The following is a 57,448-nucleotide window of genomic DNA, read 5'->3' on the forward strand; positions in this document are numbered from 1 at the left end:
TTTTCATCTCTTTCTTCCATCTATTGATCTGCATGCCTTCCAGACATGGGAAATCGGAAAGGAGAAGTGGTTCAGGAGCCTCTTTCCAATATAAAAAAAGCACGCACAAACACACACACACACACACACACACACACAGCAACAAAACAAGGTTTTCAACAAAGACCACCATGCCATGCAGGACAGACAACCTTACATCCACCCACATAGGGGAATAGATTTTGTTCGCTTAAGGAGGCGGATTTGAGTAGCAAAGTAATATATGGAGAGAGAAAAACAAAACAACAGAGAATTGCTACAAAGCTAAGATGCTGCATATTTTCTGTTTTCATTTCGGCTGCTTATCTATATGCATATACAGTACATGTATTTAATGTAGTTATTTGATTTTTAATAGGGATGCCGAAGATAATGCTTTAACTAATTCGATTAAGTATGTTTAAGTCCATTAAGTTCATTTATTTGGTCAAATGGTTCCATTCTATTATTCTATGTCAAGCATGTGATCTTAAGCAATGTCATGCACTTTTATGGAATTTTGTCTCACAATTTTTTTTTCTTTGTTGTAAATTTAGTCAGTAATAATTCCTTGACATTACATGGATTACTTTATTTTGGTTTGTGACTATGACAATTTAATATTTAAAACAAGATAATCGCATACCTATAAAAAGGTCAATGTATTTATTCATTTTCATTATAGTTGTAAAAAAGTTCTTAATTCAATTTCTAATTTTAGACACACCTGAATGTTTCTTAAGATCCAAAAGGTTTGTCCATCTTACTTTTGAATGCTGTTGATTACATCCTTTGGAAAAAAAAAAATAATAAAAATACTGAAAATAAAAAAAAAAAACTGCCCAAAATTTCTATAAACATTTTCTATGAGATGTGGCCCTGTCTGGAAGAATCATAGTTAAATCATCTAAAAAAAGTTGCCAACAAATCAAAATGTCTCATCAAATTTAATTAAATTTAACTTTTTTATTGTGTATGTACACGGAGAGTGAACAAGTAAACATTATTTACACAATTAAACATTTGTGTAGATAACAGAATGCCTTTTCCAGTATATATTAACCTTTTATGTAGGTGTTTTATTTTATTTATTTATTTATTTTTTGTCGTTGTTTTTTACATTTAACTCAGCTGACATTACCATTCCATTCCGTTCTATTTCTAAAAGTCTGGTTTAAATAGTTGTAAGAGTCTTGAAAGAGTATCAATAAATGATGGTGAAATAACAGCTCATTCAGAACTCTAAAGGATCACAGTTGGGAATTTTGTCAAAAGTAAAGATATTTGCATTTTTTTTGTGATCTAATTAAATGATCAATGAAGCTCAACAAACAGTAGCAAAATGCACAGTTGATATGGATGTTACTGAGAAGGCTAAGGGTGGATTATCTTGCTATATATTATTTTTAAAATATATATTATTTTACCCCCTTTCTTTAAAAGAGGATCTTAATGCATTAATGAATGCATTTTGAAATGAATAAATGAAAGTTCTCACTTGCTGAATGTGTTGGAATAGTTTGGCACTGTCTGGTTGGATTGTGGCGAGTGCTGGGGTGGATTACTGGCCAGCGGTGGGAATGGGCTGAGTCCTCTGAGCCACTGCGGCATGGCAGATCTGCTGACCTTGCTGTTCTGCCAAGCCCCCTCAACCGGCGTCTCAATGAGACTGTGCCAGGGTCCAAACTCCCAGGGACTGCTATAGGATTTAATCTTAAAAGAAGCTGCAGATAGAGAAATAACAAAGAAGAGCAAATCCACAAAAATCTGTATGATACTGATCAATGCAGCAGACCCGCATATAAACATGCGTTTTGTTAAATTGTTGCTAACTTCGCTGAAAAAAAACTCTTAAACCAAAACCAGTCTTGTTTCCTGGTCTTAGCTGGATTAAAATGGTTTTGGCTGCTTTTGGTTTCCCAGTCTGGCCAAGCTGGTGGTTGTTTCTTCTGTGGAACACAAAAACATTTTGAAGAACTGTTTTTGTTCACATCATGAAAGTCAATGGGGTCCAAAATAAGTCCTTAGACCTTGTATAGACAACAAACACTAATGCTTCGTCCTAGTTCGCCTACTTATACTACACCCTAAAAGTATGTACTCTTTTGTGAAGAAAAAGTTGAATGTGTTGCAGAAGAGTATGCAAGCTTTGGGACATACCAATTCGTCATCTTCCACTGACAGCTCTGTCGCTTAGTTAAGCGCATCCTGTCACTGTAAAATACTGTGTCAATCATCTTGTCACAGTTAATATCATCAACATTCAATTTAATTTCCCACAGTTTCGGAAATAAATGTAGTAGCACATTGATCTGCCAGTCGTGGGTCTTTCATGCGAGAGCTCTCCTCATAAGTTTGCAATTGAAATAATGATACATTGCAGCAAAATACTTGCACATCTGTCATGTTTGTAGTTTAACACTTTTTATCTGTGTTTGTAATTCTATTCGAATCCTTGTCCAACCCACAATGGGTTGTGGGCAATATTAGCATGTACAGTGATGACTTTGAATTCTAACCGTTGATAGTAGACCATTCCAACACACTATGTTTTGGGATGTACACTCTAAAAAATGCTGGGTTGTTTCAAAATGGTTGGGTCAAATATGGACAAACCCAAATGTTGGGTTAAAAATGTAATTCAAAATTTTAACCCAATTTCAACTTTCACTATCGAATGTATTTTTTTAAATTACATTTTAACCCAACAATTGGGTTTGTCCATATTTGACCCAAATTTGGGGTGAAACAACCCAGCATTTTTTAGAGTGTACTAATTCTATTTTCGATTACTATTTAGGACGGACAGTATGTGAATTGGGAAGCACAGCGTAATATAGTTTTCTAAATATATTATTTTTTGTTTCACAGAATAAAAGTCATGCAGGTTTGGACCGACATTAGGGTGAGTAAATTACTTTTCTCTTTTATTGAAATACACTCTTGCAGTTTTTGAGAAACCAAAACCATTTTACCATCTGCTTCTGCCTACACATACACTTCTTAAAACACATACACACTCCCAGTGCCATGTAAATAAACCACTGCATGGGGAGAGATGTTGTACAACTCTCACTGACTCATGCACAGCACACTTTCAATCTTCCTCTCCACTCCATGCTTCGGCTGCCATCCCATAATCCTCTTACCGCCTGTGTCACACTGACATACATCCACCCCCCCCATCCCCCCATCCCCCCCATCATCCCTTTCTCAGCATTGGCAATGCACACTCACACCTCCGTGGCCATATCCAGTCAATTAATCGATGCTAATGTAATACAGCTCTCATCGTGCCACCATCGGGACGGCGTCACACCACTGATCGCTTCACACCGACCGATCTGCTTACGGGAACCCAAGGTCACGGCTTACAGGTTGCAATGCATTTGAGTGTGTTTACAGCAATTAAAACGGGCAGCGTGAAGGAGAACGGCAACTGTGAGTTTGGGGGTGGAACAAGAGAAAACATGGGATTAATTGGCACATTATTGGATCACATGTCACTGTTGACAGGATGAGGCAGGTAAACATTTGAACTGGCTAATCGACAGTGCAAACACATGGAGGGCATGAAAAGAGATTTCAGATATGCTGTGAATAGAATAGAATAGAATAGAATAGAATAGAATAGAATAGGTCTGTTTGGAATTGATTATCCAAGTATATTCTATAATATATTCTAGAAGGTGATTACTGCACTGGAAGTGTGGCCAAATTTGATCAAACCCCTAAAATAAACATTGACTTACAATGGTGAAATGGCACAAAGCTGTATTCCATCTGTCTATTCTACTGAAGATGATCCCATTCGACAGACACTCTCTATGCACAAATCCTGACGTGCTCGGATTGCATTTTACGGCAGCTGATGCAGACTGGAATCTGAGGCGTTTTTTTTTTTTTTTTGTCTGGCACATATCTGACATAATTCTCACTGTATCAAATACCCATGTCTCATCCATTTACTGCTATTTTCAGAGCATATAGATAAAAGAAGGCAAACGAGAGATATAAAATAGAGGCACACAATCTAACATGAGTTATCACAGCAGATGAAAACTTGGCAAAAAGTTGTAGGGATGTGAGAGTAAATAACGCTCCCCATAGAAAAGAAACATCACAAATTCAATATCTCTAATATTTCAATAGTTTCCCCTAAACAGCTACGAATAAATGGACATTTCACATGTCTCTCAAAGTCAGCTAAAATTGTCAAAACGTCTACAATCAACAGAGGTTGGTTATTCCAAGAACAAATTAAGTGAGCTATGCAATCCACATTATTTATATAATTATATATTCTTAAAGGAATAGTACACAGAAAAATTAACATCCTGTCATAATTTATTCACTCATGTTGTATCAAATCTTTTTTTTTTCTTTTGCAGAACACAAAGATATTTTGAAGAATACATTAACTGTTTTTTTTCTATACACAATGAAAGTCTTACAAGACTTACAATGAAAGTCTGTGGAGTCCACATTTCAGTCTATGTTTGTTTTCTAAGCCAAACAAGACTCTAAGATAAAGGTGATATTGAACAGTTGTGAAAAAGTGTGACTTTTGTGGTCTTAAAAGTGCACCTATGCCAACAGAGGGACGCATGTTTCTATCCGTCTCTTTGATTAGACAGGCCAAGGTAAGCAGGTCCTTTCAGTCTGATTTTTTTCTTTCTTCTGATCTCTGATTCCCATGGTTACGACCTTGGGAGGGGAGATTCGGCACAATGTGTTGGTGTATTTAATGAAACAAAATGAATTTCAAAAGGGTTCAGCTGAGGAACCCAAAATCATTCTCTTTCTTTACAGTTCCGACTATTATTCAGAGGAGGACAGAGAAGGATTTATTAATGTTTCACGGAAAACAAAAGTCATTGATTATTGGGCTGGAGGCTTTTGGAATCATTTGTCAAAATGTGGACCATTTTTAACATGCCATCATAAGACGCTGATGGACTTTAAAAGATCCTGTTTTAAGATTGTTTGTCATTGACACAGTTTATGCTGTCAGGGGGCCGGTACTAAAAGTGGTTAGTCAAGAAAGGTAACTGGGTGAGACAGGGTTAGAGGGAGGGGTAATGGGGCAGAGGCAATGGCAGACATGACATCACTCTTTTATTTATCATCCCCCTTAGAACTAGGCAAAAAAAAAAAATGTCTCTGGTCCCCCCATCCACCTCCCATCATGATGATACAGTTTGTCTCACACTTTATCATAGTCACATGGTCCACCTAATGTGAACAGACAGGCAACTTTACTGATACAGACAGGGCCATTTTGGCCGCACTGACCTCAGTCTGCGTGTTTGTAAGTTATAAGTAGCACATGGCTGATGGCTCTAAGGCTTAATTTTTGACAACAGCACTAGTGATGTCGTCTCTCAGTCCTCACAGACATTACTTGCGGTAAGTAAAGACAATAAGGGGTAAGAGGTTTTAACGATTGCAGTTATTTTGACAGCATTGTACTGTATGCCATTAAGTAATACATAATTATGTAGCTTTCTTATGCAAGATGTCAACACCTGATACCATTGACCTGATGGTTTTGGATGCTACACATCTCGAAAATATTTCTAGACCTTTCGGAATGACACATGCGATGTGGTGCCACCTGTTCTAACCACACCTGTGCTTAATAAAAAAAAAAAAAGCCATGTTCCCTTTGGAAAGGGAACTCACACTGTGTCGAATGATGCTTTGGGGAACGCCTCAGGCGTGACAGGTGTCTGAAATCACTATCAAATCACGGCAATCACATTGACCGGCGACAGCCCGGGAATCATTAACGTGGATGATTAATGTGAATGATTGATATGTAACCTGTTAGTATATAAGAATGCCCAGATCATGTTTTCATCTTCAGGGACTGTCTGTTTGTGAACGCTACTAGGAAACGGTAAGAAAATTAAATTAAAATGAAACGTACAGCGAAGGCCGATTGCATTCAGAAAGTGTGCCGACCCGTGCCCAAGGTTCTTGACGCCGGGTGACACACACGAGCTGTGCGTTTTTTGTCTGGGTGAAGAACATGCACAGGAGGTTCTTGAGGGAGCCCTCTGTGCGGACTGTGAGCATTTTTCTTTGAAAACGCTCCGTTCTCGTCTTGCCCTCTTCTTGAGTGAAGAGGGCTCAGCATCTGGTCCTCGTGGTTCAGGTCCCGCTCGTGACGAGGCAGAGCAGTGACTTGCATCATGGGGTTCCCAGATATAGTTTGTCGATCACCTCGAGAGGGCTGTAAAGCTCTCGGATGATCAGGCGATTAACGAGAGCGATCTGCATGTTGATGATGATAATTATTTGCTGACTGTTCCTGCAGATATTGCTCTTCAGTACGAGCAGGAGATGGCTGAGGAGGTTGATAATCGGGTAGATCCTAAACCTCCTCAGCCACCCTGCCCTGTGTATGCGGATCTGGTGGATGTTATGGGGCGTGCTGCCGACAGGTTGCAGCTGCCAAGGCAATGCGCTGGAGGAGAGACTGTTTGAGGCAAGCTCGACGATCGGTTTCTCCCTGGCCATTATCGATAGTGAGCCTTCCATTCCTTCCTGACCTCCATACTGTGATCGAGAGGGCATGAAAGGACCCGTTCTCCGCTCGTATCCACCGACATCAGCGGGCTAGTTTCGCTGATGTTGAGGGGATCGAGGAGCATTGACACTGAGAGCTCCAACCCTGCCATCTAAACAAAAACAACCCTGCCATCCTGCCTGTAAACAACGGTGCGTCTGAATGGCAGAGCACACCCGGCAGCAGGTCAGACCAGCATTTCAATGTAAGGGATTGCATTTTGGATTTTTTGGGCCTGAAGTTCTCGTTTTAAGGTAGCAGAATGATAGTGAGATGTGGTATGACTTCCCTTATGATGTGAAATCTGTTACCCTTCGGGCATTTAGCCACCTCAGAGTAAGAGTAGTTGGTCTCTCTCTTGGGAACTATTTACTTCGAAGTTGACTAATGCTTGAGCTTCAGATAGATCTTATGAGGTCAGGTCTTTACACTGGCTGCCAGTTATATTTAGGATTGATTTTAAAAGTATTATTACTGGTTTATAAATCATTTAATGGGTTAGGACCTCAATATATTGCAGATATGCTCACTGAATATATAGGATCACATCAGCTAGAAATACCGAGGGTTTACTCTAAGCATGGAGAGTCTGCTTTTAGCCATTATGCCAGCCACAGCTGGAACCAGCTTCCAGAGGAGATCAGGTGTGCTCCTACAGTAGTCACATTCAAATCCAGACTCAAAACACATCTGTTTAGCTGTGCATTTACTGAATGAGCACTCTGCCACTGTTCGTCCGACTATTACTGTATTATTTTTTATTCTAAATTGTTTTAATTATTTACTGTATTTTATTTTTATTATTATGATTTATTTTTTTATTCTAAACTGTTTTAATTATTCTGTTTTCTTTTGATTATTTTAACTCCTTCCATGTAAACCACTTTCAATTGCCACTGTGTATAAAATGTGCTATATAAATAAATTTGCCTTGCCTAATCTAATGTTAATAGTCAAAATTGTGGCTATGAGAAGCTTGAGAGAAGTAAAGAAACAGTTTCTTTTTTACACCTACATGTCTATGTGTGTGTTTATTAGTGTGCAGGAATGAGGGCAGAGAAAGAGACAGAGACAGAATGATGAGAGTAAAAGTAGGAGATAAAGAATGAGAGAGAGAGAGAGAGAGAGAGAGAGAGAGAGAGAGAGAGAGAGAGAGAGAGAGAGAGAGAGAGAGAGAGAGAGAGAGAGAGAGAGAGAGAGAGAGAGAGAGAGAGAGAGAGAGAGAGAGAGAGAGAGAACGCCTATATTCTCAGGCTCATTCCATTTGCATCAGTGATTTAGCAGCCTTTCCAAAGCCTGCGACAAGCGTGCTCTCATTAATTAAAGTCCCTCTTTCTCCCCCCACGTCTGCACGCACTGGGTACTGCGGACTTATTCTAAATAAATTTCCACATACCCATAAAACCTGTCCCTCAGGATTATCCCCCTTAGCACCCCCTACTCTCAATTCCTCTGTCTCCTTTTTCTCTTGATCTCACTCTCTTTCTTCCTCAGATTTTATCTTAAACTCGTTGTCTCTTGTTTTGCCTTTTGATCAATCTAGAGGAACATTTTAAGGACTTAATGGAGTTCTCAATTATGTAGCCTTTCAATATCACTCTTTTAGTGGATGCTTTTTTCCCTAAAAGATTTAGATTAGACAGATTATTTGGACTGACTTTTAATCTCATATATTTGTATCTGATCACAGTGTGTGACAGTAGGTGCTTTCGCACATTCAACATTTTCTCTGCATTTAATATTTCTATTTAAAGGCCATGAATGTTGTCAAATAAACAACAAATCAACTTAAGTTGCAACATCACCAAACGCATTATGTATTGATGATGTATGTGAAATAAACCATAGGATTAACAGTATAAGGTCAGGATGCTCTGATGTGGTGTGGCACATACACGGAACAGCTAATCTAGCAATTTTATTGATATTTAACATATGAAAGTGTTTGCTTTTAAGATCTCCTATAAAACTCTAAAGGAGAAATTTGGGAGATTACCAAGGTATTTTTCCCAGTTTACAAATCTGAAATCAAAGTTCACATTTTATATTTAATCTTAATGCTATAACAATCACATTTGTGATTTTCCTTTCCTATAATATTTCTACCTCTTCTCTCAGATTTCTCCCTTCTCTCTAAACTGCATAATTATTCCACAGCTGCTATGGCAATGTTACTCATGATAACATTTACATCATCCAGACAAGCAATTGGTCACTGTAGCAATTCTCCATTAAGCATGTATATATGTGCTTGTTGACGTATGTTTGCTGTGAGAAGACTCTGAAATTAATGGTTAGGACATGTAGAGCAGCTGACATATTGGTCCAAGGAGACAGAGGTAAGTCTCTATCCCCTCACCTCAATGCTCCCAAAGTCACCAACTCAGCACTTTGCACAAGAGTGTTCTCGTGTACACACACACACAGTAGATATACAAATAGTAGTTTTGCACGTGCATGATCTCAGCATGTATTTGCCTCTCCCATTTATGCACAAATCTGTTTGTGTCTTTGCGAGTGTGTATAAAAAGAGAGAGAGAGAGAGAGAGAGAGAGAGAGAGAGAGAGAGAGAGAGAGCATATTTTAAAATGCATCTGGGAGTAAACTGCAATGGCAGGGCTTTTTGTTCACGTCCCCATGGGGCAGCAGTCACAAATGAGTCAGCAGCTAGTCGGATTTACAGCACATTGATTAAATTAGCATTCGTTCCAGCAGCAGAATATCAACTCATTCGACCAGCCTTGTCCTCCCAGCCTCAAACACACAAAAAACACGCACACACTCCAGCCACGAGTCACCCAGCCAGGTTCGGCGGCCCAATCCCCCCACCCCCCCCATCCATCCATGACCTAGGAATTATTTATTTCCTCATGACAGGGAACAAAAATTGACTCTGCAGCTTGAAAATAAAAAATGAACCTTAAGGAGACAGATCCAAGAAATGTATCTCTTTTGTAGGTCAGCGTCCAAGACCAGACCCCATCTGAATCAAATCAAATATTGACTGGCCGTGGTAGAAGATAAGCTCAACTCTGAGAAAAGGCCCGAGGGTGAAACCCAGCTTGCTGACCTGTTCCTCTGTGATACGCATAGGGCCAATTAAACATTTCCATGGATTAATTTGCCAGGAAAAATTCTATCAATTAGCAGGGAAAATTAACAATACACTTTTCTTTGTTATTTCAATGTGCAACAACTTGTTTTTCACTTTTATTTTCCTCTTGTGGAAAAAATGTAAACACAAGCTGCCTTGATGGCTTTTTCTAAAGCAGTATTTATTTATGAATATTTAATCCATTAGTGAAAGCCCTTTGCACAGATCGCCTGTAGCTTATTACGATGAAGTCCTTATTTGAAAACAGCTCAAAAGATTAGTACTAGAGAAATGCTTTGTGCTTGTTGGTTCTTCAAAAGAAAAGAAGAACAAAAGAAACGAGATGGCCTTGGTGATCTGATTAGTGGCTGAAATGAAAAAGAAGACAGTCAAGAAGCCTCAAAGGGTGGGTGGCTGATGCATGTATTTTTGCCACTAGAGGGAGCAAAAAGAATTGTGATTATATTGTTTCCAAACAGGTTTTCTACAGTCCTAGCTGTCATTGTTTAAACAAGAAGAGACCTGCATCAAACTTACACCACTGGGGAAACCACTACACTTGTTAAGTTGAGACATAAGGAGTACTAAATACAGCAACGTTTAAAAGTACTGTTAATTCAAATTCCACATTTGATGTATATTTGAGAGTTTAAAAACGTGACAATCATAAAAGAGGAATCGCTGTCTGACCATCTGAGATTTTTTAGGTAGTGTTAAAGCCAATGCTGTATTACCCTGTCAGAACTAAAGAATTGGCCACATTCCATAGGAAGTTGAATTGGATTGACAGAAAGAGACCACCAATGCATTATGGGAAATTAAGTTTCATGTAATATGAAGAAATATTAAATTGATTCATTTCAATTGTATTTACATTCAAATATGAATTTCAATTTCAATTTGCATCCTGTTTGCTACCTCAATTCAATTCAAGAATTTAAAAGGCATTCTCATTACAACCCAGTTCTAAAATGGCACACAACACTGCACAGTTTGTTTGTGTGGCATGGTTTGGAAAGGAGGGGGGTCAGGGGGGTTGTTTCTTCCTTTCTCAGGGAACAAACTGACACTAAAGCTTGCCCACTTTTGGGGAGCTTTTGAGCAGGCGGAAGGATTTGAGCAATGTTACCAATCAGACCTTACCCAACTCCACTAATCCAGGGTGGATTTGGGGTTTCAGGGGGGCTTCAGACCTCACATACACACGCTGCCCTGATCGGGGCTTTGCAGATAACACACCTTACAAGGACAGAATAAATTTAAAATTCAAAATAGAGCCATTTAATTCCTTTATCTGCAAATTTACTTTAACAGTCTGTTTTCATGCTTGTCATCAAAATTCTCGCCTGCTCCTCCCAACTCAATTCAGACCCCAGAACTGTGATTAAATAACATCTGAGCTACGCTTTCATTCACAGTGGATACATCTCTCAGCATGTCCTCGGTGTCCAGCTTTTTAAATGGATTACACTGTCAAAACCACTTATTCAGATTCATGATATCGGTGCTGGAATTGCACTTCTGTAACAGAAGTGCAAGCGTGTTTTTGCCGTTTTTGTTCCTTAATGCTACAAACTGTCATCTACAGCCCATCCCGTTATGACATAAAAGTCTTAAGTCAGAATCTGAGGCAGAGGCGAGTCACGAAGCAAGACACTGTGGTGCCGCTGACATTGGCTATTGATTTTGACGTCTGCTGCAGATGAAACTCCTCGCATGAATCTTCACGCATGGCTAAGGTGATGCTCAATGATCCCTAATGCTCACATAACGGTCAGGCAAAATGGATTTCGGATAAACGTTATGAGACCAGCCGTCAATAAAGGGTCTCGTTTATGAATTTTGTCTATTTGTCTGACTTGTGAACTGATTGATGGCCCAGCTCTTTCTATTTTTGTCTTCTACCTCCATCTTCTCTGACCTGGGGAAGTGTGGCTCAGCTGCCGGGGTGCAGGCGTAAGTTGGGTGGACAGTTGTGTACCCAGCCGCCAAAGGGACATATGTCGAGTAGATTCCGTAGGGTACTGTGATGGCACGCAGGGACTTGGCTCTGGAAATGACCAGCAGGGCATCAAAAATGGCACAATACGAATGCAGACACCAGTGTGCCAATCATACTCATTTGCTCCTGCCTAAAGGGAACAGAATAACTTTTAATCAAATGGATATGGCAAAGCAAGCTATTTCATGAATCTCAATCTATTAAAGAGATAGTTCATCCAAATTCTGTGATTATTACATGTTGTTGCAAATCTGTATGATGTATTCTGTGAAACACAAACATATATTTTTGAAAAATTTCCATACAAATGAAAGTCAAAATTGTAGAGAAAAAGTAACCCTTTCTTTTAAGTTTAACAGAAGAAAGTAAAAACATGAGTTTTAAAATTATGTAAATGATGACAGAATTCGAATTTTTGGGTGGACTATTGCTATTACTACTTTAATACCCCCTTTTTGGGAGACTTCTCTCACTAGTCCCTTCTATCTGTCATCGTTGGTAAATACCAGTCCCAGTATTAAATCTGCTGGCCTAATCGGGGTGCTGAACATGCAGACAGGGTAATGGTCAAGGTCTAGTGCAGATCTATTGGACTTTGTGCGCACTCAGGCGAACCCCTAACAAAATCTATTGCACCAGGGATTTTTGGGAAATTTCCCAGCAGTGTAGGAGCCTCGTTCATCATACTGCAGGTGATAAGCAAGGTAGGCGTCACCAGGCCAGCAGTTAGATGGGCTTAGGGAGACAGAGCCTAATATCCATCGATTCCCTTAGCTCCTGGTATTCATTATTTCAGCAGTGGGGTGTCTTCACCTTTCATGCAACTCTTTTTTCCTTCAGGAGACCTTGCCTTGAATACAGGACCATATGCTAATATGTTCGTTTAGTATGCAGGTATCATAACGATGCTGTGAATATCAATCAGAGCTTCAGACGGGCAAAAGTGGCAGCGGCGCCTTATTCTGTGTAAGAACGGTCTCAAGAAGCATCATTCATATTCAGTTGGCAGGTGAATTGACAGGTTTAGCACACATCCCTCGGTCAATGTCTGTTAGCATGCTCTTAAAACCACACTAAAGTTCATTTTTGTCTTGTCTGATCCATTCTTGACCTGATTCAAGTCCTTCTCTACTAACTCATCAGTTCCATCCTGTCCTAATGTCTGTGCAGCATCCTGGACCAGATGTGCCTTAATGTGGTTATTGCCATAACAACGCCTAGAGCGTACCAGCTCTGCCCAATGTCAACAGTCGATATACTCTTCTCCGTATCCTCGTTATTGCCTCTGAGAGGCCCATCTTTCCTGACCCTGCCCATAACACAATTAAAAGACTCACATTAGGCTGAACGAAGAAGAGTCTGATTAGATTAGGAGGGAGCTGATGAAGGCCAAAGCCTTTCAGAAAGCACATGCTCCTCCTTTTGTCACCTTTATAAGGTTTAGGGTCAGAATGGATTTGGAATAGAGGAAAGAGGCATATATAATGGATTCAAGTAGAATTTGGGAAGGACTTTGACCCTTGTGGTTGAGAATGGATGACGAGAGGCATAAGGACCAGGGTTAAGAAAAATGTTTAATTGACTAGCTTTCAATTCATAAGTGTGAATTTAAATTAAAAAGGCTACACCTCAAAAGAAGTTGAATTTGCATTAGAATGACAGGACGAAATTCAAACAATTTCTAGCAGTCTTGTGCACTGTTGACAATTGAAATGAGAGTGCTTTCTTTAATGAATATTCAATTTATGAGCTTAAACTGAATTTGAATTGAAGTAACAAACAGAAACTAGAACCAACATTTCAATTGTCAATATGAAGAGTTCAGATGCAAAAGCCTCTAAATGCCATTTGAAATTTTCTTCTTTAATGATGATTTTTATCAAACTTGTATATTTAAGTTCAGTAATTTCACTTAAATGGCAATGATAATTACCTATTAATTGTTATTTAAGTGAAATTACTGAACTTAAATATACAAGCTTGATAAAAATCATCATTCTAGAAGAAAATTTCAAATGGCATTTAGAGGGTTTTGCATCTGAACTCTTCATATATAAAATGAGTTTTTAAAAAAGATATTACAACCTTAATTCATATTCAACTAATATTGAGGCATTGAATTGTAATTTTAAAAAGCAATATAGTTCACGATATACAACCACAAGGACAAAGTGGGAAATAGCCAGCCGCAGGTTAAAGGTCAAGGGCAAAGGGATTTTCTGGCACCTCTTGGCAAGTTTTAAAGGAAAGATTTATTGGCAGGGGTACTCTTGGACTAATCCGAATGTCTGAAAAGTTACTTTTCCTCAATATATTTCTACAGAGCATTAGAACAATGGAGATCATGAGCGAATGTCTTCATTCACTTCCTCTCGACCACCATTTCGCCTAGTTCACTTGTGAAGGGAGAATAAAATAAGATTCTGGATATTGGTAAATGGAAAAAGAAAATCCATTTATTTGCAGTGGCCTGGAGGCTAGTAGCACAACTACACCGTCTCTCTCAAGCTACAGAAAAAGCCCTCACATCCCCTCAACGTGATCCCCCTACCGACTGTGGACCTCGGCTCCATCTACCAGACTCTTGAGAACACACACACACACCTTAACCCTTTGTTTTCCATCTTGCTCATTCTCTAAAGCAGCTTTCTGAATCCATTGCCCCGCACCATGACTAAATCCAGGGGCTAGGGATCAGGGTTTTTCCCCAGCGAGGAGGAATTCACCTGTCAAGGTGCCTTTATATCAGCTCATTCTAAGCCCCAGGGCACCAGCACATTTACGCCACTGTCACAGTTTCATCTTTTATTATAGTAGCATGACCCATGTGGTAGTTCTGTCCGTACCCCTCACCACCCGGGAGATGGCAGGCACTCTGATCCCTATACGGAGCACGCAGAGAATTGGAAGAGGTGACGATTCGTGCCTCTCTATTATCAGTTCCTGCCAAGGAGGTGCAGGAGCTTTTCTCAACCTCTGTCAACCCGAGGGGAATGGTTGTCTTGTCGGAGAGTTGACTTCCATTTCCCTTTCTTTATCGCACCAGTGCTCGGCTGATTGAGATGATCTCTCTTGCTCGCTCACTCTCTATTTCTCTCTTAAATCCCCCTCCAGAGGGAGCCACCACAGAGTTAGGGCTTAACAGCTCCCCCAACTCGCATCCCTCCTCCCGTCTCTCTCCTGGGGACGGGCTCGGAGGTACGAAGTATAATTCTGGCATCCTGACCAAATAAGATAAGGGAGTCAGCACACACGCTCATCAACAGCTAGGCCCCATCAAATATTCATAGGGCTTGACGGACCCTACAGTAAAATGGCCAATTTGCCAGACTACAAATGGCACACTGAAACTGGTGGCTATGCTCCAGCCCACTGGATATCCACAAGGGATCTAAAGGAAAGGGCAGCCTACCTCAGGACAAAACTTGTAGTTTTGGGTGAGTTTGAATCATGTTGCTGGCATGGACATGCTTTGAGGACATAGGAAGAGGGGAGCTAGAAGATGTGGAGATGATTTGGCGATACTGTAGTTGGAGAGGAAAAGAGAAAGAGATAGCGAGAGCGAAAGGGAATAAATGCTGGCGAGAGTGCTGTGGCAGCCGATACAGAAGGATTAGAGGAGGGAATGGTCAGCGGCAGCAGGCTTTAGCAGCGGGCTGATATTTCCAGGCAGGATTTACAGCCTCCAGCCTGTCACCAGTACACAAACACCAATTCACATAAGATTAGGATTAGGGCATCCCAAATCATATGTTGGAAATATACTATACAAGATATACTAGGTATACTATTTCTAACAAGCTTGTGCGCTGTTGATAATTGAATTTAGGATGCTTTTTAGATTTCAGTTCAGTTTCTAAGTTAGAATTGAATTTTAACTGATGTGCTAAAATGTAACTAAAATGTGCTTAAAGAAATTCATTCTTTCAATTAGTTTAATTTGAACAAGTAAAAGGAAAGTTTGACCATTTAAAATATGCTGGCTTGAGAGCTTTTTTTAAGTTTTACCAAAAAGAAAAACAATTCTTTACATTTCAGGGTGAAGGTTTAAATGTCGTACAGACAAACAGATGTATGAAACAGGGAGGAAGGACCATAACTCTAATTCATATTCCATTATAGCTTCATGTGAGGAGTGGATAATTCATATCGAATTGAAAGGGAGCCAGCTTATCAAATGTAAATTTAGCCAAACAGGCCTACCTGATTTTTGTAGATTTCAGATGTGTGTACCACAAGGCCCATGTGCTTTAGTTTTGGCTTTTGATTGTATTTATCTAAAATAATTATATATTTGTGAATTGGTATTCAGTCTAAAATGTCCTCCTCAGTAGAAGCACACAGCAAACACTTTCCCTCTTTACTCTCTCCACCATTGCCCTTCTTTACGGGTTTAAATCTAATTCAAAAGACGATGCAAACCATAAATTATCCATCATGACTGTTTTTATCACTTCAGTATATGGGTGTCAAATTCAGTGCCAATAATCTATGAAGTATTAGGAGGCCATTTGTGACACATAAGGAATATTGAGACATAAACAGACCTTGCTGTTAAATCTCAAGACTCTAGGCAGAGCTGGAGAATTATCTGCATAGAAGCGCAATGGGCCCTTCGGTATAACTCAACCTGGTACTCTGGAGTCACTGCAGCAGAGCCTTCAGCAGTTTCAATCCCCGAACACAGGTGCACATCACGGCCAAAAGAGCCTCTGTGGTGCCGGCTAAAATTGATAAACGTCGCTGTTTTATTTTTTTCATTTATTTATTTTTTTTCCCTTACTTTATTGATGCAATATATATTCCAAGAGCTACATTGTAGCCTTTAAGATTCTTTTCCCTGCCTGGGGAGAAAGAAGGATAGAAAGAGAGAAAGGCTAGTGTTAATACATTACAAGACTGAAGTAATTCACCAGAGTGTTCATAAAATAAGTGCTCGTAAACCACACCTCTGTCAGGCTGGAGCAACTCCTCACAGAGGTGCCAAGAACTAAAGGCAGTGTAGCCAGGGCAACAAGGGCAACATGTCAGACACACACACACACACACACGTTGTGTTTTCATGTCTTATGGGGACATACTTATTTTTATACCATACCTATCTATCATCCTAAACCTGACCATCACAGAATACTTTTTCTATTTTTACTTTCTCAAAAAAACATAATTTAGTCTGATTTATAAGCTGTTTTCCTAATGGGAACCAAAAATGTCCCAACAATGATTTTGGATATTGCCATCTTTGTGGGGATATTTTGTCCCTATAATGTAGGGTTTACCAGGTCACCCACCCACCCACACACTTCACATGTAAAAGAGTCTTTACATTATACTTTCAACCAACCGTTATATTGCGGTTTGTTAATAAAGTTACCAGACAACTGGCAAGTAACACGCATTTGGAGCTTAGTGACTGTTAATTCTTGACACTGCACACACATAGAACATTTACTCAAGTCATACTAGCTTAAACACACACACCTCACAAATGGCTGCAACATGAGTGACCAGACTGGGAAAAATTAGGTCACCTCGATAGAGAATAATGGGCAAAACCAAAGGAGACAACAAGCCGTCAGACAAACTGCAGCACAGCGGGAGATCAGCAGAGGGGGAACTTTAGAGAGTAAATCTCTCTCTCTATGTGATACACACACACAGAGTGAGGTGCTGAATTCTCCCCTGGGTCAGGAAGCCATACAGAAAGAAAAAAGAGGACTGAGAAAGGATTCTGAATAATGACACTAGAAAAATGAAATGACTTGTTACCGAAGAATGGAGAGCTATATCAGCTAAACAAGAAGGGAACTGAAAGAGACAGAGACAATTGTGGGCAGAAAAAAGAAATTAGGATATCAGCTTGGTAAAGTAGAAGTGCGTGAAAGAGAGAGATTGGCTATGGAAACATAAATGGTACAGTTTAATCCCTTTGCTCATGTACAAGACAAAAAATGATGTGAACGTGCCCTGAGTTATGTGGCCTTTATTATAGCTATATGACACATCACAGCTTAATTTCTGTTAAAGAGTGAGCACGGCAAATGAACAGAAGTGTATGATTTATGAATATAGTCCTGTGGCATGTGTTTGTACAATGCTTCATGCAGTGAGACAAGATTTAGATGGAACAAGCTTCAGCTGTGAACTGCATTTTAATTAGCTCAAATAACATGCAAATTCAAACAGAAGCTTACATCCAAACGATGCAAACATAATGCATTCATTCTTTATGTCATGCTGTTATATATTAGTCATTTTAGTACTTGCCAATGAAACATTTTTATTTCAGCTAATAACATTTCTAGTTTTCATTTAAGTTTAAGTTTTATCAAATATTTATATTTAATTTCAGCTTTATTTCTAATAAAAAAGAGCTTTAATTACTTAATGATCTATCTATCTATCATTAGGGAGCAAAAAGATCTCATAGGTTTAGAGGCCAATCGATCTTGAAGTCCATACAGTGAGAGAGTGGGGAGCCATTTTCGACTATGAGTCACTGGCGGACCATCCATTACCCATAAATGTTTGCGTGGGCAATTGTGCACACATCACACCTACAGCCGCTTTACAGCAGACCAGCCGGCATTAATTGAGGTATTGAGAGAACGTCATTACCGTGGTAATAGCTCAACGGCGTAAGTGATTGCGGCAAAAATGGCCGCGCCTCATTAGCCCCATATCTCATTGCTTAACAAACATGTAATTGAGTGCAAACGTATTTGCCTATTGATGGGTCCATTTTCAGCTCAGAAAGCTCTCCCCAGCTTGATAAAGAAACTAAATGGCACAAGGAAACATTTTTTACATTTAAAATATGTCACTTGATTTCCTCTAAAGCCATATGACTTTATCACGTTTTATCAGTAATGAATTTGTAATCAACATACTAGGCAACATATCTGTCTGCATGTAAATGCGTCGTAATAACTATTACGTTTTAAGGGTGTCTGCTCCAATTAGCTTCAAATAGAGCCATGAATCCAGTAGAACTGCTGCCAAATGGCCCAACGGCCCTGGCAGATGCAGCCCATTTAAAAGCACATTTCTGTCTGTCTGTGAGGGGACCGCAACTACCGGGTTGGACCCGACTCACCGTCTTCAGCATTTATTTGGTCTCCATTATCTTTTATTTGCAGGCTGATGCTTTCACTTGGCAAGAGATCAGCTGTAATTCAGCCTCGCGGAGGCAGTGAGGGAATGCAGAACCGGTAGAAGAGCCTGTTGTCCCACGAACAGAGAAACAGTGAAATAAATGTAACTCAGACAGGTCTGTTAGGCTAAATAAAAACTGAGGTTTTGTTTTTATGATCCTCTAACTCACTCCAGATTGACCCACTAAAATGACACTATAATTCATAAAACACACTTGCTGCTTTTTTAATTCCTCTTTTAGCCCACTCAAGTGAAGTTTTCCTGGAGAGAAAACATGACGATGTAAAGTAGATGCTAATACTTCATGCACTTACATGCTGTACTTTTAAGTTTGTATTCAGCCATGTGTAAAGATTAAGTTATCATATAAAATGACACATGCTTCTTTTGCTTACAAATTAAGCAAAAGACATCACAAATCTCTGATTTCAGGAAAGCTAACATGTATTTTAAACAAACAGTGTGCTAATGATCGTTATTTCTTGACAGGTTTTCTGGATTCAATTATTTCTTTATTTATTCTGAATATATCTGTGTAAACATAAAACTGTCTCTATTGTATCTCAAGGCGAGATCAGACTGGAATCAGCAATATAAGTATACGCTAATTAATATTTATGGGATCATGGAGCCTTCTCCATGCAGTGACATCACAACTAGTATCATGTCTAGCTTTGTCCTCCCACTCTATAACTTATTCCTTTGGCTCTGCTTTGTACACAGTATACTCATACAAAAATGCATGTACATTAACATAACAGCGTGGGAGATTGTGTTTTCGAAACACACAAGATGCAGCCATGTATGCAGACATGATTTAGTTTGCTTTTCTGACATCCCACACATCCCGATATGACATTTAACACACATTCAGTGAGGATAAAATGCAAATCGGAGGACCAGAGAGAGAGAGAGAGAGAGAGAGAGAGAGAGAGAGAGAGAGAGAGAGAGAGAGAGAGAGAGAGAGAGAGAGAGAGAGAGAGAGAGAGAGAGAGAGAGAGAGAGAGAGCAAAAGGGAGACATTTATGGATAGCAGTCAGAATCTCCCCAAAACCATATTTAAGATATGCAAATGTCTTTCATAGTGAGGCACTTGACAACGTGTTATTATGTCTCAAATATACAAACAGAACTAGACAGAGAGAAAAGAGGATAAAGAGCATGAAGGAGAGTAAGAAAGAACAAACAGAAACAGAAGAGTAGCTGTTTTTGAGCAGCTTTACAAACAGTGATCAAGCCACGTGGCCCAGACAGACACAGCCAGAAAACGATTCAGAGAAAAACACTAAATAATGTGGAGATGTGTTTAAATGATTTCTTTTGACTATATTATCGCTACAATATATATATATATATATATATATATATATATATATATATATATATATATATATATGAAGAGTTCAGATGCAAAAGCCTCTAAATGCCATTTGAAATTTTCGTCTTTAATGATTATTTTTATCAAACTTGCATATTTAAGTTCAGTAATTTCACTTAAATAACAATTAATAAGTAATTATCATTGCCATTTAAGTGAAATCACTGAACTTAAATATACAAACTTGATAAAAATGATCATTCTAGAAGAAAATTTCAAAAAAAAAAAAAAAAAAAAAAAAAAACGTGGTGCTTTTCAATTCTAAATCTGCCACAATAATTCTAAGGTGTTGTATCCAGTTTCCAGTCTGTTCCAGGCTATGTGGTTACTGAGGTCTCATGATTGGTTTAGTAATAAACTACTCACCCATGGTGTTGTTCTAATGCTGTATGTCCTTATTTCTTTCTTGTTTTTAATGCAAAATGATCACAGAATGGACTATGCCACATGTGGCATTTTTTCCCATGTATTCTGGGGGTGTACGATGTTAAATTTAATGTATTTAACAAAATCCTGACCTTGGCCGTTGGTATTTAGTGTACAGCTATGTGACGTGCGTGTTCGTTTCACTTTGTTAGCGTTGCATTTTACTCCATCTCGCCCAGAAAAAGCACACATGTTGTAAAAAATCAGGATTAACAAAAACTTGACACAAAATACAATGGGTTCCCAAAAAAGTATCTGTGTACTTTCTTCACTGAGCCAAATATCACTGGACCGGAAGTTTGTTTGTCTGATGACAGTTAGAATGACAGTTGTGAACGCGTCAACGCGACAACTTCTTGTTACTATGAACGCAACAAAGGATATATTCACCTTAGAGATGAAGGTACATAGATTGTGTTTCACATTTTTGTTCATCTTGATTTTGTGCTTTTGCGTGCTTTTTTGGGAAGGACGGAGCTGCAGTGCTAATAGAGTTTCACAAATGCGCATAGTTGTACACTAAAGACTAACTGCCACGGTCAGGACTTCTTTGATTAATATGTTAAATTTCAAATTATATAACCCGAGAACACATATAGAAAATACAGAACTTGTCGCATGGGATAAATCTGCGATACTTTTGCACCTTCTTTTTAAAAAAAAAAAAATCTTGATGCTAGTGAGCGGGACTTAAAAAAAATGTTGAAGGGCATACTGAATTAGAACAACATAATTCATGACTTAAGGATGAACTTTCACTTTTCTGGTCTCTGTATTCAAAATAATAAAGGTTTTAAACTGTAAAATTCTGTAATGAAGAAATAATGCAAAAAACATACAATAACCAAAAAACACAGCTCTTAAGGTACTCTGGTGCTGGGCTGCTCAATGCTTAGTGGGCTGACCAGTTGCCTGGGAGACAAGAATCCAAGGGGGACAGTAGGGGGGACGGAACAGCGCCAATAATGAAGCTCCAGCACCTGCCAAAAGCTTAAATTAGAAGGAAACGCTGCAGCCAAATCCAGCCATGGAGAAAGGTCACAGGGAAAACGTTCCAAAGCGAATGCAGAAAATGCTGCAACCCAGGAGTGCGTTAGATCTCCCTAACCTGATAATGCTGAAATGGATGGGACAGCACAGACAAAAGGACAATCTGCTGTACCGTGCCGCTTTCTTTAAGCCCTGTGTTTAACCCCTATCAGTAAAGCAGACGCTAGGCGGAGCTAGTCAAAATGTCAAATAGTAATAGATGGGAGAAATTTGCTCCAGAAAGAAAATGAATGTGCCTCAGATTTGCTGGTCATTCTCAAAAGGTCACCAGAAAATATTAAATACTGAGCGATCAAAAAACAACCGGTAAAGACTGGAGATAGTATAATCACTACTGGAGAGCATCTTCGTCTTAAATGAAGGTTTGACGTTTATTAGGCGCTAAATGAATCAGATAATTAATTGATGCATCTTAATGGCTATTGGAATTACAAATAAGATTTTATGGCAGAATAAATGTCATGCTGCGGTTTGTTGGATTCTGACGAATGCTGGTGAGAAACCTGAATATCATTTCCAGACAAGCTTTAAGTACTATAATGCATTCCCCTGTTGTTCTGCATCTTAATACAAACAAAACCAAGGTCAATATCTTTGTTTATCATCTTATGTTTATCAGTACATACATACATTGAAATTGAAGGGCTCATAGTACTTTATCTTTCAAAACTCAAACCTAATTCCCCAAGACCAAAATGACTGAAACTGGCTGCAAAACTCGTTCAAAACTTTTAGAAGTCTCTACCTTAAAGATATATTCAGTTGTAAGAGATAATAAATTAACACAAGATCATGAACTTGTACTGTCAACAACCCCTCAGAAACTTGGTCTGCACAGTCACAGTAAGGTAATAAGGAGAAAGTAGCAGAGATACTATTTTTATTAAAAGCCTTAAGAAATAATAATGTGGAAAATCGACCAAATCCTGTGCTTCCCTGTCTATGAGTTGGCTAACACCTGCCGGCTGCATATTTTTTCCAAATGGTCCAATTGTTTAAAAAAGAGAGCTGAAGTTTATTTTTCAAATCCCTGACAGTTTCATTCTAATCTTAACAGTTTGTGTGCTACATTTCAGCGTGCATTGCTTTGTGAAACTGTCACAATGTGATGCAGAGAGGCTGAAATAACTGGAGCAGATTTGTCCATTTATCACAACTAGATGATCAAAACTAAGTGGATCAAAGTTGATTTGTTAAAACTCCTAATCATTTCACATAAAAAAGGCATCTACATCCAAAAAAACGGCCCACTTATTTCTAAAGGTCATAAAACTAAATTATAAATGTTTTTGGTGCACATTGACCTACCTTGGTTAACATTAAGTGTATACCTCAGAGGAAAAAAAATGGAATCATGACAAAAGTATATAATCCCTTTAAATGTACAGTGATGGCATAGCTAAATAATTTCAAACTAATGATTTCTTGTGATTTAACTTGAATTTAGACCATCTGAAATGTGGCTGGGGCATTTAACCAAGACAGGGGTGGTCCGGCAGCACTGTTTGTTTTGGTTCCTTGAGGGAGCGTGTTGTGCTGATTAAACTCATTATTGTAGTTGTAAACTGCCAGACCTGAATGTTCTCAGTATTGATCGTCTGCTGAGTGAAAGTTTGCTCTAACACCCTCAGGGCTTTCATCCAAGATTACTATTGTCCACAAACACTCTCTGTCTCGATTTCTCTCTTATCCTCTTGTGAGTGTTTAACTGACCATCACGGCAAAAAAAAAAAAAAAAAAAAAAATTAGCCACTGACCTTCATGTCATCTCTCTCCCATCAAAGTTTGTTGATGAAGACCAGCTCTCAGGGTTAGAGGCCTGTCCGCGAGCAACTTCATGTGAGCGTGACACGGGTGATCTGGGTCTTCGCGGACAATTATCAACAGGCTGTTTGATGGGCTGTCTCCTGTGAATGTCAGGGCCTCCTTTAGCAGGGAGGTAGAAGATCTGGCTGTGGCTTCACAGTGTGCTCAAAACTGCAAAGGAGGTGTGAAGGCAGAATAAGAAGACGTGCTGAGGTAGGCACAGCAGGAGGACTAAAAACAAGTCATTCGCATCACCATGGGTCTGGGCCTAATATTAGCCATTGTGTCACACCTGCTCCACAAAATGATCCTGCATTTTTTGATTTTTCAAATCCTATGCTTCTCATTAATATGGCATCAGTGATGTTGAGCATCTTCCTTGAACACTTGAAATTACATTCACCTGGATTCCAGCTGAGAGCGGGTCCATCAGGGCAAGACTCTGGCAATGCGCCGGCTCTCACAGGCTGTTTCTCCGTATGGTTCTGCCATAAATAGCAAACCGAGAATCTTTCATTAATTTTAACTTAGTTGTATCGAGCGTGACCTGAATTAACATACCTAGAATTAAAGCATACTTTCTATGAACAGTTATCACATTAAAAAAGAAAAAAAAAAACTTCTTAAAGGGATATTTCACTCAAAAACATTATTTTGTCATCTTTTATACTCACCCTGATGTCATTCCAAACCTGTATAACTCATTCTTCTTTGGAACACAAAAGATAATCTTTTGAAAAATGTTATGTTAGTGATAAAGTTTTATAATTAAATGTGTGATTAAAGTGATCAAGTTCTATTGAAGATATAAAATAATTATATAAAGTTTCATAATGGGCTTATAATGTATCATAATATAAAAATACAATTATTGGATGGAGTAAAAAGAGAAATATTGTGAAATATCAAATTTAAAACAACTTACTTTAATATAATTGTAAACAAAAGTATCGATTTTAATAATTTATTTCCTGTGATGGCAAAGCTGAATTTTCTGGCTGATTTGGTGCTCAAGAAACTTTACTTATAATTATATATTTTGAAAACAGTTCTAAAAATGAAAACAGAAAGATCATGTTCATGTTGTTATGAATATTGAAGATAATGCACGCGTTGCCTGAACCACATGGCCATTAGGCTAAAATGTTTAAGAATTTTTTTAGATGAAAAGAGGCAGAGTGGTGTTTTATAACATATTTCGTTTTATTGTTGACGGAAAGAGGCAGAGTTGTTGCATAATTCATTTTATTGTTGCCTAACATCTACATAAAGAGATAACCGGGGTAGCCAGAGCATGCTCAGTGACGCGATCAAGAACGCTCTGTTCCATTTGCAGAATAACCGGATTTATTAAAGGATCAAATAAATAAATAAAGGATCAAAGTCCGAAGTTTGCGTACTTGGTATTGAGAAACGGCCAATCTCTCCCTCCTTCAACACACCTAATTCAGGTCATCAGCTCGTTAAAAAGCTCTATGAACAGAACTTAGTGTGTCAGAGCTGTGGGTCCCCATGATTGAGAAGCACTGGTCTAGAATGTGTGGACACTGCGCACATACTAATCAAGTGTACCATTAGTTCTGGCAGTTCACGTCAGTCAAACTCGCTTCGGCTAGGAATAGGACACCTATCACAGCTTCAATATGTTTATGGTCCATTCAATATTATGAACAGCTTTATCGCATTGGTCAGCAGCTAATTACCATCATCCATCCCCAGTTCCTCCTCTTGTAAAGCCAGGTAAATGCATCCTTTGAACTGTATTACATCCACGTCTCAAACTGTTGAATTTAATTTTTTATCTCATATTTTTGGAACACAAAAGATGATATTTTCAAATAATGAAAATGGACTGACTTGGACCTCATTGACTTGTATGGACAAAAGTATTCTTCAAAATATTTTATTTTGTTTTTGCAGAAGAAAGAATATATAGATTTGGAACTACATGAGGGTGAGTATAGGTACGTCCATTTACAGTGTTTTTATGCTTGAACCAATGTTGATGTCACAGGAAATAAACGTTATATGTCTGAGGCGAGTTCTCTACAACTCTTGCTCCCCGAGGAGCCCAATCTTCTCATAGTGCTCCTTATGGGACTGCACCTCGAGTCTACGCTTGGGCAGCATCAGTGACTATCGCTGCAGTCTAGCCCACATGACGCCACCAGTCTGCAAGCCTAACAAGGTCCCACAGGTCATAAAACATACGGGCCGTGAAAATGATGGGGGTGGTTGAGGGAGTAAGAACAATTCTAGTTGTAAATCTGAACTACAGCATCAAAGAGATAAAAGAGAATAGCTGTTTAATTATTAGTTCATTCTGAATTTTGCATTTTGTAGGGTGCTTTGAGCTACGAAACATACAAAAGGAATAGAGTGAGAGATACTCATTTGCAATTTGTACTCGGCGATTCAAAAAAAAAAGTGTGTACTGCAAAAAATGGCAAAGAAACATTTTTTTTTTCTTTTGAGTTCTCCTCGCAGGCTGCACACAAGATTGACCAGTGTACTCTGATTCACCAACAATTACTCTTTCAAACTCTTTCTTTTTAGTAAATCAGAAATATACAACAGAATCAGTGTAGCTATAGTATACATTCACAAACGTGTCTCTTATAAGTTCATTCAAGAGGTCATTCAAAAAGACTTACCATTTGAATCAGTCCGATGCATACCATTGTAACAAGAATTTCTTGTAAAGTGCAAAGTGGACATTATTTGAATTACACTGAACTGAAACCAATTAAATTAAGTGCTTATGTATCGCAATCAAATTGACGATAAATAGCAGGTGATGACAGAAGTGATGTGTGGTTACACCAAAATTTAGATTACTGTATGAATTCAGTTACAGTGAAACACTTTTTTTTTTAACCTACAATAATAGTTTCATAGCCTGGATGCCAACCTGAACGCCGCCCACATTTTTTGGTCGGGAAGTTTGGTCTGGACTCGATCCCTTAAGGAGTAAAAATGATCGGTTCAGAATTAGTCGGGCCAATCAAATTGCCAGGGCGGGCTTTATACGATGATGGACAGATGATCTGCAGTTGCGTAATTATCACATTATCAAAGATGTATAGATTCCACTATCATGTCTGTTGGAAAAGAAATCGACAGCGCATTCATTTTAATAGATGAACAGAGAACTGCAATCAAGGCATTTGTTGATGGGAAATACGTGTTTGCCTTCCTTCCTACAGGATTTGGCAAAAGTTTATTTTATCAGCTTGTTCCAATGGTCGCTAAGAAGATGGGACACAATTGAAACCCTGTGGTTGTTGTGGTTTCTCCTTTGGTCGCACTCATGGAGGACCAAGTAAAAGAATCAACACTATTATAACACATTATTTTACTACTACTTCCAGCGTGCGTGCAGTTGAACTATGCATAGCTCAACATATGTAACTTACTGCGTTGCTCTGATTGGTTGTAGGTCTATCCAATTGAGTGCAGAGTTTAGTTTTTTTCCTGGTTCGGATAACATAGATATCCATAATAAAGGCTAGATGTCTTACGGCAGAGTCTCTATCGTCATCACTGTCGGCCATCTTGTCACAGGCAAGCTTTCTCGCGGGTTCTGTTGTACCTGATGTAAGATGAGTGATCAGCACGAACACAAATACTCTTATCTTGTTGAATTCTTAAAGGATATACAAACGGTTTGGTTTCTTACAATGCTTATTAACATGGCTATAATTCTGGATGATTATTTATTTATACACTTATTATTCATAAGTATGCAGTGTCATAACTACATATCTGAGTTGTATAACAAACCAACCCATTTGAAAATTGGTAGAAAAATTTAGCAATTTGGATATTTAAAAAGTACATGCACCATTAAAACACAACATTACAAGCGGTTGCGAGTGAGCGAGCTGCCTGTGACAAGATGGCCGCCAGGTGCGGACGTCAAGCTCCATTAGCCAGCAGCGCGGATGAGACATCTAGCCTTTATTATGGATAACTTGGCTAAGAAGACCAAGCAGTAACCTCCCTGTCTCCCTCTTGAAACCAACATAGAAGTTAATTAAACTGCAATTCATCAACTGGCCTCTTGAGGCTGACTGGTCAAACCATAGACTGGATAAAACATCTGAAATGTTGTCATATAATTTTACACCTGCATTTCATAAATAGCGTAATATTTACCAACACTGACTATATTGGAAGTATTTTTTTAAATGTCCTCAAAGATATGTTTAGGAAATAAGCCTTTAATTACTCAATAGACAGTACAACAAAACAGAATGAGGACTGTGATGTCTGCCCCAAATTTTTAATCTAAAATACATTTATTTCAAACTTTGACACTGTAGTAAATTTAAGTTCTATTGTTTGCATGTAAAGTATTCATAGAAGGAGGTAACTAGCCTATCTAATTGTTTCTGTAAAGTTTTCCTCTAGGTGATCATTGCTCCAGAATTGGACTCCTAACAAGTATTCTCATCTGTGGAGTGAACATTTTGAGAGTCACCACTTCACCACTGACTCCAGGGTACAGACACCCCGTTTTACACCTTACAAAGAGTCAAGCAACATATTGGTTGAAATTGGCGCTATGTGATAACTTATTAAAAATAAATAAATAAAGAATGCGATATTAGTGTAGTTTTAGATCAATAACATGAAAATGGTTATTTCAAGTTTTGTTGTGTCGGTTCAGGTTAATTTACCTCAAATATTAAGCTTGGTTTGAATTCAAAATCAACCGGCAATATCTTCCATCCAAAGACAACTTGATCACGTCGAGTTAGATGGGCGTGGTTTCAACAGCAGGCTCCTCAGCTCCACCCACGTCCTGCCTCTTTGACCATTTTCGTTTTTCCGCGAGTGATGCGCTGCCAATATGGCAACGGTAAGCATCGCCCACTTTAGGCTTCAAAAACATAGACAGTAAAAGAAAGACACAGCGACCCCATTGATTTCAACAGAGAAGATCAAACTGAGCTTGACTACTAGCAGTCTGACAGTTGTAAATCCTCTAGTAGCTGTGCAAAGACAAATCTGAATCACATAATTCCTCAAAAACATTGTTGAAATATTTTGTCCCATTGCTTTTTTGGACTCTCTATCTATGGGCTTCTCCCTTGACTGTATGTCTCCATGTCCCCCCGATTGCCTCATATACAGTAAAAGATTGCCTGCAAGCTTCTCCTCCTGTCTATAGGGTAATATATCTATTGTGCAACAAACTTGCGCGTTTATGACACAATCGTTAGCCTATTTTTTTACAAAAACGGCTTCTACGGGGTCGTAACGTAAGACACAAAGTAATGGAGTCTTTTATACATTATCGTGTTTCTTTATAAATAAATAACGGACAAATGAAGTCTTTGGACGCCTCAGATGTAAAGTTATTTGCTATCAAAGTGACGCCAAAATGAATGGGAGTCAATGGGGTGTTAACAGCAGGTGAAGTTCTGCTACAATAGCGGCTCCCGTGAGGCTTCAACTTTTTGCTGATGGATTACTCCCTTGTTCAAAAACGGTCTTCATAAACCTACGAGTGACATCACACACACTATATCCATATTTTTTTTACAGTCTATAGTTACTGTAAGACGCACCTCATAATCAAAGCCCTATGGAGCAGTACCATACGCACATTCGGTCAAGAATGTGAGAATGACGAAGTCAAACTAATAGTTTCCTTTAATTATCAAAAAATATATATTTTAAGTTGCACTCTAACTTCACTTGACCCTCAGTTTTTAAATGGCATAATGCTTCTGCTTTATTGCAGCAATTGGCAGTTCAAACTCTTGCTCATCTCTCTAACTAAATGACCACTGCCCGAGTAAAATGGATAAGAAGAGTGCACTTGCCTTTACTGCATCCAGTGTGGTTAAAATCCAGCCAACCTGTGACTTAGGTAGAAAAGAAAGAAAATGTAAACCAGTCCAACGTATGAGATCCTCTAATTGCAAATATGTACTAGTCTTGTCCTGATATTATTATATTAATACTATATACTATATTATAGGCAGGCTGGCCATTAACAGGGTTAGGTTTTTAAAAATCCCTTTTCACAAATGATCCTTGACTTTACATTTTGTGTAGACTCACCTTGTCACCCTGATAGACCTATGAAAGCAATGAACAAATGTCATATGCTCATAAAAAAGATGGTAAAATACCTGTCACGATAAAAATGGCAATGAACCGAGCCCCATTTACTGGTCACTGTCTGGAAAAGGTCAAGAGCCATTTAAAATGCCCAGAAACCCACAGAACCTGAGCACATGCAATAAACATTACTGACCAAAGCAGTTTTGGAATGGCTGGATGGGCAAATGTCATTACTGCTGTCAAACACTATAAAGCCTGGTGTAATATGATATCTATATAAAAATATATTGCCCTCAGGCCTTCAGTGGTACTGGTATTAAAAGATCATTTTCTCAAAGACACTATTAAGGTTCAAATATTTTCTCAACTTAGTTCTGTAATACTTGTTAACATATTCATTAGCTGAATGTCATAAAGACAGTAAATTTGAGGGATGTGGTTCGAAGATTAATAAGACTTGTTCCTGCCAGTATCTAAAAGAGCATTTTGAGTCTTTAGTTAAAGCTAAAACCTCCATATCTTTGTGACATTAGCCTGATAAATCAGGGATGAGCAACATCCATAATTGATCAGCAAATACATTAAGTTCATGTTCAATTCCTGAATTTGAACTCAGCTAGCAGATAGGATGAATAACTTGAATTTGAAATAAAATACAATAAAATTGAAATTCTAAAGTGCCGCTTTAGAATTTTAAGATGGCCATTTCTGTTACCAGTATACAGAACAAAATTGACAAATCCAATAAGTCTATGCAATTTTGGATTAAGAAGAATACTTATGTGGTTATAATTCAATATGTTACATTATTGATAGACAAGAATGTCAATGTCAAAATTTATCTTTAAAGTTATTTGGTGGACATTGACTCTGACTGTGCATTCTATTAATTAACCTGAATAAACTTGACAGTACTTGACCGTATTGAACTTAATAAAATATTTTCACTAATTTGAGAAAATAGATACTTTATTTTTGCTTTTTTAATAAACAAGGAACCATTGATAGCAGTGACAATATGTTATACTATTATAAATGCCAGAAACAAGTCTCCAAACTACAATCACTTGTAAAGAGAAAACAGATGATATCAGGGAATGAAAAGGCATAATTGTGTAATTCTTTTTTAGTGTCATTCCCAATAACATTTCAAATAAACATCATGTGGGCCAAATGAAAGGAACCCAATTCTTAAATTACGAATTTGGAACAACCCTGAAAGGTATGTATACATTTTTATTGATAGTAAATTGTACTCAACCAGTCTTATTACTCAAATAGCAAGTTGATGTCTCTAAAAATTATTAAAATGATATAAAAAAAATGTTTCAATATATAGTGTAAGCTAGACAGGTCAAATCAACACAAATCCAATTACATTTATGTAAAAAGGTTGTCTTGGTTTCATAGTCCGTTTGCTCACCTCAAATTCCTCTTAACCAGATCAGGAAGTTCAGCTTCATTAGAAACTGAATGTTGCTTGTTAATGTGAAACTCACTTAGTGGAAACAGACTCTGGGTCTCAGCAGAGTTGCCACTTCCACAAACACTAAATCACCTCATTGAAACCTTGCCAGTTGTTCAGCGGTGAGAGACATGAGGGAGAGCAGCAAGCAAAAGAGGAGTAAAATAACTTGCCATGTTTGCCTGAATTACGTATTGATGTGATAGCCCATTGCTGTCTCTGGCGTTGGAGTAACAGTACAGGGTTTGAGAGAGGGGGGTGGGTGGATAAATGGAGTCAACGCAGCACAAACCTGAAAGGGCGATTGATGGTAATAGCGATTGAAATGCTATAACACTCAACAATTATGTCCCTTTAATGCATAAAAGCATAAACGAAGAAACAAAGATAGATGTGCACACTTAGTAATTCCCATGTAATTCTCATTCAGAAGAAAGTGATATCAAATAGGGAATCATAATAGATGAGGGAAAACAAAGACAGAGAAAAAAAGAAAAGAGATACGAATAGACAAGTGGAGTAAATTGCCATGAAAAACTCACCTCTTGGATCTCATCACCTCTTGCCTCTTTTTTTAAATTCACATTATTTTTTATATGAATTGATTAAATTCTACCATGAACCTTGCAGTAGTTGCCAAAACACAATCTCAAAATCTCAATAATCTTGATTTCAAGATTTTATGAGGTTAGCATGTTGCTAAACTAATGGATCAACAGTCCCTTTTATTGATGGTTTTTGGTAATATTTATATCAATCTAGGATGAGCTTTATTTAATGGAGCTTGTTGGAATGCATTTTGGGATTGTTTTATGAGCCAAAAGATTGCCAAAATAAGGGATAGTTAAAAAAACGTTCTCATTTTATCAGCCTCATGTCATTCCAAACCTGTATGACTTTCTTTCTTTTCTAGAATACAAAAGAAAGTGCTTTGAAAATTCAATCATATTCATTTATGATTCATTTTGACTTGAATAAAACCAATTAATTCAGACATTCCCACATGACGCAACACATTGTTTGCAGTGTGCACTGCTTAAGGCCACACTTGAATGAACATTTCGAATTGGTTCTAGTTCATTTTATTATTTATTTATTTGTATGCAAAAAATTATATTTCATTTGATCTAAGGAATTAACAGGGTTTTTGATCTATTATGAATGTCTATGTAATTATTTTGTTTCTTTAAATATTTCTTTAAATTTACCCAAAACTTGGAACTGGAGAAGCTACACTCTAAAAAATGTTGGGTTATTCAACTCAAATTTGAATCAATAATGGACAAACTCAAATGTGGGTTTAAAAATGTAATTAAAATGTACAGTTGAAAGTGAAAGTTGAAGTTGGGTTAACATTTTAAATTACATTTTTAACCCCACATTTGGGTTTGTCCATATTTTATACAATTATGGGTTAAAACAACCCAGCATTGTTTAGAGTGTATGTTGTCTCTTTAGCGTTTTAAATCTCAAAGAGCAACAAAGCCAATAATCATTTATTTCTAGAGTCCACGCAAGAGCAACAAAATAGAAATCAAAAGTTTGTTCTTACATTTCACCTGTGGTTCCTCCAGGATCCATGACTGCAGCATGGAACAAAGATTTGGAACTGAAAAGGGTGTGGCCTTTCCTGGTGTCCTTTATATATCCGTTGGGGAATTATGGGAAATGTGGTTTTTGGGGACAGTATGGGTTGAGGTTGTGTGTTAATTTGAATGCGTTTTTGTGTGTATGCTTAAGTGTATTTTCATTATTGATTTATTATATATTTCCCTTTTTGTGTTTGATGTAAGAAAATTAGAATTTTGTGAGACCCCAGTGATTTATAAAATGGTTTGGTCTGGTTTGTTATAAGGGCTTCATTTTCTGTGCTTAGTTCTGGTGAGGGATCCCTGAAAAACATGTGCAGATGTCCCATTTATTAGTCAGTGTAATTTTTTCTCTCTCTCTCTTTGTTTTGCACAATGTGTGTCAGTACTTAAGTGTTACAGTCAATAAACCGACACTTTGTTGACTCCATGAATGTCTCCTGAAAATTTTATGGTAGAACCCTTACACTAGGTCTTCAGAACAAAGCTAATGAATTAGAGAAGGCTGCACCACTCAAAACTCCCACAAGCACATCTTCAGCACCAAGGACAGTGAAAATACATGCGGCTGAATGGCAAAAAACTATTCAGGCACAAGTCATGACGAACAGCACGGTCCGCATGGAGCTCAGCGAGAGCTAAATAAGACATTCAGCCAGCCTTGAATGTTATACTGGCAAAAGGAAAGGCAAATGTTGTTTTTCCTTTTGCTGTCATATGGACTTACTCACTAACCTGGGCCACAGACATGCTGTGGCTGCTCGCAAACTACTTTCTTTCTCATGCTGCAACTAAAAGCCACCTGCAGTGACCCCACACACACCTGCAACTATATAGATTTCTTTTTGATAGCACTGCTTCCACACACTGCAAAACACTTGCTTCACATGCAATTAAAACAGAAAAACGTCTTGCATGTCAAACACTTTGGTTTGATTCAAATTGCTAGGCCATTACAGGCAAATCATTTTGTTGCAGGGTAATTTGTTGCACATGCACCAAGAAACACATTCACAAACACGAGCTAAAGCGTTGCACAAATCAAATGGCCACACAATAGAACAATATGCATATTCATGCTTTCTCTCCCCAACAAAATACAAAAGCCATAATTGCTCAGAAATACCCTCTCTTCTCAAATTACAGGATTTCTTCTCCCTCAAAATGCATCACATTTTGAAAAGCCTGAGTTTTTGAATTGCATCACTAACTGTTGACAGTCAAGTTTAATAAAGAAACTGGTCACAGGAACAAGCTGCTGTTGGCATCAGGCAGTCAGTTCCTCTCCACAGGTACACACATTTCTGATGGTGCATTCAAAGGCTGAAAATATGATCCGATATGACTGCCTAACAAACATTTCCTAAACAAGAGTATAGCCACAGAGGTCAAGCACAGAATGTCGCAGTCTATCAGCGTTTATGTGGTGACAGCACACAGAAATGGTTATAAGACAAACTGTATTATTGATCCACCGTTGCCAACAAACATTGGACTGGTAGACCATGACTAATGACTCGCTCAAATATAATCTAATGATTACATGCTCAATAATTAGATGTTTATAAATCTCTACCACAGCCCGTCTGTAAATACAGGCCAGTTAGAAGCCAGGAAAGGTTCTGTGGAGAAACAGAGAGTCCTCGTACATTACGGTGTAATTGAATATTTGCTGTCCACATGACATTTGGAGCCAAGCAACATATAATCAATTGTGAACTGTGGTAAATTTTGTAAAAAAAAAAAAAAAACATTATACATGTTTATGGCAACCCAATCCTGTGGTGCAGCAATCTGATAGGGCATAGGTTAAAGTTCAGCTACTCTCCTTGACAGTAAAATCGGATGGGTGAGTTACAGATAAATGTCCTCCTCTGAAGGCCTCTCTCCAAAAGACAATTATAAAAGACAATGGTCATTTGAAATTTTATTCTAGCACGTGATTAGGATGTCTTTAAGAAGAGGTGAAATAAGCCAAAAGAGGATGTGTGTTACAGTGATTTTACTGTGGTCAAAGAGTGTGTTAAGGCACAACGAAAAAAAAAGCCTAAAACCCTAATAATATTACAATTATTGTCACACATGGCCAACTGTCTGCCTTTTACCTGAGATGTAAAAAAAAAAAGTAATTGTAAATTTAAAATAAGAAATGTTTATGGACCTTCGGTATTTATGGAAAGGGCCACCATGGGAAGGGTCATGTCTTTTTATTCTTTGATGAGGGGAGGGTCATCCAATTTTTTTTCTCTCTAGGGGGAAGGTCACACAAATTCTGTATTCAAGAAAACAGCAAAATTTCAAAGTGGCTTGTTTGGTGCTTTTTTTTTTTTTTTTTTTCTTTTTCTTTCATATAGCTCTCTCGGTTTCGGGCCCCCATCTCTATCAGATGGGTCTGACTCAACAAAAATTCAGTTTGGCTCTGTCAGTACGCGCTCAGAAAACGTCCATTAGAACAGAACGCCAATTAAATGTTTAACCGGCAAAGCTTTAAAGCACGAGCAAATAATGAACTTTTGTGATTGGGAATACGTGTCCTATGAATGGTGAATGTACGTCGAGTTTTGCAGTATTGGGACGGAGGCGCCAGAACTGCAGCTGATATAATGTGCGCTGTAGCACGATACTACCATATTTTATTTTTCATTCTTATTGTGTTTCCACAGCAATGTTAATGAGTAAATCTACTGAAATTGCCACCATAACAGTGGAGTGTGATGTGTTAGACGTAGGGCTACCACATTTTTAAATTACTATTAGGCCTAGTATTATTTAAAGTTAACATAATAAAATATGTTGACCTACACAAAAAAAAAAAAAAAAAAAAAACGAGTTGAGGATAAATTCTTTAAAATTGGCCAATTCCATCGTTATAGACGAATTTGAAAAAAAAAATATTGCTGGCAAAGGGAGGGTCAAGTCTTTTTTGACTACAGATCTCAAATCTCCTCCGTTAGTCCCTTAAATAAAAAAAACGAACAGTCCCTTAATGTACTGTATTTTCGTAATTGTGAGATAACAATTGCAGTATGCAGATTATTTTTGGTGCAGTAATACATCATTTAGCAGATGAGCGCTCACAGGTGTGTATATCAGCTTTCAACATTGCTATTCATTTTATAAGTATAAGATAAATGGAGAATCCTTATTTGATTATTGATCTGCACATTGAGATTCTAGTGGCAAATGCAGAGGCCATATTTCTTAATCAAGTTTCAGTGCAACTCCCATAGGCTATGAGCTCCCAGTTTCCAATGTACTGGTGCAGAGCGAGAGAGAGAGAGAGAAGAGGGGAGAAACACTGCATGATGAATGGAGAGAAGATGACTGATCGGATGACATGAGGCTTTAGGGTATATCTCCCCCCTCACTCTGGTGGGCAACTGAGCTCTTATTATCCATCCAGCTCCCAAACCACACACACACACACACACACACACCACCGCAAGCACAGACTCAGCCCAGATTACAGACACAAGTATGCAGAAGTGTCATGTACTTATTTATTTTGAGGTGGCACCAGTGGCAGTTCTGACTCACTTGATACCACAGTCAAGATAAGACGTGACCCGAAGGGGGGAAAACACTTTTTACCTACTTAGTAGTTCTTCAAACAAGTTTAAGATAGAAAAGTCTAATGGTCTTGTTTAATGTGAAGGGGGACCCAAATTGAAATCTAAAAGTAATGTATCAGTAAAACTGAACAGTAATTGATCTTTTTTTTTTTTTTTTTTTTGGAAGGTGCGACTTGACTAGATTGACCAAATTTAGGCATGTGCTTGTGTGATTTCTAATACAAAATTTTAAACAAAAACACCTTTTTTTTTGCCTTAAATAATTGTGCAGCTTTTCAAATAAAATGTTTATATAATTATATTAACATAGTAAATACATATTTGAAAGTTATTTTTAAAATAATTTGTTTCAAATATGATTCTTCTGCATGTACACACATACAGTATCGTAATGTCACATTTCTCTTTTCAGTGAGTGTCCAGCTCTGCCTAAATCTTCAGTGCTCTTGCCTGTTCCCAAACACATTTTTTCCTCTTTCCCCAACATCTCCAAATCTGTCTTTGTCAAAATTGAAAGTTGATTCATCTCCTCCAAATCACTCATTGTTCTCTTGCTCTCCAACCCCTAGGCTGCTCTGCAGAGACGAGAGATTGAGAGAAGCAGAGAATGAAAGAAGTGACGGCTTCAGAGAAGAGACCAGAGGCCGGGGTGTCTTCACAGCCAGACAGGCACCAATGCAATATCTTACCCATACAACCTCTCTGTCACAGTCCGCCCCAAATAGCACATAAAACCACTCAGCTGAGGAGAAATAAACTAACAACAGATGCAGCAAAAACAAGGTGTCAAGGGAAATGGTTTCATCAAGTCTAGCTCATAAAAATGGAATTTATGGACGCATGGGGCTTTTTTTTTTTTTTTTTTTTTTTTTTTTGCACCGCAAGCGGTCTCGCTCTGATCATATGGACCCCCTGTACTGACCAGTCGGCCTGTTTGTGATATCACTGGGGTTGTAATCAAGGCCAGGGTCATAACTCACGGGCCAGCGCAAAGTAAAAATGGGTCTGAATCCAGGAAAAAATATATATAAAGACAGTATTATAGTTCAACAGCAAATCATTTTCAAGTGAGGTCTGAGTCTTATTAAAAAAGTGCCCTGACAAACTTGTAGCACCTGGTACACGCTCCTTTGTTTCAGTGCTTTTTGGTGTGGTCAAGATACATATTTTTATTCTTTACATATTTTAAAAGTTTGATTTCAGTCAGACTAAAATATTTGTCTTTTTACAATGTCATGTACAGTATTCAGTAAGGCTGCAATAATGGCAGTCTGTTTTTTTTGTTGTTGTTTTTTAAGTCAAAGACAGACTTTGTTTAACATATAAACAATTGAATTGAAAATACAATAGATGATTAAACTAAATTGCAGGTTCTGAAAACCGAAACGCAACACTAACAAGGAAGAAATATTAACACTAGAAACACAAAAACCCACTGTAACTTGATTATAAGTGCACATAAATGTAATGTTTGAAATACTGCATAGTATATTATTACTGTACATAACTCTATTAACACCATACTATGTATTAAAATAGTATGTAAAACAGTCCACTGTAATGAAATTATAAACATGTCAAAAAGAAGTATGCTAAATTGTAAAAATTATGCTAAGTCAAGCATATTGCATTGTGGGATACAATGTTCCACACAGTATGCTGTGGTCATATACCACACATTTTAGAAAACTTAAGAAAGTCCGCATACAGAAAATGTGCATTATGTGCAAAGTGTACAGAGTACTGCGGTAGTATGCTATTCTGAACAAACCCTGTGGTTTCTGAGCACACAGTTTTGATAAGCCTCAAAAGCAAGAGCTGCCAGCACTCAGGAAATCCCTCCTCTGTCGTCTTCACACCTCTAGTGAGGAACACACACATGCTTCGAAACGGCTGAGACTTTTGCGTGCAGGGTCACATCCAATCAAGTCAGGGGGTGTTTGAATCTCAACTCCACACCCCCTACAGGCCTAATATGTTGCTTCTTATTGATTGGACATCTCACCCAGTCAGACGGCCACAACATGGCGGAAACACATCACTCTCTGCTGGCTATCAATTGGTCGAGGGAGCAGCCGGGTCCGATTAAGAGTGTTAGCTGGCACTACTGATGAAAAACAGGATGAAATATTTATGTATATGGTAGAACGTTATTTCAATAGTCCACTTTAGACATTCTTCTGACTACAAGTAACTTTGCAAATAACATGCAAACTAACTCTCATTAGAGCATTAGTATATTGTCTGCTTAATATCTGCTAACACTTTATGTTGGTGGTGCTACAACAGACATAACTCGGCAACTTATTCTACTTACCTGAACTCTAACACCTAACCCTAACCTAACAGTCTACTAACAGTCAACCAATTCTCTAATAAGAGTTAGCTGACATAAAGTTGCAAAGTTACTTATTGTTTGTATAATGTCTAAAGTGGACCATATATAAATGCATCTTTGGCGATTCGGATCTATATCTTACACAGATGGATGTCGTTGTTGTCCATCAGTCATATAATGCAGGTTTAGGGGGTCCACCCTCGATTCACCTCTTAAGAACATGCACGAATTGTACACATTGATGGCCTAAGACACAAAACGAGCGGTTTGTGTGAGAAAACAAACAGTATATTATACATTTTACCTCGTGAAACCACAGCCACGTCCAACTGATCTGACAGCACGGGCGCTTCGAGTCTGCGCATGTGCCAGAAGTGATCTCTTGCGTATGTACGTCACTTATTATTTACACAGAGATTTCGGAAGTTTTACCTTTTACTGTGAAGATCTAAACATATTTAGATATACAGGAAATCGCAATGGAAGAAGATTTTGATATATCTAAATATGTTTATTCCAACTGATCTGGCGCCCGTGCCGTCAGATCAGTTGGACATGGCTGTAGTTACACAAGGTAAAAACAATATAAATACTGTTCTGTACTGTAATGTTTTCTCACACAAACTGCTCGTTTCGTGTCTTAGGCCATCAATGTGTACTTACATTTACGAGTCATTGAGTCATGTTTAATTTACTTCTCTGTGCATGCTCTTTGAGGTGGACCCCCTAAGCCTGCATTATATGACTGACAGACAACAACGGTTTGACCGAAAAATATCAAAATTGAAAATACCGTGGAAACAAAGACACCAACATCTTGGATGTCCTTGAGGTAAGCTAAAACATATCAAAATTAAATTTTAAAGTGAACTATCCCTTTAATTAATTTCTGTGCAGAAAAAAAAAACATACTTATACTGTTACACATCTCGGGATGGGTCATCAGTTTTCTTCAGTTTCTGATACAATGTTTTACAAAAAAAGGAATGGGAAAACACGCATTATTTTACAACTGTATTTGTATTTTTTTCTTCTTATATTGTTTGTTTAATATTAGATTGATGGTTGAAGGTTGCCATCTAACTTTAAAAATGAATAAGGAGGAGGGCAGTGAATGGCGTCCTGGGTCAAGAGTGATACACACACAAAAACACATATACATATACTTATAGAATTAAAACTAATATGGTAAAATGCGCTGCACAAGGAAATTAAGCTTTTCACAGAACCCTAGCTCTCACAGGCATTGTATCACTTGCAAAGACAGCCTTCCCAGCGTGTCTGTTAGTTATTAATACCTCATTGCTGGCTTTTTCTTGAAAGAACCAAAGGAAGGAGATAAGAGGCACATATCCGCTCAACACTCCCGAGCGAGAGGGGGGTGCATTAGCTCATACTTCTGTCAAACCCCCACCCCCGCATGCCCCGATTTGACATGCAAATAAGAGCACATTTGCATCTACCTGACTAAACAAACAGGAATTAGGAGAGACAATCAGCACACATAAGGAGTGAGAAATTAGATCTGAAAACACCTCTCCCCAGGCTTATAAATAATGCAGCATTGTGTGTTTTAAGAACTAGTGTGCTCGTTTTAAGAAGCGCTCAGATTTGTGCTGACATGGTGAGATCCCAGCCAGAGTTTGCCTGCGGTATTATGGTAGTTAAGATTAATTCTGAAGGAAACCTCTACCTGCTGGGTTGGTGACCCCTCACAATGATCTGGGATCTTTCCATTCAATGATCTCGCCACACTGTGGTCATACGTACAGTACGCATTTATATAAGTGTGTCAGATTTATTTATTTGTTTGCATAGGGAAAGAACGACACAACCGACCAACAACTCTTGTGCTTTTAATCAGAAATCAGCGTCCGTACACCCGGTCTACCTTGGCCATGCCACAGTGGACTTTATGCTAATGCTTCACAACTTTAATAGAGCAACTAACCCTCTCTTTGACAGAGAGCATGCACATCCTGAAATGAAAATCAGCAACAACCAAGAGAAACTCACCTCTTTGAGACTTCAAGTAGGCCAACTATTTTCAAAAAATGACACCGCTGGGCTAGCAAGGGCAAAAGGTCAAAGACAATTCCAGTGCATCAGAAATAAGGAGTACAGACCAGATTTCTTAATGATGACACGGGGGACTTCACAATGTAACGGCAAATACTAAATGAACTTTCAGGTGGAGACCGGGGCAGAACTGAGGCAGCCCCATGTGTCAAGCACATGCACAAATATCCTGCCATTTTTTTCCCATTACAGAAGATAAAAAAAGATCTTTGCTTGGATAGTGTGTACCAATGACCAAACAGAGGGTTATTTTAAATACACCCAGGGGCGTCGCTAGGCCCTTTTTAGGCTTCAGCTCCTAAAAATTTGTGATTGATGTGTTATATAGACAAATTTGTGTTCGCTTCAGTCTTGTTATAATCAGATTCAGGGCATTCTTCATCTTCAATTCGCAGCGGTGCTGAGCAGAGAGCACGTCAGAAACAGAGGACAGTGTGTGTGTGTGTGTGTGTGTTTCTGTGTGTTCATCTGAGCCTCATTGGTCTGTCACTGCTCATCAATGATTTGATTTGTCATCTCAAATTTCATGACAAAGTAGACTGGCTTTATGTTCACAGATGATGCTGAGCGCGAATTTTAACAGTGCGACTCGACGCGTACGGTCAAGTGCGAGATAAGATGTAGCCTATGGCTAAACTTAAAGGAGTAGTTCACTTTTAAAAAAAAAAAAATTGCTGATAATTTACTCACACCCATGTCATCCAAGATGTCCTTGTATTTCTTTCTTCAGTCGAAAAGAAATTAAGATTTTTGATGAAAACAATCCAGGATTTTCTCCATGTAATGGAGTTTAATGGGAACCAAACGGTTCAAGGTCCAAATGAGAGTTTCAGTGTATCTTCAACGACACCAGATGATGAATAAGGGTCTTATCTAGCGAAACGATTGGTCATTTAAAAAATAAATAACAAAGTTTTATAAGCACAAATGCTCGCCTTGCTCTGTTCTGTGATGAGCGTTCGTGACTCTCATGTTTAAACTCGTTCATCAAAATGAACAAAATCTTTTTTCGAGTCATGACTCTAAGGGTCCTATGAGACCCTTATTTATCGTCTGGTGTCGTTTAAAGCCATTTGAAGCTGCACTGAAACTCTCATTTGTACCTTGAACCACTTGGTTCCCAGTGAAGTCCATTATAAGTAGAAAATCCGGGAATGCTTTCATCAAAAACCTTAATTTCTTTTCGACTGAAGAATGAAATACATGGACATCTTGGAAATTAGGCCTATGTAACGTGACTCATGTAATTTAATAATTCGTTTACTAATAAGAAACATTCACAAAGCCGTTTTCATTATTTTAGGCACAGAATGTAATAATGAATGTATAAATATTGAGAATATAATACAAATTGTAGCCTTTAGTACATTAAAAAAGCTCAGCCTTCAGAGGGGAAGAGAAAGGGATCAAGAGACTGAGGAAAAAAAAAATAAAGAGTGATGGAGATGAGGACAGAGCAGGTTTTGACAAATAATCTACTGCCCACTGACAGGATTTTAAAGCTATTTCGTATCCTTGTCTTTGGTCTTCAAATTTCTTGAAATCCACATATCAGAGAAATAAAAAAAAATTGGAGCCCCTTCCAACCTCAAATTTAGGACCTCTTTGATTATAAAGCCCTGCAGCCCTGTATTAGGCATAAGATCAATAATGAATGTGTAGCCTACATATTGTGAATGCATTTAATAAACTTAATTACCTAGCTTTAGTAGTGTTCAGTAAATAAACACGTCTGAGAAAAATTATTCATAGGCAAAATCAAACCTATCAGTTGACCCTATGTTCTTCACTGACAGACAAAAATGAAAAGCCTATATCAGTCAAAGCTCAGCTTCAAGAAGGGAAGAGACAGGGCAAGATAAAAACATAGAGAAAAAAGAGGGTGTGATGCTGATGAGGAGAGAAAAATAATCAGCTGCCCACTGACACGGTTTTAAAGCTGTTATCCAATTTTTTTGGCCTTCAAAACATCCTAAAATGCACATTACGTAGATCAGAGAAATCAAAATTTTCTCGGGAAAACCCTGAACCCCCCCCTAACTAACCTCACATTTGGGACCACAGTGATTATAAAACCCTGTCTTTGCATGATAATCAAACTGGTTAATAGCGAGCATTAGATCCTAAACTAAAGTGTTACCTATTTTTTTATTTATTAAAAAAAAATCATACCCTCATTGGGGGCTTAGCCCCCCTAAAATGAAAATCCTAGTGACGCCCCTGAATACACCCAATCAAATGGCATTTTGTTTAATGTGGTCAAAGAACAACGTGGAAGATGCTGAATTGCTGATTTTCCTGAGCTCTGTGGTACATTTCATGGGGAAATAAACAATATTTTGTTTTGTTAATATTTCTAGCTGTATTAGCTATCATTTGCAAGCAACACACAGTACAATATTTACACTAATCACCTCATTCAGAGACGCAGCATGCTTTTGCTTACCAGCATTGAGCTGAAGCAGTAGCAAGCAGGCATCACAGAGTTTGTGCTGGTGTGAGTTTGTGCATCGTCTGTGCAAAGAGGGAAAATCACAAGAAAAGCTTACTGCATAAAATGCCTTTAAGACCTTGTGCATAAATGACAGACAGGTTTTGCCAAGTCTAAAGCAAGATTTTAAATAAGTATACACAGTCAGATTGATTTAAAGTTTTTTAGCTTTTACAAAATTCGCATTTAGAAGGTACTCAAAACATACAGTTTCCGACTTCTGCCTATATGAATCAATGATTTGGATGACATCACCCTGCAATTCAGCTTCTCACTTCAGATTCTATGTCGAATCAAATGCTCACTAGAATCTACAGCGTCCCACCCAAACATTATTAATAGACGTTAAAGCTGTGACTAAAATGTATCTCTTAATCACAAATGTACTCTTTTCTACATGGTGAATGGCACATAGTCATAATCAGCAGCTGGTTGCCCACTGAAGCTAAGCAGTGCTGAGCCTGGTTAGTCCCTGGATAGGAGACATTCTGAGAAAACCAGGTTGCTGCTGGAAAAGGTGTTAGTGAGACCGGCAGAGGGTGCTCGCCCTGTGGTCTGTGTGGGTCCATACGTCCCAGTATAGTGATGGGGACACTATACTGTCAAAGAGCACCATCCCTCGTATGACACGTTAAACCGAAGTCCTGACTCTCTGTGGTCATTAAAAATCCCAAGATTTCTTTCAAATCAGGCATCCTGGCCAAATTTCCCCAGTGGCCTCTGTCCATCATGGCCTCCTAATCATCCCTATATACTCATTGCCTTTATCACTCTGTCTCCTCTCCACCAATTAGCTGGTGTGGGGTGAGTGTTCTGGCGCAATATGACTGCTGTCGCATCATCCAGGTGGATGCTGCCCATTGGTGGTGGTTGAGGAGATTCCCCCTTCCCTGAATTTTCCTTGCTTTCATTTTGTGATTATTTCCTGTCTATAAAGCACTTTGAATTGGCTTTATGCATGGCTGCACTACTTCCTGAACTTAAGCCAGCTCCTTGTTTCCTGTCTGCCATTATTGGCCAAACCTTGATTAGGTGTGTCTGATTATTGTTGCCATGACTACTGAGGTCAGGCACACCTGAATTAATCAATGTGTCCAATAATGGTAGACAGGAAACAAGGAGCTGGCTAAAGTTCAGGAAGTACTGTAGCTGTGCATAAAGCCAATTGCCATATGAAATGTGCTATATAAATAAACTTTCCTGGCCTTGCATTCCATGTAAAGTCCTTTGAGTGCAGAGAAAAGCATGCTATATAATGTAATATATTATTATCACACTATTACAGTAAGGGGATGGGGAACAATTCAGACTGTGTAAATATGCTTTCCATTGGGGTAAATGAAGTCTGGTGTCAAGTTAGTGTCAGGTGAACCACCACAGCGAGCAGCCATGCACACAGTCTCCTCAAAACCAGAGATAACACAGACCGGATCACATGTGCGAGTCGGCTCAGACCAGAAAATGTATAGGACCCATTTGAATTCTGCACAAAATGCTATATTTCAAAGCAATATGGAGGACATTAGAAGGAGACACAGTTAGAGATTAGGAGGAAACTGCGGCTTTACAGAGCTCAACAGATGAAAACAGATGAAAAGTGATTAGCTATTTAAACAAAGGGGGAAGAGCTGATCGATATTCAGATTGCAGATATGATAGATATGTCCTGCCCTGTCTTCCTGTTTCAGTGGAAATAACATCAACACTCTGAATAATGCTGCATGTTTTAAGGCACTTCAGTGGGCCTTTAATACTACATACTCACCACCACACTGCTAACAGCAGACTGACCACTTGTCAACTCTTAAAATAATTAAATTCAATCATAACCTATCGCACCAACCTTATAAGTCATCTGTATTAATCCACCTACCTAACCTCTAACAGCGAACCTGCTGTTAAGTTTACATTCGTTTCAAAACTCCCAGTGTGAACGGAGAGGCCTGAGCACAGTGTAACGTACGGACAGAGACGGTCGGATCCATGTGCAGCACTTTATTAAAACAGGCAGACATGAAAACTAGCAAACACTTAAACAAAGGGGCAATCCGGAAACTCGTGGTCTAAACAGGCAATGGTCGAGGCAGGCAGCACAGGTTCGAGAGCAGTCCAGGAAACAGGCAAGGGTCAAGAGTCCAGGGAAACACGGAGACACAGAACAGGGAATAACGCTCGGAATTGTACGCTTACAGGGTAACAAGACTTCGCAAGGGACACAGGGAAAACTCAGGCTTAAATAAGGAACTCAATAACCAATAATGAAACACAGCTGAACATAATGAAACACAAAGAGTCCATGGGGAAACAAACATGGGGAGAGGGTGCCCTCTAGTGGCTCTCGAGGGCACCACGGCTGCTGATCGTCACATAACCCCCCCTCTAAGGAGCGGCTTCCAGACGCTCCTAAGAGCTCCGGGGGGAGGTCAACGGGGGCTGGGATGGAGGGCCAGGCCCATGGAGAGGCAGGAGGCCAGGCACATGGAGAGGCCTGGGGCCGTGGAGCGTGGGTGACCAGGAAGGAGCAGGACGTGATGGCGGCCAGGGCAGAGCAGACACAGGCGAGGTCCATGACAGCCTCGCCTCCATGGCCCTCACGGACTCAGAGGTCCATGTCAGGATCACCTCCATGGCCCCCACAGAGTACCTACTGCCCCCCCCAAAAAAATACTTGGGGAAATTCACGGGAGGAGCCTCTGGGTGGTGAACTGGTACAGGAAAGGCCTCCCGGAGCTTGAAGGGTGCAGGCAGAGCGAGGCGCAGAGGCGGGGCCGGCAGGGCGAGGCGCAGAGGCGGGGCCGGCAGGGCGAGGCGCAGAGGCGGGGCCGGCAGGGCGAGGCGCAGAGGCGGGGCCGGCAGGGCGAGGCGCAGAGGCGGGGCCGGCAGGGCGAGGCGCAGAGGCGGGGCCGGCAGGGCGAGGCGCAGAGGCGGGGCCGGCAGGGCGAGGCGCAGAGGCGGGGCCGGCAGGGCGAGGCGCAGAGGCGGGGCCGGCAGGGCGAGGCGCAGAGGCGGGGCCAGCAGGGCGAGGCGCAGAGGCGGAGCCGGCAGAGCGAGGCGCAGAGGCGGGGCCGGCAGGGCGAGGAGTCTGGGCACGCTCACCGGGGCCTGGCGAACCAAACGAGTCCTCCTTCTCCTCCTGCGGCGGCGCGTCACAGGGCTAGACACACTCGCTGGGCTGGACAACTCACTCACTTGAACTGGAGATGCAGCGCTCAGCTGAAGAGGAGATGCAGCGCTCACCTGAAGAGGAGATGCAGCGCTCACCAGAAGAGGAGATGCAGCGCTCACCTGAAGAGGAGATGCAGCGCTCACCTGAAGAGGAGATGCAGCGCTCACCTGAAGAGGAGATGCAGCGCTCACTTGAAGAGGAGATTCAATTACTTGAACTGAAGACTCACTGGACGGACTAAATTCAACACTGGACACACTTGATTCACTCGGCTCAGCACTTGACTCACTTGACTCGGCACTCGATTCACCCAGCTCGCTATTTGACTCACTTGATTCACTCAGCTCGGCACTTGACTCACTCGAGTCGGCTGGCACGCGCTCAAACTCCGGTTCGACCCGCGACACCTCCGCTGTCTTAGGAACAGCACTTTTAACAGGGCCAGTGCGGGATACGGGCTCGAGGGGTCCGACATGATGAGTGGTTTTGGCAGGACCGATATGCTTAGAAGCTCCTCTGACGGTCCTTAAGGGAGGATCAAACAGTTTAGCGAGCTGAGGCTTATGCGGCGTGCGGAGTGAGTGAGAGAAATCCGCCGCATACGAAACTCCCCGGCGCAGGGAAAAGAGCAGTTCCTCGAGACCCTCCTTTTCTGCGGGGAGTTCAAAAGCCTTTCTGAACAGGGCGGTAAACACGTCGAAAGGAGGAAACGACATCCGACCTGGTTCCCAAAACGTGCCTGCCCACTCCAGAGCCTTTCCAGTCAACAGTGAGCAGATGAAAGAAACGCGGTCGGTATCCGAGGCGTATAACTGGGGCTGATGTTTCATATATAAACTGCACTGCTGAAGAAATCCTTCACACGCTTCAGGTGAGCCATTAAACTTCTCGGGAAACGGCGTACTGGAATTACTGCATGCGGTACTCACACAGGGTTGCGGTGGAACAGGTGCAGCGGGAGCTTGGGCTTGATTAGTGCTTGTGCTCTGCGGAGACCATGACTGCACGGAGCTTGCTAGTTCCTCGAGGAGAGAAGTTAGTCTCGCCAGCTGAGAACTATGAGAGGCTAGCATTGAAGCTCGGGTCTTGACCACGGCGGATAGATGCTGAAAGTCTGCTGGATCCTCGTTTGGCGAAGTCTTCTGTAACGTACGGACAGAGACGGTCGGATCCATGTGCAGCACTTTATTAAAACAGGCAGACATGAAAACTAGCAAACACTTAAACAAAGGGGCAATCCGGAAACTCGTGGTCTAAACAGGCAATGGTCGAGGCAGGCAGCACAGGTTCGAGAGCAGTCCAGGAAACAGGCAAGGGTCAAGAGTCCAGGGAAACACGGAGACACAGAACAGGGAATAACGCTCGGAATTGTACGCTTACAGGGTAACAAGACTTCGCAAGGGACACAGGGAAAACTCAGGCTTAAATAAGGAACTCAATAACCAATAATGAAACACAGCTGAACATAATGAAACACAAAGAGTCCATGGGGAAACAAACATGGGGAGAGGGTGCCCTCTAGTGGCTCTCGAGGGCACCACGGCTGCTGATCGTCACACACAGTCACTTCACCATCATTTCCTTTCTTTTACATTACAGCAGGAGCCTTCATATCATGGCAGCAAATCAATAGATTAGTTACCACAAGTAGATACTGTATGTAGGAACAGGAAAGAGAGAGAGATAAATTGAAGAGTTTTCAAAAAAGAGTGCTCACTCCCCCATGAAGATGTTTTCTCTTCCGTCTTACCGCCACACATTTGATGCTCCAGGCAGTGCTCGGAAACAAAATAGTCATTAAGGAGAGGAACTTGTTTTACGAAACTATGAGAATCCATCACACAATGCGTCCCAGTTCACCCGTCTGTCGTCTCTCACTCTGTCTCTCTTTCTATAAACTTCCATGGCACTTCTGCATGGGCTTATAAAACTGAGACCACATTGAAAATCTGGGTTTACTGTAAAAAGAAAAAAAAATACAAATAAAGTTGTAATGTAAATTAATTAAGCATTATAGTAATATCTGTAAATGAAGAGTTCAGATGCAAAAGCCTCTAAGTGCCATTTGAAATTTTCTTCTAGAATGATCATTTTTATCAAGCTTGTATATTTAAGTTCAGTGATTTCACTTACTGTAAATGGCAATGATAATTACCTATTACAGTATAGGACTGTCTTGAGCATTTTCGGGTAGTGTCACCAAGATCTGACTTTTTTGCATTGGCAAACGCTTACAGAGTAAACTGTCATAATGAAAACATGACAAAGCCATTTGACTATCTTGTTCATAAACACTGGTGTTAGGACTTTTCATCTTGACGACACTGAATACTTGCTTTTGAGGAATGAGTTATCAATTTTGAGCTAGTGACACACTTTTGCAGGTTATCAACTAAGTTTTGCATCTTGTACTAATTGTTTTGAGAACTGCATTAACTGTTATGCAAATGTAAATAGTGATGTGAGAAATGCACCAAAGTGACTGAGAAAAACTGTAATTGATATTTAAGTGAAATTACTGAACTTAAAAAGTTTGATAAAAATCACCATTAAAGAAGAAAATTTCAAATGGCATTTAGAGGCTTTTGCATCTGAACTCTTCAAATATTACTCAGCCATATTTACCGTCACACTAAAACACAATCTGAAAATCTAATCTAGTTTACAATTCCAATTTTTGGGATGAACGGACAGACAGACAGACAGACAGACAGACAAATAGATAGATAGATAGATAGATAGATAGATAGATAGATAGATAGATAGATAGATAGATAGATAGATAGATAGATAGATAGATAGATAGATAGATAGATAGATAGATAGATAGATAGATAGCACTGTGTACATGTTTATAGAGCAGCACATATTGATATTTTTCAAATATAGCCAATCAAAAGAGATTTATTTTAATCCTGCTGTTCTTTGAAAGAGATTATTTGCCAGGGTCTCTGAGCATGTGCCATTCTTCTCAGAGGAAAAAGTTCAGCCACCTTTCGAATGCTTAAACACGTCTTGACTGCCTAAAATCTCCTGTTAGCTTTTCTTTCCACTTGGTGGCTTTAAAGCCTCCTCCGCCTGCCAGAAACGGCAGATGGAAACGTGGAGCTGCAAATTCTTGCCATCTCATCTTTCCCCATCTTTTGGAATAGTTGCACAGTCCAACCTCATGGATTTTTTTTTCCTCTGCTCAGTCTGTCTTCTGCACTTGCGGACGTTCCAGCCTTTAGTGTGTGAGGACACGGGCCAGATGTTGTGTGATGTTTGAACACAACCTCATCGCTGCAACAGCAGAGTGGGCTGTGTGCTTCCATCCTCTTCAACAGGGCATCTTTTTTTCCCCCCCACATAAACAACTGACCTCCATTCACACACCATCTGTCCTCAGCTACGACAGCATGCACTATAATTCACTAAAGGCTGTTTTCCTCTTCAAATATGTACTCAGTGATTGGAGGCATTATGAATTCAATTTAGAAGAGGATGTTTGCTCTGGCATACACAATGCAATTCAAAGCTGTGACTTGTTTTCCCCCTGTGGCTTCACAGTGGGTTACATCAGATTGGGAAATTCCTGAATCAACTGTGGTCAGCCGGTTTTCTGGATATTGTGACTCACAGTTACGTGTGCTTCACAACAAAGTTTTCTTTTTTTATTTCTTTTTTTTTTTTTGAGTTCCCCAGAAGAAGAAAAAAAGTCATCAACTTTAATCGTAATGAAAAAGTTGTGGAGGGACAAAAAATTTGTTTTAACCACAAAGTCAATGCAAAGCTTTTGCTAATTTCTTCAGTATTATCTGAAAAACAGACCAATGAGCCATAACTTAAACAAGCTTCCACTTTGTTGCAAAATAATACAAAATCACAACTATTATTATGCAAACATCTTACAAGATTATATGTGTAATATAAAATACAGCATATTACAAAATCCCTAACTCCAGATTTATATCTTGTCTGTTTAGTAACCATGGCAATTTCGATTGAAATAATGGTAGAATCAAATCTTAAAGGGATTTTCACCTAAAAAAAGGAAAAGAAAACTTCTGTCATCATTTATTCATCCAAGTTATTCCCCGTATTTCTTTCTTCTGTGGAACACAAACGATATGTTGAAAAATAAAACAGATAATGTGAAAAATTCTGGTAACTAAAATGTTTTAGTAACCATTTACTTCCATTTTATGGACAAAAAAAAAAAAAAAGTCAATTGGAGTCAGACATGTTTAGAATGATATGGAGCTGAGTAACTGTTGACAAAACCCTGAAGCTACCCCTATCACCACAATGGGTTAAAATATAAAATTAAACCAGACAGATGGGGCTAGATTTTCAACACTTTTACTTAACATATAGTGTGAGGGTATACAACTAAGCTCCATTCACCCATAAACCAGACAGCAACACTGAAAGAAAACTGAAACAGATGCGCTTGCACACATAACCAACCATAGTCATTTTGTGCCCCCCTCCCCACACTAGTCAAAACAAAACTCAGAAACAGCTTGAAAGCCACAGAGGACTTTTTAAATTTTTTCCCCCTTTGCTGCATTCCTTTCAACTGTAAGAAGCCAGTCATCCCGGCATATTTGCTGCTTGACAGTGACAGAGTATTTCTTCAGTTTACAAACACACACTACTGGGAGACTTTCAAAGCGCACGCCGCCGTCAACAGCATTGTTAGTGCCGAGCTCACATTATTCTGCGCATCTCAACCTCACTGCAACACTGCTGTCAATCTACCTCCTCTCCCTATGCCTTATTTATGACACCGGTTGGGGGACATGCTGTGCGGGAGGCTCAGGGGGACACCGTTATCCCAACAATACACTGCATTATTTGTCTAATCAAACAAACAGGAGGCACCTTCATGCAATATGTAGCATAACTCATGCAAACAAATGTGTTTTTTTATTTCATCTGTTGCTCCACACATATATGTCAGGACACAGTGTGTCTCGCTGACATCGACAAAGCTCCAAATAGAGGTGTTAAAGTCAATGCAGATACAAACCTGACAGATATACCCACACCCCTCCTCTATTATTTCCTAACAAGAGGCATCACAGCTGAGGGTAATAGCTAACCTTTCAAGTGACCACTTAAATTTCTACCAAACACATCCTTTACGGCTCACATCATTACAACTTTGTTAAAGAGAAGCCATGAACCAAGCCAACCAGCGATGAGGTGAATCTCAACATTACACACTTTTAAAAGCAAAAGAGTTTGAAAATTTGACCAAAACAAACACAAAAGGAACAACATTGTGTTAATGCAATGCATTCTCACCCCAAGGCGTCACCTTTGACCATGCTTCAATATTTGACGTTTTAGGCGCCCTTTAGCGTCACTTACATGACGCGATCCTACGGCGTCATCTAACTGACGCTAAAGTAGAAAGCGTCAGTTAGAGCAGTGTTTCCCAAACTTTTTTTCTGGCGACCCACATTTTAAAGTCGATAAATCCTTGTGACCCAAAAAACATTAGGCCCATATAGTTCATATATCACGAAGAGAATTTATGCATTAACAAAATATGTATGACCATTTTTAAGGTCATTTTTTAAGCTTCCAGTTAACTATTTAAAAGAGATACAGCTATTTGACAAAGCACTTTTTTTGTTTAACCTGTTGTTGACAATATGCAGAGGTGAAATGAGAAAGGAAAAGTTGACAGGGCATCTCATTGTTTTCATATTCTCATAGTTACAGTGTACATAATTTACTATAATAATTATTATAGGCTTAAATTAAAATATTCTGACACTGAGACTTTGTAACCATGCATGGCTCACTACCACTGCATAAAAATGCCTAAACAGGCACAAAAAAAAAAAAACTACACACACGATTAAATACATATTCCTCTACCCCCCCTAATAAATCTAAGGCAATATAAATGACTATAACATAGCATTCAATATAAATATTCCACATTTATGCCCAAACCATGGTAAATTATTACATTCAGGCTATTACATGGTAAATGTTTGTAAGGGGGGTGATTAGGGCATTTAGTCTTCTAACTTTATTCATGTTTCTTCTATTTTTCTCATCAGTAGCTAATTGGGAATGTTAAGACTGTTTCATCCGATTTAAAACTAGTTAAAATCATTGAGTGATGTGTGGTTTGTAAGAGAGAGGAGTACGTGTCCGACGCTTCTTAAAGGATGTCGCGCAATGTTTTTTAATAATAGTGTCAGGGACCGGGAGTAAACGCAACTCCTTTAAGCTTTGCGTTCCGTTATATCCACTGGGCCGTGCTGCCTAGTTCAAAGTAAACTAGTGAAACGACTGAAACCAGCGCTATTTTGTTCTCTATTTGTTGTTACTTACCGAGAAACCGCTTCAGGTGAACAAATCCGAATCGTTTCAGACCGTTATGCACGCGCGTTTGGCCAATGGCCAATTCATGGAAAGGAAATAATCAAACCAACGAATGATTATTATCGCTGGTTCAGTCGACAGAATACTGGACACACATAAAAACTGCTGAAATATTCGGACTGTAAACTTTTCTCTCAGGTCAGTCGGAGTGCTCATGGTACACACACAGTGCGTGCGTATAGTCATCCAGCTGCACGCGCCACTGCGTCCACGCGCATATCTAACCAAATTTAGCCGCGCGGCACCACCAGAAAATAGGAGGAGAGGGAGGTTGGGGTGCCCTCGGCCGTATGGAGATGATTGGCGGGTCGCACCAATTGAATAGCCCATATCTAGAGAGTAGCCTACAACACACTGAAAAATAGTGCTCGACTTGGCGACCCAGACAAAATCTCCCGCGACCCACGTGTGGGTCGGGACCCCGACTTTGGGAATGACTGAGTTAGAGGACGCGGTTAGGTTTAGGTGTGGGGTGGGGGTAGGGTACACGCGATCCTAGGGCGTCATCTAACTGACGCTAAAGGGCACCTAAAGCGTCAGATATTGAAGCATGTCCAAATGCTTCCCAAGGCGTCAGTTAAGTGACGCCTTGGGGGTGAGAATGGGCTGGTTAATGGCTTTAGTGAGGGATAATGACTTTATCGAATCGAATGCCAGCACCTCAAATGACAATAACGTTTGGCCAGCTTTTTCGCGCCTTATAAAACTGTGTCAATTGTTAAAACAAAACATCTCTGGGGTTCGTTGTCATGGGAAGGAGGCGGCGGGAACCGGCGAACATTAAACTATTTAATAATAAAATAAACAAATACAAAAATGAAAGTATGAGCCCCTCACGGACGACTGCTGGCCACAGAAGCAAAACACAACATAAAATCAGACCTGTTCCTCTCTCCCTCCGCACTGTGGTTGGTTGCTCCTCCTTTATGCTTCCACTCCTCCGTGGGAGATGCGAGACCGGGCCGTCTCACAGATGTCGTTTATCTTTAATCACGCCACCGGGCTCATGCCGCTCTCTCATGTCCCTCGCCCTCGTCCTGCTCGCCACAATCACACCTAGTGGAGCCTAAAAACATATTTAAATGTATGCGTAAAACACACCCCCACCCCCACCCCTAACAATAACTAATTAACTATGCTAACAAGGCACAATAATTAATTAAATTACTTGTAAAATGAATAAATATTAACCAATTCCCTTAAACTATTCGATCTGACAAATCTTTACACATGTTAAAACAATATCTTTTAAATTCATATGGCGAGCTTTCTTAAATGGGTTATTGTCTATGTGTGTGTGTATGTGATGCGGATATGTTTATTTCTGCTATCTTTTTGTGTTTTTTAGTTCGTGATTGTGAAGCATTGGGCAATGTGAGTATTACTGTGCTATATAAAAAAAAATAAATACACAAACAAACAATTAAATAAAACAATTAAAGAAATAGGAAATAAAAGCCTCACAGATATCACAGGTGTTTAGCCGCCTTTCCACTGCACACGACATTCGCATATGATTGTCGCATTTCACCCCCTATAGTGTCATGTCGCACAGAACTTTAAAAATTGGTCGTGAAGCAACCGTTACCCTCGGATATTCACAATGGTAAAATGAATGATTTTAATTAATGTAATGCATGCATGATTTTATAGAGCTAATCAATATAAATATAGATTTAATTATTATAAAATACTTTTTTCTGCTATAGTTAATTATAACCAACATTTTACAGAAAGAACATTTACAGAAAAACATTAAAGAGTTCAAATTTTGGTAATTATAGCCTAGCGCTAACGAGCTCATAGTTTTTATTAGAATACATCACTTCCTGTTGGCCGGTCGCATACGGTCTAGCCGCAGAAGTTCAGATATTTCAACGGATCCGAATTTTCCGCATGCGCATATGATCGGAACTCCCCGCAGCTCCCGTACGACTCTCCATTAGAAATGAATGACTTCCGGTCCGACGGCGGTCGTTTGTCGTGTGCAGTAAGGCGGCTTTTATGTAGCCTAGCTAATTAAGCGAAAAGCGAAAAGAAAGAGTCTAAAAAATAATAATAATAATAAAAAAACAACATTATACATACTTAAAGGGTAACTATAGTGACCTGTAAGACTGGGGCTTTATTAATGCTGTTCATTGATTCAAGTATTTTTTTTTTTTTTTTTTTACATTTGGGTATAAAGTGTTTTAATTCTACAATATATGGCGTAAAAACGTCTGACTGCTGCCCTCTTCAGGTTGAACGGTAGCTACTGCAGTTGAATTTTCCTATCGGATGTTGTGGTGCCGCGTGACGTAAGCAGGCACCAGGTCCCCACACCCTTGCCTACAGAGATGCACACCCTACCCACAATTCGTGGTTTCGCAAGTCTGTGTCAACTAAGAAATGTTCAGGTAAGTTGCACCTGGCTGACTGCGATTGCTAAATGTGGCTGGCTGACTCAAGGCTTTGCTCAAGAGTACAGACAGATGGCTAATAATATACCCAATATATAACAGTCTGTGTTTACTCAGTGTGTGTCAGCCGTGATTTCGGTTCACTCCCTTTAATTAAAGGTGCTTTCTGATGCACTGTGCAATGTGGTAGGGTTTGAGTGTGAAAACAAAAGTAACTGATGCGAGTGTTGGGGTCGTGGTGGAGGCTTACAGCATAGATACAGTGTATGCAAAACACTCATAACGCGTGTTTAAGATTCCAAATCTTTACTTAACTGTAGTTGCAGTAACAGTATAATCAACAGTATATGATTTTCGTTACAGTAATTAGTGTACAACATCTGCATATATTCTATAGATTTATAAAAATAGCTGTAGCCTACTTTAATTCTTAATTGAATACTTTGATTCTTAAGGAGATAATTTACTAAAAATGTTGTACCAAACATGTATGAATTCGCAAAAGATATTATGAAAAATGTTTTGTAGCCAATACAGGAAAGCTAAACAGGTCCAAAGTTGCTTGAATATCATCGTATCATCGTTCTTCAAAATATCATTTAGAGGTTTGGAAGAACATGAGAAGGATTTTCACAGGCCTGGTTCATTCAAGGTACTACAGCAATGTTATCGATAAATCACTTACAATATAAGCCACACAGTATACTGCAATAAACACCTTTACAAATTAGAAATACAGTACCATTTAAAAATTTGTGATTGGTAAGATTTGTTTAATATATATATATATATATATATATATATATATATTATTTTTTTTTTTAAAGAAGTCTATTATGCTCACCCAGGTTGGATTTATTTGATCAAAAATTCAGTAAAACCAGTACTATTGTTTAAAATTTGAGCAATTTAAAATACCTTTTTAAAATACAATTTAAAATGTTTTTAACACATTATTCCTATGATGGCAAAGTTACGTTTTCAGCAGCTGATTTAAATAATTCAAATATGCTGATTTGGTGCTCAAGAAAGATTTGTTATCATCAATGTTGAAAAAAAAAACACATTTATTATAAATGTTATTCAAAAATACAGTTTAGGTTGAATTTAAACCTGAGTATCCCTTTAATATGTATTGTTAATTCCACTTATGATGTTTTCATATGGGAACAAAAATAAGTAATTATTTTTTTATTTAAATACACCCTTCCAGCCTTCCTACTGTACATGCTTGTATGCAGACTCCTGCTTATGGATGCCTGCCAAGCAGTTACATGAAATCGATGAGAACTTAGTCAATAGCCCTTCAGATGGATGGTAACAGAATGTGTTCCTTATTTTCTGATTATTCTAGATTAATCTATCCACCCATTTCTCCTGCTTATTCATCACAGAGAAGACTGATGCTGCGTTAGACGAAAGATCTGGAAGAATAATGTTTGTAAATGACATTCTTAGTGATTCAAGACTCATGGTCTCATGAAATTCAGCCCGAGGCCCAGCTATCTTCTCATACTGGCAAAGCCTGAAGACTACAGCATTCAGTTTTGTTCTTACTGGAGCTCCGTAATTGAATATGCGCCTGACATCAAACAGCTCTGATCTAGGGGGTTGAAATTGCCATCTGGATCCATGTAGCGCTGCTCTTCAGCTCTGCTGCTCTGAAATCTCGCTGAGAAGACAAGAGAACCCAAAGATCAGCCACTTATCAAATGGCTAGACCATCTTCTCTGTTCTCTAACAGCAAATGATTTGAGTTTAAACGGGTAATAAGAGTATTTTTGATCCTGATATTATTAAGAGCACAGTATGAGTAATGTATGTGAAGAGTTCAGATGCAAAAGCCTCTAAGTGCCATTTGAAATTTTCTTCTAGAATGATCATTTTTATCAAGCTAGTATCTTTAAGTTCATTAATTTGAATTAAATGGGAATGAAGATTATGAATTGTCATTTAAGTGAAATTAATGAACTTAAATATACAAGCTTGATAAAAATGATCATTCTAGAAGAAAATTTTAAATGGCACTTAGAGGCTTTTGCAACCTGAACTCTTCATGTAGTCTTGTAGGTACATGGTGCAACCGGTTGACTATGAAAGCCACTATGAAATGCAGAGCCATGAAAGAGCGGTAACGGCATGTTTCAAAATTATGTGCAGTAGAGCAGGAAGTTTGACAGGATCTTTAGAGGAGCAGAACACTGGAATGCTGGGAAGGTTTATGGCTTCACCTCGCCCTAGGCTGACACTCACGCGCCTCGCCCACATTTCTGATTCAGCCCTAAGTGTGGATGTGGATGTGTGTGTGTGTGTGTGTAAGGGGTTACAGATATGTCAAGGAACAAACTTTGCCCTACCCTAAATCTGTACTTTCA

General features: G+C 39.2%; 1 long non-coding RNA gene across 1 annotated transcript; it reads right to left on the reverse strand.

Moving 5' to 3' along the window:
• Positions 1–11,924: 11,924 nt before the first annotated feature.
• LOC120486273 (uncharacterized) lies at positions 11,925–32,652 on the reverse strand. The gene is made up of 4 exons (XR_016169402.1): positions 32,599–32,652; positions 23,907–23,988; positions 23,455–23,674; positions 11,925–11,953 (listed from the first exon to the last, which is right to left on the reverse strand). It is a non-coding gene; the product is annotated as an uncharacterized LOC120486273 (long non-coding RNA).
• Positions 32,653–57,448: the final 24,796 nt, after the last annotated feature.

Source organism: Pimephales promelas, chromosome 7 (assembly GCF_988280905.1).
Source record: "Pimephales promelas chromosome 7, fPimPro1.hap1.1, whole genome shotgun sequence".
Taxonomy (NCBI): Eukaryota; Metazoa; Chordata; class Actinopteri; order Cypriniformes; family Leuciscidae; genus Pimephales; species Pimephales promelas.